The 60,948-nt window shown below is 34.5% G+C and overlaps 2 protein-coding genes across 2 annotated transcripts; one reads left to right on the top strand and one right to left on the bottom strand.

Moving 5' to 3' along the window:
* Positions 1–22,219: 22,219 nt before the first annotated feature.
* On the top strand, positions 22,220–26,057 carry LOC145964431 (SNAPIN protein homolog). The gene is made up of 3 exons (XM_083087583.1): positions 22,220–22,609; positions 22,689–22,906; positions 23,279–26,057. The coding sequence occupies exons 2-3, from the start codon at positions 22,755–22,757 to the stop codon at positions 23,319–23,321; spliced, it is 195 nt and encodes a 64-aa protein (XP_082943709.1). The 5' UTR covers positions 22,220–22,609; positions 22,689–22,754; the 3' UTR covers positions 23,322–26,057.
* LOC145963791 (uncharacterized) lies at positions 24,849–28,066 on the bottom strand. The gene is made up of 5 exons (XM_083086369.1): positions 27,599–28,066; positions 26,746–26,796; positions 25,942–25,977; positions 25,385–25,672; positions 24,849–24,989 (listed from the first exon to the last, which is right to left on the bottom strand). The coding sequence occupies exons 1-5, from the start codon at positions 27,613–27,615 to the stop codon at positions 24,965–24,967; spliced, it is 417 nt and encodes a 138-aa protein (XP_082942495.1). The 5' UTR covers positions 27,616–28,066; the 3' UTR covers positions 24,849–24,964.
* Positions 28,067–60,948: the final 32,882 nt, after the last annotated feature.

Raw genomic sequence — 60,948 nt, 5'->3', positions numbered from 1 at the left:
CCTGTTATAAATTGCACGATTGTAGCAATCCGTACATATAAGATGAGGACTGTTAGCGGTTAGGACATCATGTGTCATTATAACCACGCATTTTACGTTAAAACTGTTGAAGAGGGAGCGGTCTAGTAGTGGGTGAGCAGGTCGCTTAAATTTGGAAAGCGGGCACATTTTATGCGTATATGCCTTGTCTGTGAGTCCTGCAAAAAGCAAAAGCAGTTAGATTACTTATGTCCCTTCCCTGATTTTTTTCAAATATTGCTCTTTCGAAATAGGAATATACGCATTCCTGGCATTGAAGGATGGGACGAACAGTTTCCAGGGTGGATTGACAGTAATTACATTTAGCAAGATTTATATCTCCCGAAGTTACCCAATGGCAAACAATTAAATCAGGTTTGACTCTTAATTGTCGGAGTCTATAACATGCGCAACACATGCGGGTAGGAGTGCGGGTTTTCCCGGTATATCTTTTATAGAAAATTACTTTTCTGCATTTTGCCTCATGCATGTTGGGGATGTGGGACAATAATTCATGGACGGGGTGATTACAACAGGGATTGCTTGCGTTATTCATGTTGGTTTGCTCTAGCAAGTTCTCTTTTTCGTTCTTCTTCTAGATAATTTAGGAAGCACGGTCTACAATCAATTATGGGAGTTATGAAAGACACTTTATGATTACATAGACAGCATTTAGAAGGACTAATATGAGGAAAATTTTCTGAGATACTGTGATAATTTATGTGGACTAATTCATGATCCGCATGTATTCTACATATAGAGCAGTAATAAAGGCCTTTTCTCAGAGAGTAATATCCATCGAATTCTTCGTGCACAGTACAGTTCAAAGTGTCGGAATATGTATCCGATAGCATATCAACTCTTCAATTCTTCAAGGTTGGGAAGTTGGGGGATTCTCTTCATTTATTGAGAGAAAGGTGGGGTGAGTCTCGCGGAATATTTGAGCGATATTCCTAGTACAGGTGGAGCAGGTGTGTAGGGGTCGTATTATGGTGATGGGTCGTTGACAGTACGAACAGATCGTTCTATAGGGGTGTGGAGCGGTAGAAATAATGTGGGAGTCTATTGGGAAGAAAAACCTTTGGTTACAGGGGGTATGTAGCATACAATAACATGCACAGCAATAGTGGTTGTGATTATTTAGATTGAGATAACCGTGCAGTTTGATGCATACAGCATTAAGAGAAAGTTGAGACATTATGAAGCATTGTTCAAAGTAAGCAAATAGGATATGGACAGAAGTTCAACAATACCTTGAGTGCAAATGAGACACTGATCTAAAGGTCTTTGTGTGACAAGCGTTCGGAAGCAATGTGCACAATGAGGATCGATATGGCGTGATCCCGGAGAGAGAAAGTGTAGAAATATTAGAGGCAATCGTACCCTAATAGGCAACACGTAGTGATAGCAGAGTTCACACAAATAGACGTTCAAGGGATCATACCGATATCCTCTGAATTCTACACAGCAGGCTGTGCCGGTAAAGGGCATCCCCTTATAACGTAGGAGTCCTATCGTATACGTTTAAGACTAAGGGGTAACTATAACTATTGATAGAAGTCGAGGTGTTGTGTAGAAGTTCTAGGAATTCGTGCGCTGTTAGTGTGCAGGAGATGCACTTGTCGAGGGAATTGGTCTCGATGACCGTTGTGCCGCAAGCTGAGCAATAGTCGTTACGCACGATGTGACTATTCACAAAGAAATGTCTCCGCAAGGGCCGGTATTGTTGCTTAATAATATTGGTACGGAGTCTATCATAACACTCCTTACACAAGTTTGTTTCGTCTAAGAGACAAAGAGCTCCTGTTATATGGACACAATGGCCGAAGAAGGATTCCTCTATTCGATTTGAAATGATTGCGTCCAATCTCGGCTGTGTAGGCCTTCTGTGCCAAAGCATCTGTAACAAAGGACTCTGATTATTACCTCATCCCGGCTGGGGGTGTGCTAATTTGATCTTGTTGGTGTGTACTATTCGAGTTTGGTTTCCTGTTCTGATTTTAACATTATTTGGGGATAAAAGTTCGATTATTTCGTGAGGACCAGTATACTGGTCGGCAAGTTTTCCTTTTCGTGGTTCTTTTAATAAAAAGACATGATTTCCTTTCTCAAATTGTTGTAAATTCAAATTGCGATCATAGTATCGCTTACTCCGTTCTTTAGCTAGTGTGAGGTTTTGCTTAGCTTGCATTTGTAAATCGTTTATCTTGTTAAAGAGATTAACAATATAGTCACGGTATGTGGGTTCGATATTTTCTTCGATGATGGGGTGTGCGGAGGGTAGTCGTGCTATTCGACCAAATACTAGCTCATAGGGTGAGTATCTCGTGCCTTCATGTACACTGGTGTTGTACGAGAACATAGCAAGTTTAATGTATTCATCGCAATTTGTCTCCTTATCAACTTGAGTTTTTAGGTATTCTGTTAAAACATGATGTGATCGTTCAAGCGATCCATTAGACTGTGGATGATAGGCAGTGGTCCTAAAATGTTGTATGCGGAATTTCCTCGTTAACTGTCGCATTAAGGCGGATAAAAAATTTGTCCCTTGGTCGGTTAATATTGCGCGAGTGGTACCATATATACAGATAAATTCTTTAGTGAAGGCGTCTGCGATTGTTAATGATGTGGCCTCCTTTAATGGCACGGCGGTAGAATATTTTGTTAGCAAATCCTGCATGGTTAGTATGTACTGGTTGTTACTCACTGTTAGGGGAAGGGGTCCCATGATATCTAGGGATACTTTATCAAAAGCAGCACCGGGGGTATCCGCTATAACCATGGGTTGCTTGGTTTTTACTCTAGTTAGTTTCTTTAATTGACACTCCCGACAGGTTCTAATGAATTCCTGAATATCCTTTTTCATTGTTTTCCAGCAGTAACGAGATCTAAGGCGGTTATAGGTCTTTGTTACACCTTTATGTCCTCCATGAGCTGAAGCATGATTTTCCAAAATTAGAGATTGACGTTTTTCGATTTCAGGCGTTTGAATTAAATTTAAGCATATCGTTATATTAATGGGTAATTCTTGTAGATATTTTTTGAGTTGGTTAAGGATGTATGACCATGGAAGGTCGTCGAAGCGTTCGGTCCTACTAAGACTCATGGAAGAGAGTCCAAGTTCAGTAATGACATCCACTAAAGAGTGTAGACAGTTTTTAAGATTCTGGGCTTCTATAAGGGTGTGATAGTCGTATTTGATGGGGAGGGCAATTAACGTGTTTCCTTTTACAGTACATACCCTGGCCCTTTCGAAAGCCAACCCTTCATATTTAGGAAGTAAATTGGCTTCTTGATATGATTTTACGCCATTGTCGTAAGCTGTTCCATTCTGGTAAATAAATATTGTGTGATTATCTTTCTGTTGGAGTAAATCTTCTCTAACTTCTCGCACTAAAGCTCGACTCCATGGTGGGAAAGCTGGCGGGTTCAATTGTTGTGGGTTTGACTGATACGGCACAATGTCGGATTCTATTATTTCAGTATAATCCGTATCGTCGCTTTCTTCAGAGTCAGTAACTTCTTCGATTGTGATTCTTTAATTATTATTTTCATGTTCGACAGAATAATTTTGATAATCTTCTGCTGGTTGACGCTCTGAGGGAGCTGAGGTCTCGGCGGGTCTTTGATAACTTCCCATGTCTTCCTGATTAGATCTTGCATTCTGTCCTTCGGGTGTACTAGATTTTCCCTGTGGCCTTTGAGGTCTGTACGAAAATATTGATTCGTCGGATGAGTATTCTCCTTCATCGATGAGGAATAATGGAATAGCCATGTTGACGGGTGGATTTCTGGATAAGGCATCAGCGTTATTATTTAAGGTTCCCTTTTTATATTGTATTTCATACTGATATTCAGAGAGTTTCATTCTCCACTTCCACAATCTTGAGGACGGGTCCTTAATGGAGTGTAGCCACACTAATGGTTTATGGTCAGTTACTATAATGAATATTCTTCCGTATAGGTAAGGCCTAAAATGATTTACACAATAAATGATAGCTAAACATTCTTTCTCTATTGTAGAATAATTTTGTTCAGCGGAATTTAGAATTCGAGATGTGTAGGCAACGGGTAGATCTTTCCCTATTATTCCTTGACTGAGCACTCCTCCAACCGCATATCCAGATGCATCAGTGGTTAGAATGAATGGATTAGTAAAGTCGGGATATTGTAAAATAGGCTCCGAGCATAGTGAATTCCTTAGAATATCGAATGCGTCTGCTTGTTTGTCTTGCCAATCGAATTTCTTATCCTTTTTTAAAAGATCAGTTAATGGTTTCGCGACTTTGGAGAAATTTGGAATAAATCTTCGGTAGTATCCGGCTAATCCCAGAAATTGTTTGATGTTTTTTGGATTCTTTGGAATAGGAAAATTCATTATGGCTTTTATCTTAGCGGGGTCAGGCTTGACTCCGTCAGATCCGATTATATGTCCTAGATACATAACTTCACGTCGTAAAAAATTCGCATTTATCTGGTTGTAATTTTAAATTTGCAGCTCTCAATCTCTGCATTAATTTTTCGAACTTGCTCTCGTGTTCTTGCAATGATCGTGCATATACGACAATATCATCCATGTAGACAAATAATTCATTTCCCTGAAGTCCGGATAGAACGTTATCCATCAATCTTTGAAATGTTGCAGGAGCATTTTTTAATCCAAATGGCATTCGTTTGAATTGGTAATGTCCGTAAGGTGTAGAGAAAGCAGTTTTATGGGCATCTTTTGATGCCATGGGTATTTGGTGGAAACCGGAGGCTAAGTCCAGTACTGAAAAATATTTTGCAGATCCAAGTCGATCTAATATATCCGTTATATTTGGAAGAGGATAGGCATCGCCTATTGTTTTTTCATTGAGGTTTCGATAGTCGACAACCATTCGCCATCTTTTATTCCCTAAGGAGTCTGGCTTTTTCGGAACTATCCATAAAGGAGAGTTATAAGGGGAAGTAGAGGGTCCTATTAAATCAGAGGACAGTAGTTCGTTTACTTGTTTATTAATTTCTTCCTTATGTACAGGAGGAAACCTATATTGTTTCGTGTGGACAGGCATTTCATTAATAGTTGGAATAGAATGCTGAGCGGCGTTTGTCGCTTGGAGATGTTCACCGGGTAGGTGAAATCTATCGGAGTGTTTAAAGACTAGTAGTCGAACATTTTCTGATTCCTCGGAATTCAGATGTTCAAGACGCAGAAGACTTATGACATCAACAGTTCTATCTGTTGGTTGTGAAAGTGCCTGGTTAAAATAAATGGGATTATCTATGGCTTTGACGAGTTCCACTCGGGGTTCGTCTAATCCAACGAGATTGTTAGAATTAAAGGTTCTGGTTAATCCTCTGGAAAGCCCTTGGGTTCCAGTAGAATCTTCTGGTGTTTCAAAGTCTTTGTTACGTCCCGCAACGAAAAAATTTAAAATCTTACTTATAAAAATGTAATCCCTACCAATTCTCTCCTATCCTATATAACCTTTGCGCAATACCATATATAATCACTATATATTTGCGTCATAATATTATATATAATCAATATATATATACGTGAATTTAATACTAATCAGTTCTCACATAACCAAAATGCTAGTAATCACCAGTACTAACCGAAACCTGGACTTATGTACATATATCAATCAAGAAAAACTAATAAGCTCTTCGGAATAATCATTCATAATAATCGTAAAAGGATTTCAATATATATATATAATTATTATTTATGCAATTTTAATAAGGCTGCAAAAGCCCCACATAACCACCTTAAAATCGCTTATGAAACTTCATAAATCAATAGCAAAAATACTGAATATATATATATATATATATATATATATATATATATATATATCGCCATAATTTCATATTCACACAATACATTGATTGATATGGTATATAGCCAGAAAAATGTTACAATTAATTAGCAGTACTGGTCGTATATAACGATATTTATCTTAATAATTAACTAAGGAAAGGAATTTATTCGAAATTCTCAGCAAATCACTCTAAATAATGTAACGTCAGAAACATTTGCGACGAGACTCCGTATGAATTGATATACGAACAAAAATCCCTCGGTGACTGGTCTTAAAGCCTCTTGTGTGTTCCTTTACATTCCTCTGGTAAATTTGGCATAAGAAAATTACCATAGCCATAAATCCCGAAACCTGAAAATAATATAACTAATTAGTATTTGGATAAATAAAGATAACTTACAGTAAAAAATGCTAACAAAAATTCTGAAAGCAAGTCACGTAAAAATACTAATACAAAAATTTATAAAGAATTATCAATAACAAAAATCTTTATAGTACATTAATACCATCAACCAAATATATATATAAAAGTTTAATTATTATCAAATAACAAATATATTTACTTCCATTATTCAACTACAAAATTAAAATGTAAAAACAGATGGCCAGTAACGACTAAATAATAATCCTTTGTAAAATAACAAGCTTCTTTTAAAAAATTAATGATTTAAATACTTCTTAACGAATAAAATATAATTAATCAGGCAAGAAATTCCTTTAAAATCCTAGATTACTTTAATTTTCAGTCCTCGTTGAGTTCCCGTAAATACATACTCTGAGGAAAATTACTTCCTAATAGTGAACACACACATATATATATATATATATATATATATATATATATATATGTGTGTGTTCACTATTAGGAAGTAATTTTCCTCAGAGTCTTGATACCTGAAAAATATAATAAATGTATAAGAAAATCTACTATAAAAATTATTAAATAAACCATTTAAAATATAATACATACTTGCACACTTTTTATGATCCTATATATATATATACAGGGTGAGCCATTTTAATTAACGCACGCAATTATTTCAGAAACAAAGCATTTTAGAGAAAAATGTTTCAGACAAAAGTTTTATGGTTTCGAGGGGGCCATAAGATGGTATCATTGGTTTGACCTTGAAGAGTTATTTGAAGGTGACATGAAGGTCACCTTCAATTTCTTAAATGGAACCTACTATTTGTCATTGCATATTCTTGTAGCTTATCTCGAGAGCTTTCCAAAACACTATAATTAAATACCTTTTCGTTAAGTACTTTTTGAGTTATGAGGCTTGAAATAATTTCTTAATTTTACATAAACCGTAAAATATCTTGTAAAATATTCATTTTTCGATTATCTTACCTTAATACTTTTACGTACAAAATAATGAGAGGAATCAATTGGTGTAAAGAAAACACAGTTGCTTTTAAGAAAAAATATGGAATTGTTAATTGCAAATTATATATTTTTTCTTCAAAACAACTATGTGTTTTCTTTACACCAGTTGATTCCTCTCATTATTTTGTACGTAAAAGTATTAAGGTAAGATAATCGAAAAATGAATATTTTACAAGATATTTTACGGTTTAAAATTAAGAAATTATTTCAAGCCTCATAACTCAAAAAGTACTTAACGAAAAGGTACTTAATTATAGTGTTTTGGAAAGCTCTCGAGATAAGCTACAAGAATATGCAATGACAAATAGTAGGTTCCATTTAAGAAATTGAAGGTGACCTTCATGTGACCTTCAAATAACTCTTCAAGGTCAAACCAATGATACCATCTTATGGCCCCCTCGAAACCATAAAACTTTTGTCTGAAACATTTTTCTCTAAAATGCTTTGTTTCCGAAATAATTGCGTGCGTTAATTAAAATGGCTCACCCTGTATATATATACATATATCTATATCCCACTGCGTAATCATAAATATATATATTTTCAGATGTTAAAAGAAGTGTAATTATAATAATTATGATATCAGAATTTATTAATAATATTTAAAAGCATTTTTATATAATAATACATAAAGGAAAAGAATGAACTTTTGAACGGAGCATGCTAGAAACTCCGTTGACATTTCTACAGTTAGAGCTTAAAATTCTACATTAGGAAATATATGCATGTGAACTGCAAAGAAATTCTGATAGTCAAATAATTATTATAAAAATTATATGTCAAAAGACAATGTAACCAGTATAGCCGATTCTATACTGACCGCTCCATCACCCCCACTCTAAATCAGAAGAGTCGCGCCCACTCCCTGCGGCAACGCCCAGCGGCGCGCGCATCCCAGCCCGGAGAAAGGAACCAATGAGCGATCGCGCCACCCATGCCTAAGGCGCTCGCATCTTCTGAGGCGCGCGCATCTGGCACGTCAGAGAGAGCCAATCATAAATCGCCAGCACGTCAGAGGAAACCAATCGCCTATCGACAACGCGGCACGTCTCTCGAGGCGCGCGCATTCAGAAGCAAAGGAGGGAACCAATCACAGCTCAACTCCCTCCACATCGAAGCGCATCCTCCACCATTGGGCCCGTGTGCAAAACCGGGACCAACGACTATATAAACCCGTCCAGAGCGGTCCTCCTCGCATTTGTGCCCAACGATTCCCACAGTCAACACCTTCCGGCATTTTTGCCCAACGTTTTCAACACTTAACAACTACTGGCATTTGGCCCAACGATTTCAACAGTCTTGGACTTTGACATCTGTACTTACCACTGTACTTAGACTTATCCAATAAACTCAGTAATTATTATACGACGACTTCATGGACTGCAACCCTCTTCCTGAGCCATCACCGAGGTAGACGGCATCCAGTGGAAGGAAGTAGTTTCCACTCATCAACGTACAGCAGATCATTAGTGAGTACACAGCCGAATGTCACTCATCTAAATTCCCAATTCAATTCAACTCAATACTAACATTAATTTTAATTTTGGAATCTATACCTTCAACAATCCACATTTCCGCATTCCTACTCTCCATTGATTTAAATCTTAAATTTAATTTCAAATAGAATTATCTTTTGATTTTATTGAATTATTGAGTGTTCAACCGGTCTTTGGTTTAAACCACAAGAGTGAAATGTCGCCTTAGAGTAGTCAATTGATGTACGGTGAGGATAACTCCTTGCGGCACAGTGAAAGGCGATTATCCTAAGGGAAGTTTCCTTTTACTTGGAGCTGTTGATGGAACTAGTGTGTCTCGTACTTGACGTACGGTGAGGATAACTCCTTGCGGCACAGTGAAAGGGCAATTATCCTGAGGGAAATTTCCTTTTTACTTGGAGCTGTTGACGATTTCTGAAAAAGAAACTAGTTCATCTTGTACATCGACACTATTCGAAAGAGCACGGGACGCACTCTTTAAAGACAGGTCGAATCATAGAATTTGAGCTCTGATTTAGTATTGTATAAAGAATGAATACTAACTTAATAAACTAAATCAGCAGACAGATAGACACTGACTCATAAGCAAATCCTTCCTAGCCCTCAATTAATTTAATTTCGAACTTGAATGACTTTTACTGGGACTTGTCTTCTTGATAAGACGACTCGATTGACAGTGAGCGAGTGCGAAACTGCTTCGGCAGGACGAACCCAAGTGCAGCATAGTGAAAGGGCAATTATCCTGAGGGAAGTTTCCTTTTTTCTTGGAGCTGTTGACCATTCCTGGAAAACGGAACTAGAGTGTCCTGTCAATCGACGTTTGATTAGGCGAAGATACAATTTCGGCCCGGTTAATTGGCAATTTTTATGAGATTGTCTTTTAATTTTGGAGCTGATTGACGCAACCGTCAGATTGAATCTTGCCTTGATTTCAAGACACGAGATACATCCCAGAAATTAGTGATGATGCACTGGCTTAGCTTTTGATAATTTCAATTATTATTTTAGTACATTTCATTTATTATAACCTGACATTATAAGGTTAATACTAAGCCAGACGTTTGACAGGTGGATACATTGTTAAAGTAATCTAATCTCCTTATTCCTCCTAAAGCCTCTTCCATTTTCAGTAAACCGACTTTAGATATTCGCAATTTTAAAAACAAAACTAACCTAATAATTTAACAAAATTATATAAATTACCGTTGGTCGATAAAGTTACCATCGGTCGGTAAAACCGAAATCTACATTACCGACAGTCAGTAAATTAAAGTTACAATCGGTCGGTAAAACCGAAATCTACATTACCGACGGTCGGTAAACTAAAGTTACCATCGGCCGGTAAAACAGAAATCTACATTACCGACAGTCGGTAAGTTTCGTGAGTCGATAATTACCCCGGGTCGGTAATTCATTATTACTATTATAATTTATTCTTCTCCGACTATATTCTAGCCGCAATCTAAACCCTTATGAAGCTTCAATAACTAGATCTTACTATTACTTCCTGTATTCTTGGGATAATAATTATTTATTACTGAACGAATAGTCACGCGAGACCCTTTCTTTTATTTAACAGGTGTTGGTCAACGTAAGTAACACCGAACCACTATACAATGTTATTCCATTTTTACTTAATTAAATGAATTGTTACCAAACCATATAATTAATAGATGGTTCGCGTACGACGTGCAAACCAAGGTACTCGACAAACGCCTTCCATTCGCGAAACCTCTCGTCGTATACGCCGAAATAGAAATACACGACGCTTACCCCATATTATTGTATCGCTGGATAACGAAATCATAGAGCCTACTCCATCTACGATAAGTCAGTCTTCCTCTTCTATTCCAAAGACCACAACAATAAAAGCTTCAACGTCAAACGGTCTGTTTCCCCCTTCGATTCCTGAAACCGAAAAAAGTATAGAAATCCAGGAACCCCTCGACAATCAGATAAATACCTTCGCTTCAACGACACCACCTGCGGGAAATAATTACACCTCCTTAGAAACAACAGAGGAACTACCTGAAGAACTGAGCGACCTTATTTTGGAAGCAGAAGAGCGAAACGCTGAGATAGCGCCCAACGCAGTAATACCAGACCAACATAATTATTCGCCGGAAGAAGACGATTTCTATCTTCCCCCAAGCTATTCACCAGTAACCTACGAGGATCTAGACCCTTTCGCACCCTTGGAGATTCCCCAAATAGAAACCGCGATACCTATTGCAAATATCGATAGCGAATATTCATATATTCTCCCAGAAATATACGGTTACTCTTCGGAGGAATAAATCTACAGTTATTGAAGTTATAAAAAAAAAGAAACAAAAGGTGAAATAAATAAAGAAATCTAAAATCTGTATAAACCATTTATTTATTCGCATTCCCTCCTGAATCCTCTCTCTACGAGCACAATAGACCTTCAATCTCTCGGCGTCCAAGGGTATAGCCGGCCTAGCAGGTTGCCCTAAAACAAATTGAGAGATTAATTGCGTCCAACTGGGAAAGTAAGACTTCCAGACCAGTCCTGAGGAACTGGGGACGTAACACAATAAATGAAGAAAATCCCCCAACCTCCCCTCCCAACCTTGAAGAATTGAAGAGTTAATATGCTATCGGATACATATCCCGACACCTTAAACCGTACTGTGCACGAAGAATTCGATGAATATTACTCTCTGAGAAAAGGCCTTTATTACTGCTCTATATGTAGAATACATGCGGATCATGAATTAGTCCACATAAATTATCACAGTATCTCAGAAAATTTTCCTCATATTAGTCCTTCTAAATGCTGTCTATGTAATCATAGAGTGTCTTTCATAACTCTCATAATTGATTGTAGACCGTGCTTCCTAAATTATCTAGAAGAAGAACGAAAAAGAGAACTTGCTAGAGCAAACCAACATGAATAACGCAAGCAATCCCAGTTGCAATCACCCCATCCATGAGCTATTGTCCCACTTCCCCAACATGCATGAGGCAAAATGCAGAAAAGTAATTTTCTATAAAAGATATACCGGAAAAACTCGCACTCCTACCCGCATGTGTTGCGCATGTTATAGACTTCGACAATTAAGAGTCAAGCCTGATTTAATTGTTTGCCATTGGGTAACTTCGGGAGATATAAATCTTGCTAAGTGTAATTACTGTCAATCCACCCTGGAAGCTGTTCGTCCCATCCTTCAATGCCAGGAATGCGTATATTCCTATTTCGAAAGAGCAATATTTGAAAAAAATCAGGGAAGGGACATAAGTAATCTAACTGCTTTTGCTTTTTGCAGGACTCACAGACAAGGCATATACGCATAAAATGTGTCCGCTTTCCAAATTTAAGCGATCTGCTCACCCACTACTAGACCACTCCCTCTTCAACAGCCTTAACGTAAAATGCGTGGTTATAATGACACATGATGTCCTAACCGCTAACAGTCCTCATCTTATATGTACGGATTGCTACAATCCTGCAATTTATAACAGGGTCTTGACGCAATACTCACACACGTTCCAATATGGCAATGTGCCAACGAATCAGTGTGCCAATTGCGGGAGTAATTGTCATGAAAAACGACCCCTTCTTGAATGCATTAAATGTTTTAAAGCCTATAGTCAATTTGTAGACGTGGTCGTTAAAAAGGGAGAAGAAAGCACTTACAGGCAAACTATAGGCCTGTCTGTAAACTCAATCACATTAAAGATAGATTATGGAGTGGCTGAAATAACGGTTGATCCTAATGATCCAGAAATTTTAGAAGAAAGATTATTAAATTAAATAATAAAAGAAAATGGATCATCTCAATCCTTGTTTCACCAATAAACTTAAATATTTTATCTATTAGGAACTATACATATACAGGGTGAGCCATTTTAATTAATGCACGCAATTATTTCGGAAACAAAGCATTTTAGAGAAAAATGTTTCAGACAAAAGTTGTTTGGTTTCGAGGGGGCCATAAGATGGTATTATTGGTTTGACCTTGAAGAGTTATTTGAAGGTCACATAAAGGTCACCTTCAATTTCTTAAATGGAACCTACTATTTGTCATTGCATATTCTTGTAGCTTATCTCGATAGCTTTCCAAAACGCTATAATTAAGTACCTTTTCGTTAAGTACTTTTTGAGTTATGAGGCTTGAAATAATTTCTTAATTTTACATAAACCGTAAAATATCATGTAAAATATTCATTTTTCGATTATCTTACCTTAATACTTTTACGTACAAAATAATGAGAGGAATCAACTGGTGTAAAAAAAACACAGTTGTTTTGAAGAAAAAATATGTAATTTGCAATTAACAATTCCATATTTTTTCTTAAAAACAACTATGTGTTTTCTTTACACCAATTGATTCCTCTCATTATTTTGTACACAAAAGTATTAAGGGAAGATAATCGAAAAATGAATATTTTACAAGATATTTTACGGTTTATGTAAAATTAAGAAATTATTTCAAGCCTCATAACTCGAAAAGTACTTAACAAAAAAGTACTTAATTATAGTGTTTTGGAAAGCTCTCGAGATAAGCTACAAGAATATGCAATGATAAATAGTAGGTTCCATTTAAGAAATTGAAGGTGACCTTCATGTGACCTTCAAATAACTCTTCAAGGTCAAACCAATGATACCATCTTATGGCCCACTCGAAACCATAAAACTTTTGTCTGAAACATTTTTCTCTAAAATGCTTTGTTTCCGAAATAATTGCCTGCGTTAATTAAAATGGTTCACCCTGTATATATATATATATATATATATATATATATATATATATATATCCATAATAAATATATTAACAAACTGCATTTATATAAAAAAAAATTGAAAAAAAAAATTGTTATGTATACGTATAACATATAAAATTTTTTATAGTATATATATTCTAAAAAAAATATATATATATATATTCATATATAATTATCCTTTAAGCAATTTACTATTAATAAACAGTAATAATAATCACTCATATATATTTACCATATAAATATATATACAGGGTGATTCTGAATAACTTTATGTTTTTGCAAAAACGTAATCTTGACCGAATTCTAAGACGATTTTTCTTTTGGCAAAATTTCGTGCAAAGCATAGTTTTTGAATTATTAAAGGAAGTAGTTAACGTATGACGGGTCGAATACAAGAGGCAGGCAAGGGTGGCGTGATTCACCGTCAGACGCGGGCGCTCACGCGGGGCGCCTTCGGCGATCAGCTGGTCGCTATACTATGACGGACATACATGCAAATACATACATTCTCTCTCACTCTCTCTCTCTCTCTCTCTCTCTCTCTCTCTCATTCGCTCACTTACCCGTGGTTTTTTTTTTTTTTTTTTTTTACGAGAGAGGGGAAAATGCATTTTATGCATACTCACCGGTCGGTCCGGTGAGTTATGTGGGACTCGAGTACCAAGTCGAATTACCAACTCGGTACTCCCTACCCACTAAAAACCCCTCTCTTTTCACGAATTTCCTTTGACACACTGTCCCTCTGACTTCCCGAGATCTGTTTTCACATAACGTCAAAAAATAGTTATTATTACCTTGTTCGATGACTTTTGATGTATTGCTGTAATTGCTTGAAGGAGAAATGCATTTTCCGATAGATCGTACGTTCTCAAATTTAACGTAGATATCACGTTGCAAAAGACAAGATATCCACACTAAATTATTAACTGAAAGTTTTTCTTCTTTCATGAACTGTATTCTTTTATAAACTTTAACGTAATCACATTTATTTACTCACTCGATGAGACGAGAAATTTACTAATGACTCTATCACTAATCACTATTAATCACTGTCGAATAATAACTGTTGGCGATTAAAAATCACTCGATGAAAGAAACACGCGCGGACACGTTACTACACGACGCGACGACGCGACAATGCGACGGTAATTATTCGGCGACTGCAAGCAGTTTTTTGTCATGGTAGGTTGCGGTAGGTTAAGGTACTACTGGCGCAATCGAACGCAATCATGTGTTCGATTGAAGAATGCGGTAAACATAATAAACATTTAACATATTAATATTATTATTATCATGAATGTGTGTGATATTTATACATCGTATGATATCTATTTAAAAATTAATTAGATTAAATAAGTGTTTTTAAAATATTTATTACTTTTACTATTATCTTAAATAAATATTTAATATTAATATTTTATATGATAATAGTAAAAGTAATAAATATTTTAAAAACACTTATTTAATCTAATTAATTTTTAAATAGATATACGATGTATGGATATCACACACATTCATGATAATAATAATATTAATATGTTAAATGTTTATTATGTTTACCGCATTCTTCAATCGAACACATGATTGCATTCGATTGCGCCAGTAGTACCTTAACCTACCGCAACCTACCATGACAAAAAACTGCTTGCAGTCGCCGAGTAATTATCGTCGCATTGTCGCGTCGTCGCGTCGTGTAGTAACGTGTCCGCGCGTGTTTCTTTCATCGAGTGATTTTTAATCGCCAACAGTTATTATTCGACAGTGATTAATAGTGATTAGTGAGAGTCATTAGTAAATTTCTCGTCTCATCGAGTGAGTAAATAAATGTGATTACGTTAAAGTTTATACAAGAATACAGTTCATGAAAGGAGAAAAACTTTCAGTTAATAATTTAGTGTGGATTTCTTGTCTTTTGCAACGTGATATCTACGTTAAATTTGAGAACGTACGATCTATCGGAAAATTCATTTCTCCTTCAAGCAATTACAGCAATACATCAAAAGTCATCGAACAAGGTAATAATAACTACTTTTTGACGTTATGTGAAAACAGATCTCGGGAAGTCAGAGGGACAGTGTGTCAAAGGAAATTCGTGAAAAGAGAGGGGTTTTTAGTGGGTAGGGAGTACCGAGTTGGTAATTCGACTTGGTACTCGAGTCCCACATAACTCACTGGATCGACCGGTGGGTATGCATAAAATGCATTTTCCCCTCTCTCGTAAAAAAAAAAAAAACAGGTGAGTGAGCGAATGAGCGAGAAAGGGGGGGGGAGAGAGAGAGAAAGAGAGAGACAGACAGACAGACAGACAGAGAGAGAATGTATGTGTTCGCATGTGTGTATGTATGTGTATAGCGACCAGCTGATCGCAGCAGGCGCCCCGCGTAAGCACCCGCGTCTGACGGTGAATCGCGTCACCCTTGCCTGCTTCTTGTATTCGACCCGTCATACGTTAACTACTTCCTTTAATAATTCAAAAACTAAGCTTCGGACGAAACTTTGCCAAAGGAAAAATCGTCTTAGAATTCGGTCAAGATTATGTTTTTGAAAAAGCATAAAGTTATTTAGAATTACCCTGTATACATATAATAACAATAAAAAAAAAACAAAAAAAAAAGGGGAAAGAAAATGCTTCGAAAAATACTTCACAGGAAATAATAATCATAAAGAACAAATAAAAAACATAATATAATGATAATAATATACATACAAATTTAGTCAGATTACCTCTATATATGTATATATATATATATATATATATACATATATCCATGTTATATTATATTCACATTGAGCGACGCTACAAAGATACCTCTTGTGTATTCGAATACTTTCATAAGTAATTATAATTTAAATACACCTAAGATTCAATGTATAATTATGAACCAATTCTGCGACATTTGTTCGTAATCAAACTTTCACGAACACTGTACCATCAATCATGTAACCACAAAATGTAATATAGCCATCTACACGTACATCAAAATTGTAATCATTTCAGACCACCATGACGCCCCTAATCCTAGTAATCTTTTTAAGTAAAACTGCCGCCTTAATCGGATTTGATTGCGGAAGACAACACCTCAACGTAACAGCCGTCTCTCTCCTTGATGTTGGCGAATGCGATCTGAACATACGACAACCCAACACCACAGATGTTCATATTCAACTACTACAATTATCCGACTACAGTTATACAGAAGTCATAAAATGCAAGGTTGAAATATCCCGAAACATATATCATTGTGGCATGCATTCACATATATCTGCTGTCCACAATGGAAGAGCCGATTATGTGCATGAGACTGGATACACTCAGTGCCTAAGAATGTTTCAAGACGGAACTATTTCCTTGGGAGACAACACCTTTGTCGCTGGCATAAAAGCAAATCAGACGACCTATCGAAGTATCACCTTGGTGGGCCGCGTACAAGTTGACGGATACTGCAAGGGATCCCAGTACAACGATCCATACGGAACATGGGACGACGTAGTCGTCCAAGCTGCTGTGAAAATATCACTAAAATCTTCCTACGTTCCCGTACAATTGAATACTGGAAGAATTAAATTAAAATCTGGAACAGTGTGTAAACTCGTTGACAGCTTGTTACGTCCCGCAACAAAATTTTTATTTTTATTTAAATACGCAAAATTTGCCTCTATAATCTTTAAACTGTAATTCCACCGACGAACATATAAATCTTAATCCCACCGCGTAACATATTATTGTTAATATAATTAATAATGTTAATTAAAATTCCACCACGCCATCTATTATCACCAATGTTTCTTATTATAAAATCTCACCGCGCAATCTATTATCACCAATACTTATAGTACATCAATATCATTCCGCCGCGCGATATACTATTGTCAATATCTCCGAAAATAATCTTTCATTGTTAAGAAGCTAGCTACACATAACATAACCTCGCTTAGAGACGATAGAAATAATTTTAAGTACTTATCCACATAGAGGGTTATCGACTACAAATTACCGACAATAATTTTCTACATTATCAACTATAGTTAAAATCACCCACAGAAAAATTATCGACTGTCGATAAAGTAGATTCCTACTTTACCGACAGAGTAAAAGTTACCGACGGTCGATAAAAAAGTTTTCTACCTTACCGACCGAGCAAAAGTTACCGACAGAAAAATTACCGACGGTCGATAAAAAAGTTTTCTACCTTACCGACCGAGCAAAAGTTACCGACAGAAAAATTACCGACCCATGATAACACAGTTACCGACGTTACCGACTAAGAACAAAGTCATTTCCTACCTTACCGACAGTGAAGATTGTCCGTACCCACATTACCGACAGACGGCAACGCCATCTCTAGGTTAACGATGATACTAACTTTACCGACATATAAAAGAATACCTCCTTTATTAATATGCAATCCTGATACAAAAGAAATTTTACAAATCAAAAACCAAAAGACTTTATATACATATATATATTTTTTGAACACGTCCCAGCACCGACTACACGTATATCTAATTATTTTGGGGCCTAAATTATATCAAAAATCATTGATTCCAGATTAACACAAAAAATACTATAAATAAAAATCTTATAACAATTTTCCCTTAAGGAGCATAAAAAGTCAGACCGACACATGTATGCATAATTATGAAAACTCCAATACTGCTAATTTTATAAACGAAGTTTTAAATATAATTTTCCGTATGCGATATTATGAGTCATCATCACATCCCAAGTTAAGACTGGAATATTCCGCTCGAATACTATTGCACAACATTACGCAACATGATGAAATAATTAATTATCATTAAGTAACAAATGAATTTATTGTTATTAAGCGTATGCAATAACTTCAATTTATATATTAATCCACAAAAAAAATCCGTTCAAGAGAACATTGCGCAACATAACGAAATAATTAACTTATTGTTAAATATTAATATTAAGTACATGCAATAATTTTTATTCAAGAACCTAATAGATATAAAATAAAAGCAAAGAATAAAAATTGTTGCACCATTTACTGAAATAATTTATAGTCTTTATATACTTATATCCCACCGCAAAATTATAAATACTTATATAATTGTAATTATAATAATTATAATAGCAGGATTCATTAACAATATTTTTACATATAAAATAAAACTTTTGAACGGAGCATGCTAAAAACTCCGTTGACATTTCTATAGCCAGAGCTTAAAAATCTACATAAGAAAATATATGCATACCATTTGCAAAGAAATCCTGATGGTCTAATAATTATTATAAAAATCATATGTCAAAATGCGATATAACCAGTATAGCCGATTCTATACTGACCGCTCCGTCACCCTCACTACAATTTCGGAGAGTCCCACCATCTGCAAGTTAAATTACGCCCAATTTCCGCGGCAACGCCCAACTGCGCGCGCATCCTCCCCACACTTGTGCCAGCGGCGCGCGCAACCAGCCCGAAGAAGGGAGCCAATAAGCAACCGCGCCGCGCACGCCGAGGCGCGTGCGTCTTCCGAGGCGCGCGCATCCGTCACGTCAGCGGGAGCCAATCCCAAATCATTGCGCAACAATCACGTCAGAGAAAACCAATCACCCGTTGACAACGCGGCACATCCCTCAAGGCGCACGCATCTTTCGAGGCGCGCGCAGCCAGAAGCAGAGGAGGGAAATCACTGCTCGACTCCCTCCACGGAGAAGCGCATCTCCTACTATTGGGACCGTGTGCAAAACTGGGACTGACGACTATATAAACCCGTGCAGAGCGGTCCTCCTCGCATTTAGCCCAACGATCTTCACAGTGTTAACTTGGCATTTGGCCCAACGATCTTCACAGTGTTAGCTTGGCATTTGGCCCAACGTTTTCAACACTTAACAACTACTGGCATTTGGCCCACCGATCTTCAAGTTAATACTTATATCTCCGAGATTTTGTACGCGTATTCAGTTAATAAATTCAGTGACTATTGAACATTGAATTTCTCAATCGAACTCCTGGACTGCAACCTCCATCCCGAACTGTCACTGAGGTAGACGGTATCCAGCGGAAGGAAGCAGCGTCCACCCATCAGTCTAGTGAAGGGAAGCGGCCTTCACACACTAGGACATTTCAGACACTGGTAAATATCCGGCCACTTGTCATTAATCTAACCTTTAATTTCTACTAACAACTAAATTCAGTGAAACAGTGCGCGACAATTCGGAAACCTTACCTTTGATTACCCGTATTCCTTAATCCAGTTAATCAACTTAATAAATATCATTTCCAATTGGAAAATTTATCTGGGACTTATCTCTTTGATAAGACGACGCGATAGACAGTGAGCGAGTGCGAAACTGCAGCGGCAGGTCGAACCCAAGTCTGGCTCGGTGGATAAATAATTATCTTGAGGAATTTATTCCCAATAGAGGTTGTTTCTCAACCTAGAGCTGGTGAGGCAATAGAAAAAATAAGCGGCCTCCTGTCAATCGACGTTTGAGTAGGCGAAAATACAGTTTTCGATTAATAGGCAATTATCTTGAGGGATTTATCCCAATGATAGAAGTTGACCTTTTGATCTTGGATTGAATTTAGCCTTAACTTCAAAATACGAGATACATTCCAGGACTTAGAGACAATACACTGGCTTAGTTTATAACAATTTGAATCATTATCACTACTTGCAATTATAACCTAACCTTACGAGGTTAATACTAAGCCAGCCGTATGATAGGTGGATACATTATTAAAGTATCCAATCTCCTTATTCCTCCTCAAGCCTCTTCGATTTTCAGTAAACCGACTTTAGATATTCAAATCGCAATTTACAAACAAAACTAACCTAATAATTTAACAAAATTATATAAATTACCGTCGGTCGATAAAGTTACCGACGGTCGGTAAAACTAAAGTTACCATCGGTCGGTAAACACGAAATCCACATTACCGACGGTCGGTAAAACCAAAGTCTACATTACCGACGGTCGGTAAACTAAAGTTACCATCGGTCGGTAAAACAGAAAGTGACGAATCAAAATAATATAAGAATTTAATAAGCGTTGAGAAAAGCTCTCTTTAAATTAACAATAATTAGAAAAAATACAATAGGTAATAGAGAGCAAGAGAATTAAATTTAACTTAAAGTAAATAATCAGAAAATATAATTCATTTAAGTTGTACAAAAAACCAAAAACACGGTAATAGAAATAAGTACATGAAAAGGCGAACGTTTCTGGCTCTCGTTTGAGCCTTCTTCAGCGCATTAACAAACGGTACAAATTTAAATACGTAATATCTTAAAATCGGACAGATAATTCAATGCTACGCAACCAATCGTCGGTGGATCCTGTACAAGTAGACCCGAGACGCATCGTTGGTGGTCTCGCGTTCACCGTAAAAGGCTCCATGGTGGTTGAGCCAAAGTCTTCTGCGGAATACTTATTACCAATTTCCGACCTGATAATGATCCCAATCATATCCTAAAAAGTGGCACGATACAAGTGTACAAAAGAGATTATGTATGCACTTAACTAAAACACTTTGACGTTGATCTTATCACACTTACAGAGAGAGAACATTCGGTAAAAATATTAAAACGGATGAAAGCAACAGTGTCTTTCTGAAGTCAGACGGTTAATGTGTGGAACTCTCGAGACATATTGTTTATATACAATTGCATGACTTTAAATTTTTGGAAGCTTATTTATTATGTCCTGATATAAGGCCGGTAGGTTATCTGTGTCTGTCTGCAAATTCAAACCATTCTTTTGTCTTTTAATATGAAGCATTTCTGAAATCAATCTTTTGCTGTAGTATGGAACCTCCTCCAAAATTTCAACATCGTTCCAGCAAAATTCATGATCAAAAAGAAGTCTGTGGTTAGTGATCACGGAATAATTAGTTACATTCCTATTAATTTGTGATCTATGTTCAGATATTCTGGTCCTCAGCATCCTAGAAGTTTGACCTACATACGAAGCATCACAGTCAGAGCAGTTAATCTTATAAACAACGTTATTTTTGCGTTCATTAGGAATGTTATCTTTGTGTGCTTTGATGAATATTTTTAATTTGTTTAAACTAAAGTAAGATAATTTAATATTCATATTTTTTATGATGTTTCTATATTGCTCTGTGACCTTAGGTAAATACGGAATCGTAAAGAAAGAGGAAGCGTTCTCTAGTGTCTTGTCATTAGTGCCGTCATGTTTATTAATCAGATATTTCAGACGTTGATTGAAGACGTCGAAAATCAATTTTAAAGGATAACCATTGTCCAGAAGAACTCTAATGACGAAGTCAAGGTTTTTGTTGTGGAATCTCGGATGTGATAAGGAGAATGCTCTATCTACTAGACCAATTATTGTGCCTTTCTTCTGGCAGAGTGGATGTTGTGAATTAAAGTTTAGATACCTTCCTGAGAAAGTAGGCTTATGGAACCAGTCAAAAATTAAAAAATTGTTGTCCAATATAAGAGTCACGTCTAAGAAATTAATTGTCCCGTCAACCCCTATTTCAGATGTAAACTGCAACCTGTCATGAAAAGAATTAAATGTTATTAGAGTCAATTCGATAGAATCCGAAGGGACTGTCAACAAAATATCGTCCACATATCTAAAATAAAAAAGAGGTGTAAATCTTAAAGCGTTCAGAGCCCTCACTTCAAGATCCTGTAATACAATGTCCGCTATTATGGGTGATAAAGGAGATCCCATAGGGGTTCCAAATGTTTGTTTGTATATTATCAAGAGACACGGTAGTGTCTTTGCTAAGTCCCAGCGTAAGCAAAAAATGCACTCCGTGTATTATTACGCGAGTCGGATTGAGAGTATAACTCGATATTTTTATTTCTCATATAACCGCTCAACGGATCGAGTTCTTAGTAGAATTAATCGATAGCTTGGGTTTAAATTAAATAATAAAAGTGTTTTTATTTTTGCGCTACGTGCTCTGTAAACGGAGATATCATGATGCAAAGTCTGAAATGTGAAAATTTCGATTAAGAAACGTCGTCATGGTCGTCATCAACTCCTCTTAACGTAACAAAGAAAATACAGAAATACGTTTCCAACGTCTGCCACAAGAATGCGCTAGCAGTGATTCACGCGACGCAGCATTAGTAGCGCTCTGTGGCGTTAACGGTGCTTATAAATATGTTGTAAAAGGTTAAGTGTGTCACTTCAGGTAATTATATAAAATAATTAATAATATACATATAACATTTATATATTTAGATTAGATTGTATCTATATTATTATTTCAGATTATATATATATATATATATATATATCAAGAGACACGGTAGTGTCTACTTCACTACAGCTATAACATGGACGTGGACACAGCGAGTGACAATACATCTATCGACGACAAGATAGATGACTTTTGCGAAAATCCGACGCGGGATGCATTAACGGAAGGTCTTATGAGTCTCTTGAAACTTACGGTGGATCAACTGGACGAGAGAATTCGCGCCACAAGGTGACGTCAAGTTTTCTGTTTTCAGCGCGCATGCAATAATAGTAACATTTATTTTTCGCGTTTCTTCTTGCAAATATACGTATATTTATTATTCTTATATTTCTTTCACAGTATGTACTATTTATTGCAAAATATATGTTTATTCATCGAATTGTAACGATAAAAAATTGCGATTTACTTACACAAGCGACATATATATCTTATTGTTACCTATTTTACAAGAATTCTTGAGCATTTTGAAAATCATTTTCAATTTTCATATATAATTATTGGAATGTTATAAAAAATTGTGCTTCTATCATGTACTACAAGTTGCGTACAAAAGTTGCGAAGAGTATTATTTTTTATGCATAACTATTCTCTTTGTTATAGGATATGTCAAATAGAGCTGAAGCAGCGGATTGTTATTACTTAACATTGATTACTTTGCAAGTTTTATAAAAGAAATTTCTTACAATTTTCACCGTAAATTTTATGGAAACTCCAGTAGTTAATTTATCAGATGAAGAACTTAAGACAGTTTATGATCCTTCTGAGGATTCGTATCTTTTAATAGATGATTTGGAAGAAGATGTAGACATTCTGCATGCGATGAAACCTGTGATTTGTTTAGAAATAGGTAGTGGTTCTGGTATAGTCATCACAGCTCTAGCAATGGCATTGAAAAAATATAATGCTCATTTTATTGCAATTGATATAATCATTATAACATAGAATATTGAAATTCAAAATTTCAAAATTAAAAATAATTTATGCTTTGCGAAAGAAAATTAAAAATGAAAAATAGTTTATGCAAAAGCATAGAAAGAAAAAATCATTATAACATAGAATATTGAAATTCAAAATTTCAAAATTAAAAATAATTTATGCTTTGCGAAAGAAAATTAAAAATGAAAAGTAGTTTATGCAAAAGCATAGAAAGAAAAAATCATCATAACATAGAATATTGAAATTCAAAATTTCAAAATTAAAAATAATTTATGCTTTGCGAAAGAAAATTAAAAATGAAAAGTAGTTTATGCAAAAGCATAGAAAGAAAAAATAAATACTCTATGCTATGATGATATTACATACACACACGCACACGCATGTACACATATACAAACATATTTTTATATCATCATAACGTAGAATATTTAAATTTTCAAAATTAAAAATAGCTTATGCTTTGCAAAAGGAAATGAAAAATAAAAAGTAGTTTATGCAAAGCATAGAAAGAAAAAACAAAGACACATTTATAAAAAATATTCTATGTTATGATGATACACACACACACACGCACAAACGCACACGCACAAACTAATCATGGAAGAAGTAATGGAGTCAGTAATTGAATTATCGTCATCGTTACATGTTGAGGCTGAAGCGATTTTAAAAGAAATCATCATAACATAGAATTTTTAAATTTCAAAATTAAAAGTAGCTTATGCTTTGCAAAAGAAAATTAAAAATAAAAAGTAGTTTATGCAAAGCATAGAAAGAAAAAACGAAAAAACACATTTATAAAAAAAAATATTCTATGTATGATGATGTACACACACACACACACATATACACACGCACACACACACACAAACATATTTTTATATCATCATAACATAGAGTATTGAAATTCAAAATTTCAAAATTAAAAATAACTTATGCTTTGCGAAAGAAAATTAAAAATGAAAAGTAGTTTATGCAAAAGCATAGAAAGAAAAAATAAATACTCTATGCTATGATGATATTACATACACACACGCACACGCATGTACACATATACAAACATATTTTTATATCATCATAACGTAGAATATTTAAATTTTTAAAATTAAAAATAGCTTATGCTTTGCAAAAGGAAATGAAAAATAAAAAGTAGTTTGTGCAAAGCATAGAAAGAAAAAACAAAAAGACACATTTATAAAAAATATTCTATGTTATGATGATACACACACATACACACACGCACACGCATACACATTTAAATATTAATAAAAATTAAAAATATTATTTCTATAACGGGCTGAGGTTCTTGGATTGGAACTTCGGCCTCGGGCTCGTCCTCTCGACCGTCCCGCTCTAGCCCATCGTGCACGCGGTTGTTCTACAATAAAAGAAATATTTTAATGTTATTTTATTTGAATATAATATTTAAAGAAGAACTGCACGGATTAACTATATTGAAAGTTAATAAATCTAATTTTAATATATGTACATTCAGATTCATGAATTTAACATTACGCAAAATACTTTTAGCCTTTTAAAATATAAAAATAATTATTTGTGAATTAAAAATTTTTTTTGTAAAATATAATTTATACGACACAAAAATTCATGAAAATACAAATTTTAATTCTATAGAAGGCTAAAAATACTTTGGGCAATGTTAAATTCGTAAATCTGAAAATGTAATAGATTTATTAACTTTTAACATAGCTGATTCATTTAGCTGATTCCTTTATAATTAACGTGCCAATTATATAATTCAAAATTATTTACCTCTTACTTGCCCCGCTGTCGTTATCGGTGACGACGGCGGCGGTGGCAGCGGTGACGACGCTGACGGCGATGGCAGCGGTGACGACGTTGACCGCGGCAGTGGCGGTGGTAGTGATGCCATCGTTGGTGGCGGCGATTCTTTTTGTGTTTCCATTAATTTTTGTGTTTCCATTAATTTTTGTATTTTTTTTTTTAAGTATTATATTTTCTTTTAAAGCCGCTTCAGCCTCAACACGTAAAAAGGACGACAATTCAATTTCTGGCTCCATTTCTTCCATATTGTAGGTTCTGAAAGAATGGAAACATATAAAATATATATTATAAAATATGTTTAGAAATGATAGTAGAAATGATAGATAATAAATGATTAATCTTCATTTTAATCTTTTATTGTAATGCATATATGTATTGTGTGTGCAACACAAATATGAATTACAATAAAAAATAAGTAATTACAATAAGTGAATTACAATAAAAATAGTAAAATAAATTTTTATTCCCTTGTTATCTATCATTTCTTACGCATATGTATTAATAATATAATGTGTTACACTTACTTTTTAGGATTTTCTTCATTTTCCTTTTCGTTAGATCTGAAAATAGAAATGTATAAAATATATTGTACAATATAAAATATTTTTGTATTACAATAAAAGATTAAAATAAAAATTAATTCTTTGTCATCTATTTTTATTATATATTTCTATATTTTTATTATATATATGTATTACAATATGTATTACAATAAAGTGTTAAAATAAAAGTTAACCAAGTATTGTGTGTGCAATACATATGCATTATAATAAAAGATTAAGATAATAAAATATTAAAATAGATTATAAAACATTTTTATAATGAAATAATAGATTGTTATCTATCATTTCTATAAAAAATTTTATAATATTTTATTATTTTATATATTTTATTATTTTAATCTTTATTGTAATGCATATGAGTTGCACACACAATACTTGGTTAACCTTTATTTTAATCTTTTATTGTAATACATATATATGTGTTATACGCAGAAGTACATATAGTTACGTATCGCAACAACTAATGGTTAGTTTTAATTTTAATGGTCTATTTTAATCTTTTATTATAATGTATTTGTATTGCGCATGCAACATATAGTAATATATATGTATTATAACAATCATTAGTTATTGCGATGAGTAATTATATGTATTTGTATGTATAATACATATATGAATTATAAGACATTTAAATAAAAGTTAAACAGTATCATGCGTGAAACATATATAATAGAAGATTATAATAAAAGATTGAAATAAAATATATAAAATAATAAATTATATTATAAAATATCTTTATAGATATTATTAATAATCATTGCTTACCTTTTGTGAGTTTCATTATCATTAATTGCTGGTTCTTTTTCGTTTCTGGAACTGTAAATGTATAATATAAGTTATAAAATATTTGTATAAAAATGATAGAAAACGTATTGGTTTATCTTTATTTTATTCTTTTATTGTAATACATATGTATTGCATGCACAACATATACATATTACAATAACGAATTAAAATAAAGATAAACTATTTCATTTCTATAAAGATCTTTTATAATATTTTATTATTTTATATATTTTTAATCTTTTATTGTGCATATTTGTTGCGTGCACAATATTTAGTTAACTTTTATTGTAATGCATTTATATTGCTATATGTTGCGTGCACAATACAAATGTATTATAATAAAGGATTAAAATAATCATTAATTATTGCGATGAATAACTATATGTATTTCTGCGTATAACATATATTTTATGTATTATAATAAAGGGTTAAAATAAAGATTAGCCAAGTATTGTGCATGCAATACATATGCATTATAATAAAAGATTAAGATAATAGAATAATAAAATAATAAATTATAAAATATCTTTATAGAAATGATAGATAAGTGATTAATTTTTGTTTTTATCTTTTATTGGAAGTGAAAATATATAATATAAATTATAAAATATTTTTATAAAAATGATAGATAACGTTTTGGTTTATCTTTATTTTAATATTTTCTTATAATATGTATCACGCGTGCAACATATAATGTGTGTATTACGATAAAAGATTAAAATAAAGGTTAACCAATATTATCTATTATTTGTATATTAATAAAATTTATATATATATATATATATATATATATATATATATATATATATAATGTATTTATATTCATGCTTACCTTTTGCGATTAGCCATTGTAAAAAGTGGAAAATAACTCACTTTTTCTCCGTTCCATTTATATATTCAATGATAAATTAGATAAGCAAAGCAACGATTATTCATTAATGGATTTATAAGTATTAATTGTGAATAATAAATGTAGATTTCTAATGACATATTGATTTGTAATTATCCGTTATTTTTGCAATAAGAATAGCAAAGAAGTTTGAAGGATCTGAATATCTATATAGTAAGCAAAGAGGACCGTCGAATTTTAATGAAATATGACGGGGGTGGTGGCGGGTTCTTTGCTCATTTATTTAAAGATGTTTAACATATAGTACAAAAAAGAGTGATATCCCTAAAAAAATTACCCTTTTAAAAAAAAGGTAAAAAAAGGTGCTAAGTCCGCGTAAAAAACAGTATATGTATTTGCAAAATAGTGTATTATTAACTGTAAAAAACTATTGTAAAAAACCTGTCTCCAAAATAGTGTTATTTTAAAACTGTAAAAAACCTATCTTCAAAATAGGATTATTTTAATCTACAAAATAGTTATTTTAATCTGCACAAAATAGTGTTATTTTAAACCGTAAAAAATTGTTCTACAAATTATTTTAATTTTGTGTAAAATTGTATATCCTACAAAAATAATGATATCAAAAAAATTGCGCTAAGTGAAAATAAAAACTTATAAAAATATTTTAACCAAAAGAAGTTATATAAAATGTTGTTTTAATTTTCTACATTATATCCTAGAAAAATGATGATATCCAAAAATTACGCTAATTGAAAATAAAAACTTAAAATATTTTAACTAAAAAAAATTGTACAAAATAATTGTTTTAATTTCCTACAAATAATATTAAAAAGTTGCGCCAACTGAATAAAAATTTTCACTATAAAATATACATTTCTTTTTTATTTCCAATATTAAAAGAAAAATGATATTAAATGAATTGTAATATATCTATTATAAAAAATCGTTGAAAATATGAACAATCATATACATTGCAATAATCATATGCATATATCCTGAAAAGTTTAATTGAAAAAAAAAAAGGAAATGATAATACAAAATACAAAATTAAAAATTATTAAAAAAATTAAAAATTAGAAATTAATAAAAAAAAAAAATTTATATAAAAATTAAAAATTAATACATATAAAAAAATTTTAGTTAAAAAACTTAGCGCTGCTACGTTGAATAATGTGCTAATGAAATTAGCAGCGCTAAGTTTTTTAACTAAAATTTTTTTATATGTATTAATTTTTAATTTTTATATAAATTTTTATTTTTTTTTTATTAATTTCTAATTTTTAATTTTTTTAATAATTTTTAATTTTGTATTTTGTATTATCATTTCCTTTTTTTTTTCAATTAAACTTTTCAGGATATATGCATATGATTATTGCAATGTATATGATTGTTCATATTTTCAACGATTTTTTATAATAGATATATTACAATTCATTTAATATCATTTTTCTTTTAATATTGGAAATAAAAAAGAAATGTATATTTTATAGTGAAAATTTTTATTCAGTTGGCGCAACTTTTTAATATTATTTGTAGGAAATTAAAACAATTATTTTGTACAATTTTTTTTAGTTAAAATATTTTAAGTTTTTATTTTCAATTAGCGTAATTTTTGGATATCATCATTTTTCTAGGATATAATGTAGAAAATTAAAACAACATTTTATATAACTTCTTTTGGTTAAAATATTTTTATAAGTTTTTATTTTCACTTAGCGCAATTTTTTTGATATCATTATTTTTGTAGGATATACAATTTTACACAAAATTAAAATAATTTGTAGAACAATTTTTTACGGTTTAAAATAACACTATTTTGTGCAGATTAAAATAACTATTTTGTAGATTAAAATAATCCTATTTTGAAGATAGGTTTTTTACAGTTTTAAAATAACACTATTTTGGAGACAGGTTTTTTACAATAGTTTTTTACAGTTGTTATTGAACGTGAAGTATGTGGAGTGTAAAACCAATTTTACTGCATTTATAAATTCTAATTCGGGCAGGTCACAAATACCACGAAGGAAACACCATCTATTCGAGACACTTTCCAATGCGAGATCTATAGGAATATTAGTAAATAATGAAATCACGTCTAGTGAAACCAATTTCGTGTCGTTATCAATCCGAATATTCGACAACTTATTTACTAGATCAAAGCTGTTATTAATATGGCTAGAGGCTGTCGGGAAATTATTATACATGACTCTATGTAAGTATGATGCGAGAGAGTAAAGAGGGCTGTTTATGGAGGAAACAATAAGTCTGTAAGGAATATTAATCTTATGGATCTTTGGTAAACCATAAGCCCTTGGTAAGATGCCATCAGTAAATGAGAGTGATCTTTTTGTTGCATTAGAGATGTAGCCATGTTTATTCCATCTAGTTAGCATTTCTCTCAAATTGGAAATCAATTTTTTTGTTGGATCTTTTTTAACAACTGTATATGTATTTCTATCTCGAAGTAAATTTTCCACTTCACTAAGGTAATCAGTTCTATCAAGTGCTACGGTAACATTACCTTTATCTGCACGTGTGAGGATGAGATCTTCATTTGAATGGAGAAAGCTCTTCGTAGTCATCAAACTCCGTGTCAACCATTCATTCTGTAGAGTTTTTGGATATGAATATGTAGGAATGTTCTTAATGATGGATTTCGATTGCTCTCTAATTCGCATTCTTGATTCTGTAGGGAGTTTCCATAGGTTGTTTTCTATATTTTTTATGAATTCCATCGTAAGGGTAGGCTTGTCAATCAGGGGGAGGCTGAAAGTCTCTCCTAATTATAAAAAACACTGTATTTCGTGCGGTATCTCTACTTTAGATAGGTTAACGAACCAATTCTCTTTAATTTCTTTTAAATTCGAAATCGAATCCGAGTAGGCCGTTGGATCAATCCGAACTTTAATGACCTTATTACTTGGCATATTAGCAAGGGAAGCGTGTTCAGAGGAAAATTTAAAACGGTGTTGTAGTAAGTCGTTGTTATTGTCAGATAATGGATACTGGAGACCACAATATTGAACGGGCTTGATAACACTTAAGTTACGTCGTTTTGACAATAAGAAATTAAATTTTTTATTAAATCTATTGTCTTCTCTTTGAAAATGCTTGAAAAGAGGAAAGCTTTGCTTGTTGAAAAAGTTGTTACAGACAGACACAGGTAAAGTTCTGTATATCTCGTCGGATAAGTGGAACATGTTTTCATAGCTATTTCTAATATGAAAATAAATATCTCTGAGCTCGATACGTATTATTCTGTTAAAGAAATTCAATTTAGAGAGATTGTAAAGGTGACTTGATTTGTAATTCTTAAAGGAGAGTTTAGATTTTGATAATAATCGGTCTATATGTGACGGAAATATATTGTGCGCAATACATCTTCTCAAGAATTTAACTCTAATTCTGTTGGATATGATAGCCTTTCTAAGACCAATCCATGATTTTAAGAGTCTGGTAGCACTGTAGTTGTATGTAACATTGATGTAGGAAAAAAACGAATTGAATCTGCGACGCATACTTTCAGCCGGCGTAAATCAATAAGCGTTGAGAAAAGCTCTCTTTAAATTAACAATAATTAGAAAAAATACAATAGGCAATAGAGAGCAAGAGAATTAAATTTAACTTAAAGTAAATAATCAGAAAATATAATTCATTTAAGTTGTACAAAAAACCAAAAACACGGTAATAGAAATAAGTACATGAAAAGGCGAACGTTTCTGGCTCTCGTTTGAGCCTTCTTCAGCGCATTAACAAACGGTACAAATTTAAATACGTAATATCTTAAAATCGGACAGATAATTCAATGCTACGCAACCAATCGTCGGTGGATCCTGTACAAGTAGACCCGAGACGCATCGTTGGTGGTCTCGCGTTCACCGTAAAAGGCTCCATGGTGGTTGAGCCAAAGTCTTCTGCGGAATACTTATTACCAATTTCCGACCTGATAATGATCCCAATCATATCCTAAAAAGTGGCACGATACAAGTGTACAAAAGAGATTATGTATGCACTTAACTAAAACACTTTGACGTTGATCTTATCACACTTACAGAGAGAGAACGTTCGGTAAAAATATTAAAACGGATGAAAGCAACAGTGTCTTTCTGAAGTCAGACGGTTAATGTGTGGAACTCTCGAGACATATTGTTTATATACAATTGCATGACTTTAAATTTTTGGAAGCTTATTTATTATGTCCTGATATAAGGCCGGTAGGTTATCTGTGTCTGTCTGCAAATTCAAACCATTCTTTTGTCTTTTAATATGAAGCATTTCTGAAATCAATCTTTTGCTGTAGTATCTTTTCCTCTTTTCAAGCATTTTCAAAGAGAAGACAATAGATTTAATAAAAAATTTAATTTCTTATTGTCAAAACGACGTAACTTAAGTGTTATCAAGCCCGTTCAATATTGTGGTCTCCAGTATCCATTATCTGACAATAACAACGACTTACTACAACACCGTTTTAAATTTTCCTCTGAACACGCTTCCCTTGCTAATATGCCAAGTAATAAGGTCAGTTAAAGTAATAAAGTTCGGATTGATCCAACGGCCTACTCGGATTCGATTTCGAATTTAAAAGAAATTAAAGAGAATTGGTTCGTTAACCTATCTAAAGTAGAGATACCGCACGAAATACAGTGTTTTTTACAATTAGGAGAGACTTTCAGCCTCCCCCTGATTGACAAGCCTACCCTTACGATGGAATTCATAAAAAATATAGAAAACAACCTATGGAAACTCCCTACAGAATCAAGAATGCGAATTAGAGAGCAATCGAAATCCATCATTAAGAACATTCCTACATATTCATATCCAAAAACTCTACAGAATGAATGGTTGACACGAAGTTTGATGACTACGAAGAGCTTTCTCCATTCAAATAAAGATCTCATCCTCACACGTGCAGATAAAGGTAATGTTACCGTAGCACTTGATAGAACTGATTACCTTAGTGAAGTGGAAAATTTACTTCGAGATAGAAATACATATACAGTTGTTAAAAAAGATCCAACAAAAAAATTGATTTCCAATTTGAGAGAAATGCTAACTAGATGGAATAAACATGGCTACATCTCTAATGCAACAAAAAGATCACTCTCATTTACTGATGGCACCTTACCAAGGGCTTATGGTTTACCAAAGATCCATAAGATTAATATTCCTTACAGACTTATTGTTTCCTCCATAAACAGCCCTCTTTACTCTCTCGCATCATACTTACATAGAGTCATGTATAATAATTTCCCGACAGCCTCTAGCCATATTAATAACAGCTTTGATCTAGTAAATAAGTTGTCGAATATTCGGATTGATAACGACACGAAATTGGTTTCACTAGACGTGATTTCATTATTTACTAATATTCCTATAGATCTCGCATTGGAAAGTGTCTCGAATAGATGGTGTTTCCTTCGTGGTATTTGTGACCTGCCCGAATTAGAATTTATAAATGCAGTAAAATTGGTTTTACACTCCACATACTTCACGTTCAATAACATAATATACAAACAAACATTTGGAACCCCTATGGGATCTCCTTTATCACCCATAATAGCGGACATTGTATTACAGGATCTTGAAGTGAGGGCTCTGAACGCTTTAAGATTTACACCTCTTTTTTATTTTAGATATGTGGACGATATTTTGTTGACAGTCCCTTCGGATTCTATCGAATTGACTCTAATAACATTTAATTCTTTTCATGACAGGTTGCAGTTTACATCTGAAATAGGGGTTGACGGGACAATTAATTTCTTAGACGTGACTCTTATATTGGACAACAATTTTTTAATTTTTGACTGGTTCCATAAGCCTACTTTCTCAGGAAGGTATCTAAACTTTAATTCACAACATCCACTCTGCCAGAAGAAAGGCACAATAATTGGTCTAGTAGATAGAGCATTCTCCTTATCACATCCGAGATTCCACAACAAAAACCTTGACTTCGTCATTAGAGTTCTTCTGGACAATGGTTATCCTTTAAAATTGATTTTCGACGTCTTCAATCAACGTCTGAAATATCTGATTAATAAACATGACGGCACTAATGACAAGACACTAGAGAACGCTTCCTCTTTCTTTACGATTCCGTATTTACCTAAGGTCACAGAGCAATATAGAAACATCATAAAAAATATGAATATTAAATTATCTTACTTTAGTTTAAACAAATTAAAAATATTCATCAAAGCACACAAAGATAACATTCCTAATGAACGCAAAAATAACGTTGTTTATAAGATTAACTGCTCTGACTGTGATGCTTCGTATGTAGGTCAAACTTCTAGGATGCTGAGGACCAGAATATCTGAACATAGATCACAAATTAATAGGAATGTAACTAATTATTCCGTGATCACTAACCACAGACTTCTTTTTGATCATGAATTTTGCTGGAACGATGTTGAAATTTTGGAGGAGGTTCCATACTACAGCAAAAGATTGATTTCAGAAATGCTTCATATTAAAAGACAAAAGAATGGTTTGAATTTGCAGACAGACACAGATAACCTACCGGCCTTATATCAGGACATAATAAATAAGCTTCCAAAAATTTAAAGTCATGCAATTGTATATAAACAATATGTCTCGAGAGTTCCACACATTAACCGTCTGACTTCAGAAAGACACTGTTGCTTTCATCCGTTTTAATATTTTTACCGAATGTTCTCTCTCTGTAAGTGTGATAAGATCAACGTCAAAGTGTTTTAGTTAAGTGCATACATAATCTCTTTTGTACACTTGTATCGTGCCACTTTTTAGGATATGATTGGGATCATTATCAGGTCGGAAATTGGTAATAAGTATTCCGCAGAAGACTTTGGCTCAACCACCATGGAGCCTTTTACGGTGAACGCGAGACCACCAACGATGCGTCTCGGGTCTACTTGTACAGGATCCACCGACGATTGGTTGCGTAGCATTGAATTATCTGTCCGATTTTAAGATATTACGTATTTAAATTTGTACCGTTTGTTAATGCGCTGAAGAAGGCTCAAACGAGAGCCAGAAACGTTCGCCTTTTCATGTACTTATTTCTATTACCGTGTTTTTGGTTTTTTGTACAACTTAAATGAATTATATTTTCTGATTATTTACTTTAAGTTAAATTTAATTCTCTTGCTCTCTATTGCCTATTGTATTTTTTCTAATTATTGTTAATATAAGAATTTATTTGAAATCAAGATAACACATTAACATTTCAAACAAATAAATTCTCGATAATCCTAAATTATCATCAGTTGGTAATTTTGCCAATAATCTCCAATTAAAACTTACCATCGGTCGGTAACATACCAACGGCAGGTAACTTACCATCAGTCGGTAAAACAGAAAGTGACTCTAACCATCGGCCGGTAAAACGGAAATCTACTTTATCATCGGTCGGTAAAACAGAAAGTGACTCTAACCATCGGCCGGTAAAACAGAAATCTAACTTACCATCAGTCGGTAAAACAGAAAGTGACTCTAACCATTGGTCGGTAAAACAGAAATCTAACTTACCATCGGTCGGTAAAACAGAAATCTACATTACCGACGGTCGGTAATTTTCAGGAGTCGAAGTTTACCACAGATCGATAATTTATAGTACTAATACAATTTATTCTTCTCAGACTATACTTTATCTGCAATTTTAACCGCTTCTTTGGATTTCAACGATCCCCTCACTCGAAGGATCTTGGAATAACCTCAATTTAATTAATTAATTAATACCACCATTTATCCAGCTTGTAAAAGATAGAAGAAAATAAGAAAAGAAATAAATAAAGAAGGAAAATAAATAAAGATTTTGCTTACAAATACATATATTTATTCTCACTCCCTCCTGAATCCTCTCTACAAGCACAATAGACCTTCAATCTCTCGGCGTCCCAGAGTATAGCCGGCCTAGCAGGTTGCCCTGAAACAAATTGAGAGATTAATTGCGTCCAACTGGGAAAGTAAGACTTCCAGACCAGTCCTGAGGAACTGGGGACGTAACAGGAAGCATTTAATTTTTGGTGGCAGCGGTGGGATCTGCCGAAGGATCTGTGCTTTAGAGAGATTCAGTGGATAAGAATAAACAATTTTCAACTTAATCATGCAAACCCGTTCAAGCTCTGCAAGCTCCGTAACCACAGGAGCTACGAAAAAACAATATAGCCCAGAAGAAATTGAAATCATAATGAAGAAGATGCACGAGAAGGAACAATTATTAAAAGAACAGTCAGAAGATCTACAAGTTAAACAGGAGCGTCTTAGAAGAGCCCAAGAAGAATTAGAACAAAGAGAATTCACCGAAGACTCCGCAGGCATGGAACAATTAATATCATCGATGCATAAGATAGCTGATCAAATAGAAAGAATTAATTCAAGGATTACAAACTTGGAAAATTCCACTCAAGACACAAGGCATGATAGGCCCGAAACACAAACGACTCCACAACTCTCTCCACATAAATTTGATGTGATGGATTAACCATCCCCCATACGACTTAAAGATGCTATCGACACGATTCCTAAATTCGATGGACATAAAATGTCCGTTTTCCATTTCAGTAAAATCTGTAAACGCGCTCTCGAATTAATACCGCAGTATCATGAATATTTCTTAGTCCAATTAATAATGAATAAACTGCAAGGACACGCTTACTCCGCAGTAGAAGGATCTGAATATCATACTGTTTTCGAATTAATACAAAGATTGAAGCTTATATTTGGTCTACCGAATAAATCGGTAGACCAATATAGAGGAGAATTGGCAAATGTATACATGAAGCACAACGAAGATATTTTCGATTATATTGGAAGAGTACAAGAACTACGTGCTGCAATCGTCGATGGAGAAACAGATTACACTGGACATATAGATGAAAGATTAAAAGATGCAATCGAGATGACTACATTACACAGCTTCATTAACGGACTTCCATCTGATCTGCTAGTAAGAGTCAAGTTGGAACATCCGCGTACTCTTAAAGATGGAATAAGCACTGCCATCCAATTATCAAAAACTATAGAAGCAGAGAACATACGGAAACGAACCGTGTTCCGTCCGAATTTCCAACCACGTGCAGATCGACCTAATAATTACAACAACACTTCTCGCCAATTTCCTGTAGCTAACAACACTAATAATCAATCTAAACCGGGTAATGGGAATACAACTACATTACCACCAGCTCTTCCGACATTCTCAAGACCAGCAATATCCGCTGGACAGTCTTCGCAAAATTATCAAACAAAGATCTGCCGCTAATGTAAAACTCCAGGCCACCTGATACAAGAATGCCGAAAACTAGCCTGGAGACGAGCTCAAGAAAGAATACAGCAACCAGTAAATTCGGGAAACGCTCAGGGAGTTCCGATAAATCCCGGCGTCCGTCGGAACGATCAGCAACAAGGGCGCCAGACTTATCTCATACAAGGAAAACCAAGCGCCACAGTCCCCCCGGAAGCAACAGTGCAAGCCTCCGGATCTGCCAATTGAATAGCAATCAGCATCCTACGGACTTACCTACGAATACATTAGCCTCTCCAGATTTGGCAAAAGAATGCAGATTTATGATCGACTCAGGATCCGGTTTAAACCTTATTAAGGAAGGATGCCTGAAACCATACGTTAATCTTGATACAACCAATCCCCTCTGCTTGCAAGGGATTGCCTCTGAAACCGTCGTTACTTTAGGCGTCATTTTTATGACGATACTCGGCAGAACGTCCGAATTCTATGTAATCTCTGACTCAATCGCATTCCTACAGGATGGGATCTTAGGCAACAAGTTCCTGAGGGAACGAGCCGTTACTATAGATTACAAAAATAATTTTATTCAACATGACGACGAGAGAATTCCTTTTCTAAACTCAAATTCTATACTTCTTAAAATAAGAAGCGTTACCCCTTGCTCCTTTCCAATCTCAAATCAACAACAACAAGTCGGTTATGTGCCACGTCATACTCTAGCCGAAAGCATCTATTATGGGCAAGCAATCGTTACTAATAATAACGGGAAGGCATACATGCCTATCTTTAACACTTCCGAGGAAGAATTCATTTTCAATATTCCCGTTATTCAACTACAAGATTTCGACGTCTGTGAGCCAGACGTATCAGCTACTAACTCCGTTGGATTAGAAGAAACCCGAGGGAAATTCATCCATATTAAGCTGGCCCCCCCACTAACGCCAAATAAAATCTTATCCATTAAATAATTTAGTGCTAATTTGTTGCCGTAGTCCGGATTTTGTTGCTCAAACCGTTTAGCAGAAAATTACGTTTGAAGTGGGGGGGGCCAGCTTGACATTAAGCTAGCCCCCCCCCCCATAATGAAAAAAATATATAAAATGCTCCAATTAAAAAATCAATTACACTAGAATTTGTTGCTATTTTGTTGCTTCAAAATAGTGTAAAAACATTTTGTGAAAATTGTGTTATTTAATTAAAACCAACATACCATAAGTATCGCCGAGCGATGCCATTCATTTGTACAAGAGAAGAGTAACTAAAAGAATTTGTTGCTCGCATGTTTTTGGTATTAAAATAATTGGTAGACAACATACTATCGAAATATATAAAAGACTGAATTTGTTGCTCGTTTTAAACTATTAAAAATCGACACTGTCGGCGCGAAGCCTGTACGGCGCGCATTAATATAACATAAATTAACTAAAAGAATTTGTTGCTCGCATGTTTTTGGTATTAAAATAATTGGTAGACAATATACTATCGAAATATATGAAAGACTGAATTTGTTGCTCGTTTTAAACTATTAAAAATCGACACTTTGTCGCCGTGAACCCTGTACGGCGCGCATTAATATAACATAAATTAACTAAAAGAATTTGTTGCTCGCGTCTTTTTGGTATTAAAATAATTGGTAGACAATATACTATCGAAATATATAAAAGACTGAATTTGTTGCTCGTTTTAAACTATTAAAAACCGACACTTTGTCGGCGCGAAGCCTGTACGGCGCGCATTAATATAACATAAATTAACTAAAAGAATTTGTTACTCGCGTCTTTTTGGTATTAAAATAATTGGTAGACAATATACTATCGAAATATATAAAAGACTGAATTTGTTGCTCGTTTTAAACTATTAAAAACCGACACTTTGTCGGCGCGAAGCCTGTACGGCGCGCATTAATATAACATAAATTAACTAAAAGAATTTGTTGCTCACGTCTTTTTGGTATTAAAATAATTGGTAGACAATATACTATCGAAATATATAAAAGACTGAATTTGTTGCTCGTTTTAAACTATTAAAAACCGACACTTTGTCGGCGCGAAGCCTGTACGGCGCGCATTAATGTAACATAAATTAACTAAAAGAATTTGCTGCTCGCGTCTTTTTGGTATTAAAATAATTGGTAGACAATATACTATCGAAATATATAAAAGACTGAATTTGTTGCTCGTTTTAAACTATTAAAAACCGACACTTTGTCGGCGCGAAGCCTGTACGGCGCGCATTAATATAACATAAATTCACTAAAAGAATTTGTTGCTCGCGTCTTTTTGGTATTAAAATAATTGGTAGACAATATACTATCGAAATATATAAAAGACTGAATTTGTTGCTCGTTTTAAACTATTAAAAACCGACACTTTGTCGGCGCGAAGCCTGTACGGCGCGCATTAATATAACATAAATTAACTAAAAGAATTTGTTGCTCGCGTCTTTTTGGTATTAAAATAATTGGTAGACAATATACTATCGAAATATATAAAAGACTGAATTTGTTGCTCGTTTTAAACTATTAAAAACCGACACTTTGTCGGCGCGAAGCCTGTACGGCGCGCATTAATATAACATAAATTAACTAAAAGAATTTGCTGCTCGCGTCTTTTTGGTATTAAAATAATTGGTAGACAATATACTATCGAAATATATAAAAGACTGAATTTGTTGCTCGTTTTAAACTATTAAAAACCGACACTTTGTCGGCGCGAAGCCTGTACGGCGCGCATTAATATAACATAAATTCACTAAAAGAATTTGTTGCTCGCGTCTTTTTGGTATTAAAATAATTGGTAGACAATATACTATCGAAATATATAAAAGACTGAATTTGTTGCTCGTTTTAAACTATTAAAAACCGACACTTTGTCGGCGCGAAGCCTGTACGGCGCGCATTAATATAACATAAATTAACTAAAAGAATTTGTTGCTCGCGTCTTTTTGGTATTAAAATAATCTGTAGACAATATGCTATCTAAATATATAAGAGGCCGAATTTGCTCTTTATTTTATTCGACTTTATTATTATCTTTTATCGTTCTGTATTTCGAAATTTCATTTTTCGTAGTCAGAAACAATTTTGTGTATATGTATATATGTTAGTTTTTACACACACACACACATGTATATAATATATATGTATACATATTCATATGTTCATATATTTATATGTATGTATATATTTTTTATATATGTTCCAGAAGAAAGTCTGTTTTTCTTTTTCTGCTGCGATTGCGCCAAAATTTTCGTTTGACGACATATTGTCGGTACGCACAGATAGAAGTGATTGAAATCTGAGTTGCCGCCAGTTTCGGCTGCTAGTTATTATCAGATGTCAGAGTACCGATACATATAGAGGAGATTACGCACACAAAGAAAGCCGACGGTCTGCGCCTGGCGTACTGCGACGCGGCTCTTTCTTTGTATGCGTTATCTCCTGTATATACAGGGCGATCCTGAAAAACGTTATGTCTTTAAAATGACGTATTCCTGACACCATTCTAAGACAATTTTTCCTTTACCAAAATTTGATTTGAAGCGTAGTTTTTGAATTATGAGCAAAAATAGTTAGTAAATCACGCGTCGGGTACAGAAGGCAGGCAGGAGCGGCGCGGCGTGCCGCGAGCGCGGGCGCAGCTGACCGCCCGACGGGTGATTATCACCGCATGAGTCGCTAACTATTTTATCTTATAACATAAAATTATGCTTTAAATAAAATTTTGGTAAAGAAGAAAATGTCTTAGAATTACGTCAGAAATACGTGTTCCTTAAAATAACGTTATTTTAATAATGAAAAGTTGTTCCGGATCGCCGGCCGTCCGACGTTGCAATCAGCTGATTGCTACACGCGATGTGTGTATGGCGGAGTGTGTGCGTAAGAGAGAGAGAGAAAGAGAGAGAGAGAGAGAGAGAGAGAGGGTAGGAGGGACAGACATTCGTACACACGCACGCACTTTTTTCTCGCTCTCTTTCTCTCTTTTACGCAACACTCATACACTCTCTCATTCAGTCTCTCACTCACACTCTCTCGGTCACTCACTCACTCACTCACCTGCTTACTCACTTGCTCCCTCACCTTGTAGCAGCGTAGCGAATCTTCATGCTATGTATTGTTATTATCTGCTGCACGGTTATGATTGCTAGAGATGCGCGACACATCGAAATTTTTTCGATTATTAATCTCACACTCGATTGACACAATACAGATTACACGATAACGAGTTTACTGTTTATTCACTCACTATTGATTTATCGATACCAAAAATTACTTTCAAAGAAACGCGAATGCAAACAACATGACTCGACGCGAAGCGACGGACCGCGGAGACTGCGCGACCACAAGAGTTATGTTGCCAGAAACGCGACACGCGACATCTAACAAACGACTTGCGCGTGGCGCGTGATTGACGCGAGATAAGACGAACGATCGGCTAAAACCTTCGCATTGCGAATGCGGTAGAAAACATGAAACGTATAATGACATACTTAAAAAATTAATTATTTATTATAAATAATAACTATTTCTAATTATAATAAATAATTATTATTTATTATAATTATTATTTATTATAAATAATTATTATTTATTATAATTAGAAATAGTTATTATTTATAATAAATAATTAATTTTTTAAGTATGTCATTATACGTTTCATGTTTTCTACCGCATTCGCAATGCGAAGGTTTTAGCCGATCGTTCGTCTTATTTCGCGTCAATCACGCGCCACGCGCAAGTCGTTTGTTAGATGTCGCGTGTCGCGTTTCTGGCAACATAACTCTTGTGGTCGCGCAGTCTCCGCGGTCCGTCGCTTCGCGTCGAGTCATGTGTTGTTTGCATTCGCGTTTCTTTGAAAGTAATTTTTGGTATCGATAAATCAATAGTGAGTGAATAAACAGTAAACTCGTTATCGTGTAATCTGTATTGTGTCAATCGAGTGTGAGATTAATAATCGAAAAAATTTCGATGTGTCGCGCATCTCTAGCAATCATAACCGTGCAGCAGATAACAACAATACATAGCATGAAGATTCGCTACGCTGCTACAAGGTGAGTGAGCAAGTGAGTAAGCAGGTGAGTGAGTGAGTGAGTGACCGAGAGAGTGTGAGTGAGAGACTGAATGAGAGAGTGTATGAGTGTTGCGTAAAAGAGAGAAAGAGAGCGAGAAAAAAGTGCGTGCGTGTGTATGAATGTCTGTCCCTCCTACCCTCTCTCTCTCTCTCTCTCTCTTTCTCTCTCTCTCTTACGCACACACTCCGCCATACACACATCGCGTGTAGCAATCAGCTGATTGCAACGTCGGACGGCCGGCGATCCGGAACAACTTTTCATTATTAAAATAACGTTATTTTAAGGAACACGTATTTCTGACGTAATTCTAAGACATTTTCTTCTTTACCAAAATTTTATTTAAAGCATAATTTTATGTTATAAGATAAAATAGTTAGCGACTCATGCGGTGATAATCACCCGTCGGGCGGTCAGCTGCGCCCGCGCTCGCGGCACGCCGCGCCGCTCCTGCCTGCCTTCTGTACCCGACGCGTGATTTACTAACTATTTTTGCTCATAATTCAAAAACTACGCTTCAAATCAAATTTTGGTAAAGGAAAAATTGTCTTAGAATGGTGTCAGGAATACGTCATTTTAAAGACATAACGTTTTTCAGGATCGCCCTGTATATGTTGGTGGCTGACAACGTCTCAAAACTGGCATCAGTAGCCGCCATCTAGCGTACCTGAGTGTATCTGTTTTACCATATTGCTCATTTTATTTATTGTTCGCTGTGTTCAGTATTTTCGCGATCGTAACAAAAACTTCGATTTATTTTTCAGTTTTTTTCGAATTAATGACGTACAAGAGTTTTTCTTAACTATTAGTTTTTATTGTTATATTACTTGTAATATCATTTATTTATTTTACATTGTGAAAATGCGTGGAAGACCGACAGTAATAAATAAAGATTCTTTAATTGATACATTAATAAAATACAAGGATCAAATTGTGGAGGAAAATCAGAAGATAGTTTCGAAACACAATGCAATTTGGAAAACAATAGCTAACGAAGTTGAAAATCATTTAACACCAAATTCACTATACACATTTGTAACCTGTAATAGGTATAAAATAAGAGAAAAATTAACTCAATAGGTTCCCTCAGAGAGCCTTCTCCTTATCAGGAAATAGATATCAATTGTAATGTGCAACGAATTTCAGATGCATCAAGCGTTGTTTCAAAAACAATAGAATCGTTAAACAAATCCGATGAGTCTGTAATTAATAATGATATATTATATTTCACAATTACTATGGCGAAAACGGATTTTACATCTATGATCATTTACAAAACGTATAAACGAAAAGATAAAGGTCGACCTCCTTCTACGCGACAATATGCAATATTGCAACCCGGAACGTGGCAACAGGTATTTAGCGAAAAAATTTGGGAAACTACTAAGTTATCTTGTGGTTTTAATTTTAAACGAGTTAAATTAGAATGTGATGGAGAATCGGGATACGTTTATGGTACATGTAAATGTGGATCCTTAATAAAGTGTACTATAGATAACACAAATGAAATAACTACAAAAATAAACTGTAAATTTATTAAAGGAGAAGGGCGTTGCGGGAAACGTTATTTAAGAAATCCCATTAGACAAACTATTATCCAAAAATTACAAGGAACTAGTGTCATGAAATATAGAGCAGAAATGGCAGAAAATTTAATGCAAAGTAATGATAACATAGATCCTCCGCATTTATTCAGTGCAAATGTTTTACGTGTTGCTAAATATGATGTTACGCAGGCAAATTATTTTGATAAAGATCCAATAAAAGCGTTACAAATTATGCAGTTAGGACCATTACAGAATATTATTCATAATATTGGATTAAATCCATTTTTTGTGCATTATTGGTCAAATTATCAATTAGATGTATATAGAACATATACATCCGATGAAACAGCATGCATTTACATTGACGCAACTGGTAGTATTATTAAAAAAATTAAAAGACCCGATAAATCAAAAACAGGACATATATTTTTATATAACTGTGTGGCTAATTCGGAAAGAAGTGGACTTTTTCCAGTATCACAGATGTTATCAGAAAGACAATACAAATATCATTCAATATTGGTTAATGGAGTGGACACGATCTGGGGCACCACGACCACGTGAAGTTGTATGCGATTTTTCACGTGCATTATTAACAGCAGCTGTTCGTAATTTTACCAATTATTTTACACTTGACGAATATACGGACGGGTGCAAAGAAAATAATTTACCTGCTTGCTATATACGTATTGATGTAGCACATTTTATTAAAAAATATGCAAATTTTTTGAAAGACTCGCGTTCTCGTATAAAACAATTTTATTTATCCATATTAGGACAACTGATTTTATGTCGGGATATTGAAGTTGCAGAAGATTTATTAAAAGGAATTTTAATTATTGCGCGAAGCGAAACAGAAGGTGAGACAAGAGAAAATAAAAAGACAATATGTGAAGAATATAAACTAAAAATAAAAGATTTTCTTATAAAAGATTTTCCTGAAGAATTAAGTATGGAAAATTTAAAAGATTATAACGATATACAGGACAAAGAAGAAAATAATTTCAATAAATGGAGTCATTGGGTAAAAAACATCGACGATAAAGTTAAGATTTTAATAGCTGATAATGAGGGAGACAGGGAAAATGCTCATTATATGCCAAAATTAGCTGACTATCTTATAAAAGATGTAAAATTACTACCTTTATGGTCGTGTATATGCCGAGACAGACTTGGATATGGTCGAGTACCAGCCAGCAGTGCTTCCGTAGAAAGCGATTTTAATATAATAAAAAACATTATGTTAAAAACTGAAAAAACTCCTATGCGTGCAGATGAATTTGTAATGAAGCATGTGAATTTCATGAGTGGTCGCATAAAAATAGCAAATGTAAATACTCAAGAGATTATGTTAAGAGATACAATGGAATTAGAGAAAAATATTCACTATAGTGAAGAGAATAACGAGATCGTTGGGCAAAATAATATAACAAGCGAAAAAAAATGCCCAGCTTGTGAAAATGGACATGAACCGACTGGCGGACACACGTGTTATGTATGCAAAAAATATGTACACGCTTTGGATGGATGTTCTATATCAATTGGGGAAGAAGGTTATGGACAGCAACGGATATGTGTTGATTGCCAACAAATTAATAATGTTCAAGATATAATTGCAACAAAAGAAATTGAAAATTGGCGTGGCTTGGCAACAGCTGACACACAACCTAAAGGAAGATACTTACAAAAGGATAGTATACGAAATGAATTTTTATTAAAAAGTAATATATGTAAGATTCCAATAATGAAAAATGGTAATGATCTCTCTTTAAGACCAGTTCACATTGGAAAAGAAAAATATTCATTAATGAATACTTGTGCATTTGATAGCATTTTACAATTATTTCTTGCTGCTTATTTTGACACAGAAATTATTAGAGATCTTATATTTACTGAGACAGATTTTAAATTTTTTGAATTAATTAAAGAAATAACATCTAATGGTATTAAAAAATCATCTTATAGACTTCGTGCAATGATCTTGAAAGAAATATTTCCAAGTAAAATGTTACCTAATAATTGTATACTTATTAATTGCGAAGTGTCAATTGGCTTTTTATGTAGAAAATTGTTTCAAAGATATCCATCATTTGAGGAAGTTTCAAGATGTACTAACGGTTGTCCTGAAAGAGTTAAAGCTTTACCATTAATACAAGTTAAACTTTCAGTATTATTAGAGAACAATGTTCATGAAATTGAAAAAGATATCACAATTCAAGGATTGCGATCCTGTTGCCAATCAGGTTGTGATGGATTGGAGAACACCACAATTTCCAATATAGGTAATATCTATTAACTTATTAAATTGTGTTAAAAATATATGAAATAATTTAAAATTATCTAATATTTTTATGTACATATAAAACTTTTTTAATTTACAATTTATTGTGTGTTTCTCAATAAATGATTAGTATATTTATAAAGTGTGTAGTATATTTATAAACTGTATATATGTAATTTTTAATTTTGCAATACAATCTTTCCTAATAACTACATCCAAAATATTAGTATTCAAAATGAGAAAAATTAAAAAACAAATTTTATTTTTCTAGAGAGAGTGTACATATATATATATATATATATATATATATATATATATATATACACACATATATATACATATTTTAAATCACAGTAATATTTTTATTTCTCTGTTAAAAAATGTTTTATAAAAAATATCTATTCAAAATTAATAAACAAACAATTACAAATATTAAAATTAAATTGATTAATTTTGATATTTTAACATAAAAATATACCATATGTGTGTGTGTGTGTATACACACACACACACACACACATACTATATATAATATAAAGTAATTAATAAAATGTGGTAACTTTCAGGACGATTTATTATAATGGAGATATATTCCAATCCTGAAGATGGAGAGGAATATGCTATTCCAATACAAAATATACCAAAGAAAATTAAATTTTCATTTATGGCGAAAGAATATACTCTTGCTGGAATAATTAACTTCAAAGCGCCCATGAAGCAAACGAGGAATAATATATATGAAAGTATTGGCCATTACACTGCCATTAGTTATCGACGAAACAAATGGATAAAATATGACGATTGTAAAGAATTAGAAATAATTTTAAGTGATTATTATACTGCTTGTCCACATATTATTTTGTATATTGCATAATAATTATATTACATAATAAAAATAGAACGTTGTTTACACACACACACACACACACAAACACATTGAGTATATTTGGATATTATATTTTATAGTATTTTATATTTTATATATAGTATTTTATATTTTATATATTCTTATTACCAAATCTCATATTTTATTTCATTCTTATTACAAAAAACGAAATATGTATATACATAATAGGAGAACATACATATTTTTAACTAACATTCTATATGAAAAGTATTAAATAATAAATGTCATAAAAAACAAAAATTCTTTTAAGAAATTATTTTCCCAAAATAAATGTTGTTTATTTATAATAATTAACGTAATATAAAACAAATTTTTATAAAACGGTACGAGTACTTAATTTGACGATTGGAAATAACGACATATTGTTATTTTGACTGATAAACATGTCTAAAACTAGTAGAGTACTTCATTTTTTTCATAAAATTTCTTTCTTGTTGGATATATATTTCAATAATATGTGTATAAATTATTTTAATACCAAAAACATGCGAGCAACAAATTCTTTTAGTTAATTTATCTTATATTAATGCGCATCGTACAAGCTTCGCGCCGACAAAGTGTCGGTTTTTAATAGTTTAAAACGAGCAACAAATTCAATCTCTTATATATTTCGATAGTATAATGTCTACAGATTATTTTGATACCAAAAAGACGCGAGCAACAAATTCTTTTAGTTAATTTATGTTATATTAATGCGCGCCGTACAGGCTTCGCGCCGACAGTGTCGATTTTTAATAGTTTAAAACGAGCAACAAATTCAGTCTTTTATATATTTCGATAGTATATTGTCTACCAATTATTTTAATACCAAAAAGACGCGAGCAACAAATTCTTTTAGTTAATTTATGTTATATTAATGCGCGCCGTACAGGCTTCGCGCCGACAAAGTGTCGGTTTTTAATAGTTTAAAACGAACAACAAATTCAGTCTTTTATATATTTCGATAGTATATTGTCTACCAATTATTTTAATACCAAAAAGACGCGAGCAACAAATTCTTTTAGTTAATTTATGTTATATTAATGCGCGCCGTACAGGCTTCGCGCCGACAAAGTGTCGGTTTTTAATAGTTTAAAACGAACAACAAATTCAGTCTTTTATATATTTCGATAGTATATTGTCTACCAATTATTTTAATACCAAAAAGACGCGAGCAACAAATTCTTTTAGTTAATTTATGTTATATTAATGCGCGCCGTACAGGCTTCGCGCCGACAAAGTGTCGGTTTTTAATAGTTTAAAACGAGCAACAAATTCAGTCTTTTATATATTTCGATAGTATATTGTCTACCAATTATTTTAATACCAAAAAGACGCGAGCAACAAATTCTTTTAGTTAATTTATGTTATATTAATGCGCGCCGTACAGGCTTCGCGCCGACAAAGTGTCGGTTTTTAATAGTTTAAAACGAGCAACAAATTCAGTCTTTTATATATTTCGATAGTATATTGTCTACCAATTATTTTAATACCAAAAAGACGCGAGCAACAAATTCTTTTAGTTAATTTATGTTATATTAATGCGCGCCGTACAGGGTTCACGGCGACAAAGTGTCGATTTTTAATAGTTTAAAACGAGCAACAAATTCAGTCTTTCATATATTTCGATAGTATATTGTCTACCAATTATTTTAATACCGAAAACATGCGAGCAACAAATTCTTTTAGTTAATTTATGTTATATTAATGCGCGCCGTACAGGCTTCGCGCCGACAGTGTCGATTTTTAATAGTTTAAAACGAGCAACAAATTCAGTCTTTTATATATTTCGATAGTATGTTGTCTACCAATTATTTTAATACCAAAAACATGCGAGCAACAAATTCTTTTAGTTACTCTTCTCTTGTACAAATGAATGGCATCGCTCGGCGATACTTATGGTATGTTGATTTTAATTAAATAACACAATTTTTACAAAATGTTTTTACACTATTTTGAAGCAACAAAATAGCAACAAATTCTAGTGTAATTGATTTTTTAATTGGAGCATTTTATATATTTTTTTCATTATGGGGGGGGCTAGCTTAATGTCAAGCTGGCCCCCCCCCACTTCAAACGTAATTTTCTGCTAAACGGTTTGAGCAACAAAATCCGGACTACGGCAACAAATTAGCACATAATTAGCACTAAATTATTTAATGGATAAGATTTTATTTGGCGTTAGTGGGGGGGCCAGCTTAATACGGGTGGGAAATTCTCTAATGCCATCGACAATCCTATTTACTTTAATCAAGCATTGCCCCAATCTACTGAAAGAGCTACTGACGTTATAAACCTTCTTCGACTAGAACATCTGAACTCCGAAGAGTCAGCAAATATACAGTCTCTAGTATACAAGCACGCCGATAGATTTCATATTACTGGTGAACATCTTCAAGCTACCAATGCCGCGCAACACTATGTTCCTACTATTAATGAAGTACCGGTTCACACAAAACAATACAGATTTCCTCCTGTACATAAAGAAGAGATCGATAAACAAGTAACCGAATTATTATCCTCAGACTTAATCGAAGCATCAACCTCACCTTATAACTCTCCACTCTGGATTGTTCCTAAAAAACCAGACTCCCTAGGAAACAAACGATGGCGAATGGTCATCGACTACCGTAATCTTAATGAAAAAACCATAGGAGACGCTTATCCTTTGCCGAACATAACAGATATACTCGATCAACTCGGGTCCGCTAAATATTTCTCTGTATTAGACTTCGCGTCAGGATTTCATCAGATTCTTATGTCATCAAAAGATGCTCATAAGACTGCTTTTTCCACACCTTATGGACACTACCAGTTTAAAAGAATGCCGTTTGGATTAAAAAACGCACCCGCAACATTTCAAAGACTGATGGATAACGTGCTCTCTAGCTTACAAGGAAACGAGTTATTCGTTTACATGGACGACATCGTTATATATGCAAGATCTCTAAAGGAACACGAAGTCAAATTCGAAAGATTAATGGAAAGATTGAGAACAGCAAACTTAAAGCTGCAACCTGATAAATGCGAATTCCTATGACAAGAAGTCATGTATTTAGGACATATAATCGGAGCTGACGGAGTCAGACCTGATCCTGCAAAAGTAAAAGCCATTATGAAATTTCCTACGCCAAGAAATCCCAAAAACATTAAGCAGTTCTTAGGATTAACTGGATATTATCGAAGATTCATACCGAATTTCTCCAAAACCGCCAAGCCATTAACAGATCTTTTGAAAAAGAATAAGAAATTTGAATGGAAAGAAAATCAAGCAGAAGCATTTAATAAATTACAGCATTCATTATGTTCCAAACCTATATTGCAATATCCGGATTTTAATCAACCTTTTATATTAACCACCGACGCTTCTGGATATGCCGTCGGGGGCGTACTTAGTCAAGGAGAAATTGGAAAAGATTTACCCATAGCTTATACTTCACGCGTTTTGAATACAGCAGAACAAAATTATTCTACGATTGAAAAAGAATGCCTTGCAATTATTTACTGTGTAAACCACTTTCGACCATATTTATATGGCAGAACTTTTACAATTATCACGGATCACAAGCCTTTAGTGTGGCTACATTCCATTAAGGACCCTTCTTCGCGATTATGGAAATGGCGGATGAAATTATCCGAATACCAATACGAAATAAAATATAAAAAAGGAACTTTAAATAATAACGCCGACGCTTTATCTAGAAATCCTGCTGTCAACATAGCCATACCTTTATTCATTGTTGACGAATATTCTTCCGATGAATCTATTTTCTCGCCTCAACCTCCAGGGATCTCTAGAAAACAGAAATTAAATCAAAAGAATAAAAGAATCATTCAAGCTACAAGAACCTCCACCCCCATACAGCAGCAAGAATTGGAAAACTCCAATATCGACTCTGAAGATCACGACGACAGTCAAGTTATCATCGAAGAAGTAACAGACTCCGACGAAAGTACTGAGTCCGATTATACTGAAATAATAGATTCGAATATTATACCTCATCAACCGAAACCTCCAGAGCCACCGCCATGGAGCCGAGCTCAAGTCCGAGAAGTACAAGAAAGCCTGTTAAAACAAAAGGATAACCATGTAATATTTCTTTATCAAGACGGTACTCCTTATGATAATGGAGCCAAACAATATCAAGAAGCCAACTTGCTTCCTAATTACGAAGAACTAACGTTCGAAAGAGCCAGAATTCGTACGATAGAAACCAACACGCTTATCGCTCTTCCTATAAAATTGAGCAATCATATTTTAGTGGAAGCTCAAAATCTTAAAAACTGTTTGAAATCTTTAGTAGACGTCATCACCGAACTTGACCTATCATCTCTCAGTCCTAGCAAAACCGACCGTTTCGACGATTTGCCATGGTCCTATATAATTAACCAGTTTAAAAAACATCTCCAAGAATTACCTATCAAAATCACTATATGCCTGAATCTTATATACAGACTCCTGAAATAGAACAACGACTCTCCCTAATTTTAGAAAACCATGCCTCTGCGCATGGCGGACATAAAGGAGTGACAAAAACATATAACCGCCTCCGTTCCCGATATTGTTGGAAGACGATGAAGAAAGATATTCAAGATTTTATAAGGACTTGCCGTGAATGTCAATTAAAGAAATTAACTAGAGTTAAAACAAAGCAACCAATGGTTATTACTGATACGCCTGGAATGGCTTTCGACAAAGTTTCACTGGATATTATGGGACCTCTTCCCGTCACAGATAACAATCATCAATACATATTAACCATGCAAGATTTATTAACGAAATATTCTGTTGCATCACCTTTACAAGAAGCCACATCTTTAACAATAGCTGACGCTTTTACCAAGGAATTTATTTGCATATACGGAGCCCCTCGTGCCATATTAACGGACCAGGGAACTAACTTTTTATCAGCTCTAATGAGACAATTAACGAAGAAGTTTGGCATACAACATTTTAAAACCACAGCTTATCACCCTCAGTCAAATGGATCACTAGAACGCTCACATCATGTACTAACAGAGTACTTAAAGACACAAATAAATAGAGAAGCTAACTGGGACGAGTATATTAAACTCGCAATGTTATCGTACAACACCAGCGTACACGAAGGCACTAAATATTCACCTAATGAATTGGTTTTCGGGCGAATAGCTCGATTACCTTCTGCGCATCTTATCATCGAAGAAAATACTGAACCTACTTACCATGAATATATCACAAATCTCTTTAATAAAATAAGAGATCTGCAAACTCAAGCTCATTCAAATCTAGTAAAAGCTAAAGAGAGAAGCAAGAGATATTATGATCGAAATATAAATCCTCGAGCTCTCGAACCAGGAACGTCAGTTTATTTATTAAAAGAACCGCGTAAAGGAAAATTCGCCAACCAATATACGGGTCCCCATGAGGTACTTGAATTATTACCTCCAAGCAACATCAAACTCAAAATCGGGAATCAGACTCGAATTGTCCACGTCGACAAAGTGAAGCTCGCACATTCTAAACCCGGATGAAACATTAATATTAATTTTTCTTTTTATTTCAGATGCTTTGGCACCGACAGCCGATTCGGCCGCAGCCAAATATCCAGCAGGTACATCGAATCAGGGATTCATTCCTATTCGCTCACTGCACTCATGTCCACGGGGCCATCTGCCTCGAGGATGACACTAATTTTTGTGACCGGTGTTACGATCAAACTCACACCGCGATAATCCGGGCAAATTACCAGAAAATTCATAGACATTTTTTCGTAAATAGTCATCTAGTAAAAAAAGAATACTGCATAACTTGCGGTATAGTGGTAATAGAAACTCAAGATATAATTAATTGCATTACCTGTGTCGCAACAGCTACTAAATTACTACAAACATTAGAAGAAACTTCGACCCATACCGATTATACGTACCCTATAGTCGTAAATGTCTACGACAGAACCCCTGCGCTATAAGACATATCAAAAGAATGTCCGGTGTCTTTTGTTGTGCGAAAGCTCAAGGATACCGAGACCCATACTTCAATACATACTTCTGTGAGCCCTGCTATATCGAGATACAATTATCTCTACTAATTACTCAGCTTCCTCAATTCTTTGTTCACTATTTCTTCATTGGACCATTCCACGTGGAATATCGTTGCGCTAACTGCTTACGAAACCTAACCACTCTGAGCCCCATACATCAATGTTCTATTTGCATCAGAGATCTTACTGAGATACTATCTATATACTTCCTTTCTACTATTTGTGATGTCTCAAGAAATCCCTAATGCTGTATGCATAAAATTACACGGGTATCTTCATACCCATAACCATAACCATTACTGTTGTCCATGTTACTGCTTACTTTATGCTCCTATCACTCATCGATTCTATTTACCCATAAATTCCCACATAATATCTATCGCACCCCATGCAGTGCAGACACTCTGTGCTCATTGTTACCGACCTATATCTATCATAAGGCCTTTAACCACTTGCCCCACGTGCATAAGAAATATACCCAGAATATTTCGGGATGCGCAACCTCCAACCGTTTCCATAAGTGAAGAAAGAACCCCCGAATCGTAAAAACATGCAATCCGAAATTAACACAGATACGTTGGCTCATGTAGTACATGAGGAATGGAACGGATATCTTTGCCAGAAAAAAAATTTATATTTTTGCTGTGCGTGCAAAGACCGTGACATCTGCACCCACCGTCTTGTTCATATTAAATACCACAGTATATCTCAATTCTGCCCTTTGAACGATTTTCGCGAATTCGAATGTTGCATGTGCACGACTAAGGTATGCCGTATAACTCCTATTACCACCTGCACTGAGCAGTGTTTTCTAAATTATATACAGGAGGAACGCGAACGCGAAAACAGTGACAAAGAAAATAGAGAACAAAATTAAAATCCAAGAACCAAAATTCTGTCATCACGATGGAAACTCCAAGCAGCACCACTTGTAATCATTTGATTCATGGCCTCCTAGTTCATTTTCCTAAAATCCATGAGGCAAAATGTAAAAAGATCATATTTTATAAAAGACTTGTAAAATCTCGAGTAATACGCATGTGCTGTTCTTGTCATAGGCTCAGCCGACTCAGAGGCCAAGCCTCCTTAACAGTCTGCCATTGGATTACCTCTGGCAATCTTAACTTCGCTGCATGCTAATTTTGTAACGCATCTTTAGAGACAACTCGCTCTATCTTTAACTGTCCTGAATGTGTCTATACTTATTTTGAAAGAGCTATAATTGAAAGAAAACGTGGGAGAAACATAAATGACATAAATGCCTTCGCCTATTGCAGAACATATAATCAGGGTCAAATTTCCTGAATTCAAAGATGTGTCTACCAATTAAGGCCAAGACATCAGTCCACCCTCTGCTCGATAATACTTTGTTCAATAGCTTAAACATAAAATGTACCATAACTCTGACACACGATGTCATGGGTTCCGAAGACCCTTACATAATTTGCGCCAAATGTTATAAGCCACGAATTTATAATAAGGTCTTAACGCAATATCTACATGCATTCCATTTTGGAAATGTGCCAAAAATCGCCTGTCGGATATGCGGAGGGAAATGCTATCAGAATAAACCACTCATAGAATGCTCAACATGTACACGCGCATATTACCAATTCCTCCAACACATATCTGGAGAGGAAGAAAATTGTAAACGATTAGTAGCTCTAATCGTAAATTCACAAACTCTGAGAATCGAATATAGCGTTCCTGAAGCAGATCTTGACTTGGAAACTAGAAACGATCTAGTAGATCGCATAGAATCACCATAAGAGTCTTAACATCAATATTAACGCATGCATAACGCTTACCTCCATTATAAGAAGCCTTTATTATATAACATAGACTCGCGTATACATATATTATATTTAAGAGGAAGCATGTAACCGCCGAAAAGTTGTCAAAGCCATAGAATTGTTTAACGAATACATATTAATTACTTTGGTGGCAGCGTACATATTTAAAATAATATAATTAATTATTTAGAGTATATACGTGTATGACTCGGGAAAAATAATAGAATAATAGTAATGAAAAATTAATATATATATATATTAATACAAATAAAATATTTTGGTGGCAGCTAATTTAAAGAAATAATCTCACCGCGATGAAAAAAAAAATATATATATAACAATCACACTGCTATGGTGATGATAATTCCACCGCAACTTTAACTTTAGTGGGAAATATAACGCTTAAAGAGATATAACGATAAAATTTTAGTGGCAGCGGTGTATTATGTTAAAATAATAATCCCACCGCAAATGCATACACATATATATTCCATATAGTCTAAAGATAGACATAAGTACTCACTGTTACTCATGTAATCATATAATTTTAAGAATACATATATACATATATCTTATGCCAGGGATCATTATTTCAGACATAATGACGTCCCTTATCCTAATAATCTTGCTAAGTGAAGCATCCGCTTTAATTGGATTCGACTGCGGAGGACAAAACCTCAACGTCACTACAGTCTCTCTTCTTGACGTTGGCGAATGTGACTTAAAAATTCGAAAGCCAAATACATCTAGTGTCCATATCCAACTGTTACAACTATCTGACTACAGTCATACTGAAGTTATCCAGTGCAAGATTGAAATTTCAAGAACTATTTTTCATTGCGGAATGCACTCACACATCTCAGCCGTTCACAACGGAAAAGCCGACTATGTCCATGAAACCGGACATTTCCAGTGCTTGCGTATGTTTCAAGACGGGAGTATAACACTCGCCAAATACGTTTTAATCCTTGGGATCAAGGTTAATCAAACGACGTACCGAAGTGTCACCCTTAGGGGACGATTGCAAGTCGACGGATATTGTAAAGGAGCACAATATTCCGACCCATATGGAACCTGGGACAATGTAGTTGTCCAAGCCGCTGTAAAAATTACTTTGAAATCAGCCTACGTATTAGTGCAAATAAATGGAAAAATTAAATTAAGATCAGGAACGGTATGCAATCTTGCTGCCGGTTCTTGTCTAGACGCCGACGATGGATATACTTACTGGAAACCCGTGCCTACGGATACATGTAATTTTCAACGATACGATGTGCTTTATGAAGGACCAGCAAACAAGATCTTCGAAGACAGCTTTCACTCCGATTCTCCAGTAATATACAGCCTAGTAACTCAAGAAATTACCTTTGCTCTTATGAAGACTAAGGAACTTCCCCTGTGTGGATACACATTGCTATGCACGGAACATCCGAAATTATTCATCCTAGAAGTAAAGCCAGGAAATACGTTCGCAAAACAAGGAACCATCGCCGTTAATAATTTAGACATCTTTACATATATGAATTCCAAATTCGTATACATCGAAAAACACGTCAAACAGCAAATGACATCCCTATATAATAACGTCATTTCTCAAAAATGCGAACTAGAAAGACAAGTAATAACAAATGCTTTATCTTTCGCCGCACTCCAACCAGATGAATTCGCCTACCGGCTTATGAAAGGCCCTGGATACATGGCCATCACTGCAGGAGAAGCCGTCCACATAGTTAAATGTATTCCTGTGGAAGCAATGGCAAGAAGAACTGAAAAATGCTATATCGAACTCCCTACTACTAGTTACTATAAGAAATCATACTTTCTTCTTAACACCTAAATCTAGAATTATCACGGAGCTCGGAAATGAACGAGAATGCAGCATGGAACTGCCTACCTTGTATCGTATAGAAGATACATGGATACAGCTCACACCCACGATTCAAGTCCGACAAGTATCGCCTGAACAATTTAAGCCTATGGCCTCTTTAACATGGAAGTATCTCACTCCCGGACCACTAGCCGTGAGTGGAATCTACTCCGAAGTCGATCTAAAAAAGTTAAGAGACCACGTTATGTTTCCTGCCGAGAAACCAGCATTATTGAACACTGTAGCTCGAGGACTAACGGGCCACAGCGTCAATACCGACGGAATATCAGTGTATAATTTACTTAATGAAGATTCTTTAAACAAAATAGTCGAGAGCACCGCCTCTCGAATCTGGAAAGGATTTGTTAACTTCAGATCTGCGACCGCTGGACTCGTTGGAATATTCATGATCATTCGTATAATTAAATTATTAATCGATACTATAATCCATAGTTATGCCTTGCATACAGTGTATGATTGTAGCCTACATCTATTAGGAGCCGTATGGAGCTCCCTCGCAAATCTGCTGCTCCATCTGGCGAAGGAACCCCCTTCCCGGAGATCAAAGGAAACTAACGGACACCAATCGGACAACGACGGAACTAATGTCACAATCAATCCGACCGCGGAAGCAAACGCACCTCCAGAAATAATCACACAGCAACCTCGACCAGTTAAACCGCCGAGGACATCAAAAGCTAGCACGCAGAAAACACCGAAGAGGTGAATATTCAAAATCCTTACACTAACCTAAAGAATCGCTTGAAAACAATAGATGAAAATATCTAACTCCCTCAAACAAAATCCTCTGAAAACTATCGGATTTTGTCTTCATTAGAATGGAGGTGTTACGTCCCGCAACAAAATTTTTATTTTTATTTAAATACGCAAAATTCGCCTCTATAATCTTTAAACTGTAATTCCACCGACGAACATATAAATATTAATCCCACCGCGTAACATATTATAGTTAATATAATTAATATTGTTAATTAAAATTCCACCACGCAATCTATTATCACCAATGTTTCTTATTATAAAATCTCACCGCGCAATCTATTATCACCAATACCTATAGTACATCAATATCATTCCGCCGCGCGATATACTATTGTCAATATCTCCGAAAATAATCTTTCGTTGTTAAGAAGCTAGCTATACATAACATAACCTCGCTTAAAGACGATAGAAATAATTTTAAGTTCTTACCCACATAGAGGGTTACCGACTACAAATTACCGACAATAATTTTCTACATTATCAACTATAGTTAAAATCACCCACAGAAAAATTATCGACTGTCGATAAAGTAGATTCCTACTTTACCGACAGAGTAAAAGTTACCGACAGAAAAATTACCGACGGTCGATAAAAAAGTTTTCTACCTTACCGACCGAGCAAAAGTTACCGACAGAAAAATTACCGACGGTCGATAAAAAAGTTTTCTACCTTACCGACCGAGCAAAAGTTACCGACAGAAACATTACCGACCCATGATAACACAGTTACCGACGTTACCGACTGAGGACAAAGTCATTTCCTACCTTACCGACAGTGAAGACTGTCCGTACCCACATTACCGACAGACGGCAACGCCATCTCTGGGGTAACGATGATACTAACTTTACCGCCATATAAGAGAATACCTCCTTTATTAATATGTAATCCTGATACAAAAGAAATTTTACAAATCAAAAACCAAAAGACTTTATATACATATATATATATTTTTGAACACGTCCCAGCACCGACTACACGTATATCTAATTATTTTGGGGCCTAAATTATATCAAAAATCATTTATTCCAGATTAACTCAAAAAATACTATAAATAAAAATCTTATAACAATTTTCCCTTAAGGAGCATAAAAAGTCAGACCGACACATGTATGCATAATTATGAAAACTCCAATACTACTAATTTTATAAACGAAGTTTTAATATAATTTTCCGTATGCGATATTATGAGTCATCATCACATCCCAAGTTAAGACTATGGAATATTCCGCTCGAATACTATTGCACAACATTACGCAACATGATGAAATAATTAATTAGCATTAAGTAACAAATGAATTTATTGTTATTAAGCGTATGCAATAACTTCCATTTATATATTAATCCACAAAAAAATCCGTTCAAGAGAACATTGCGCAACATAACGAAATAATTAACTTATTGTTAAATATTAATATTAAGTACATGCAATAATTTTTATTCAAGAACCTAATAGATATAAAATAAAAGCAAAGAATAAAAATTGTTGCACCATTTACTGAAATAATATATAGTCTTTATATACTTATATCCCACCGCAAAATTATAAATACTTATATAATTGTAATTATAATAATTATAATACCAGGATTGATTAACAATATTTTTACATATAAAATAAAACTTTTGAACGGAGCATGCTAAAAACTCCGTTGACATTTCTATAGCCAGAGCTTAAAAATCTACATAAGAAAATATATGCATACCATTTGCAAAGAAATCCTGATGGTCTAATAATTATTATAAAAATCATATGTCAAAATGCGATATAACCAGTATAGCCGATTCTATACTGACCGCTCCGTCACCCCCACTACAATTTCGGAGAGTCCCACCATCTGCAAGTTAAATTACGCCCAATTTCCGCGGCAACGCCCAACTGCGCGCGCATCCTCCCCACACTTGTGCCAGCGGCGCGCGCAACCAGCCCGAAGAAGGGAGCCAATAAGCAACCGCGCCGCCCACGCCGAGGCGCGCGCATCTTCCGAGGCGCGCGCATCCGTCACGTCAGCGGGAAGCAATCCCAAATCATTGCGCAACAATCACGTCAGAGAAAACCAATCACCCGTTGACAACGCGGCACATCCCTCAAGGCGCACGCATCTTTCGAGGCGCGCGCAGCCAGAAGCAGAGGAGGGAAATCACTGCTCGACTCCCTCCACGGAGAAGCGCATCTCCTACTATTGGGACCGTGTGCAAAACTGGGACTGACGACTATATAAACCCGTGCAGAGCGGTCCTCCTCGCATTTAGCCCAACGATCTTCACAGTGTTAACTTGGCATTTGGCCCAACGATCTTCACAGTGTTAACTTGGCATTTGGCCCAACGTTTTCAACACTTAACAACTACTGGCATTTGGCCCACCGATCTTCAAGTTAATACTTATATCTCCGAGATTTTGTACGCGTATTCAGTTAATAAATTCAGTGACTATTGAACATTGAGTTTCTCAATCGAACTCCTGGACTGCAACCTCCATCCCGAACTGTCACTGAGGTAGACGGTATCCAGCGGAAGGAAGCAGCGTCCACTCATCAACCTAGTGAAGGGAAGCCGCCTTCACACATCAGGATACAGCAGATACTGGTAAATACACGGCCAACTTGTCATTAATCTAACCTTTAATTTCTACTAACAACTAAATTCAGTGAAACAGTGCGAGACAATTCGGGAACGTTACCTTTGATTACCCGTATTCCTTAATCCAGTTATTCAACTTTAGTAAATATCATTTCCAACTGGAAAATTTATCTGGGACTTATCTCTTTGATAAGACGACGCGATAGACAGTGAGCGAGTGCGAAACTGCAGCGGCAGGTCGAACCCAAGTCTGGCTCGGTGGAAAAATAATTATCTTGAGGAATTTATTCCCAATAGAGGTTGTTTCTCAACCTAGAGCTGGTGAGGCAATAGAAAAAATAAGCGGCCTCCTGTCAATCGACGTTTGAGTAGGCGAAAATACAGTTTTCGATTAATAGGCAATTATCTTGAGGGATATATCCCAATGATAGAAGTTGACCTTTTGATCTTGGATTGAATTTAGCCTTAACTTCAAAATACGTGATACATCCCAGGACTTAGAGACAATACACTGGCTTAGTTTATAACAATTTGAATCATCACTACTTACAATTATAACCTAACCTTACGAGGTTAATATTAAGCCAGCCGTATGATAGGTGGATACCTTGTCAGCGTATCCAAACTCGTAATTTTTCCTCGAATCCCCTTTCGATTTTCAGAGAATCAAAATAAAATAAGAATTTATTTGAAATCAAGATAACACATTAACATTTCAAACAAATAAATTCTCGATAATCCTAAATTACCATCAGTTGGTAATTTTTCCAATAGTCCAATTAAAACTTACCATCGGTCGGTAACATACCAACGGCAGGTAACTTACCATCATTCGGTAAAACAGAAAGTGACTCTAACCATCGGCCGGTAAAACGGAAATCTACTTTATCATCGGTCGGTGAAACAGAAAGTGACTCTAACCATCGGTCGGTAAAACAGAAATCTAACTTACCATCGGTCGGTAAAACAGAAAGTGACGCTAACCATCGGTCGGTAAAACAGAAATCTAACTTACCATCGGTCAATAAAACAGAAAGTGACGTTAATCATCGGTCGGTAAAACGGAAATCTAACGTACCATCGGTCGGTAAAACAGAAATCTACATTACCGACGGTCGGTAATTTCCAGGAGTCGAAGTTTACCATAGATCGATAATTTATAGTACTAATACAATTTATTCTTCTCAGACTATACTTTATCTGCAATTTCAACCGCTTCTTTGGATTTCAACGATCCCCTCACTCGAGGGATCTTGGAATAACCTCAATTTAATCAA

This window comes from Camponotus vicinus, unplaced genomic scaffold (assembly GCF_025532165.1).
Source record: "Camponotus vicinus isolate PSW18456_S1 unplaced genomic scaffold, iyCamVici1.0 SCAF_1, whole genome shotgun sequence".
In the NCBI taxonomy this organism is placed as follows: Eukaryota; Metazoa; Arthropoda; class Insecta; order Hymenoptera; family Formicidae; genus Camponotus; species Camponotus vicinus.
The sequence above is the reverse complement of the archived record's forward strand: the minus strand, read 5'-3'. Positions and strand labels throughout refer to the sequence as shown.

Coding starts and splice junctions, on each gene's coding strand:
- LOC145964431 (XM_083087583.1), top strand. CDS start 22,755: ATGGACGTGGACACAGCGAGTGACAATACATCTATCGACGACAAGATA. Junction 22,907..23,278: donor GAGAGAATTCGCGCCACAAG/GTGACGTCAAGT, acceptor TCTTTGTTATAG/GATATGTCAAATAGAGCTGA.
- LOC145963791 (XM_083086369.1), bottom strand. Junction 25,978..26,745: donor GATAATGAAACTCACAAAAG/GTAAGCAATGAT, acceptor TTCTATTTTCAG/ATCTAACGAAAAGGAAAATG. Junction 24,990..25,384: donor GACAGCGGGGCAAGTAAGAG/GTAAATAATTTT, acceptor CTTTTATTGTAG/AACAACCGCGTGCACGATGG.